The sequence below is a fragment of the Anabrus simplex genome, chromosome 2 (assembly GCF_040414725.1).
Source record: "Anabrus simplex isolate iqAnaSimp1 chromosome 2, ASM4041472v1, whole genome shotgun sequence".
NCBI lineage: Eukaryota > Metazoa > Arthropoda > Insecta > Orthoptera > Tettigoniidae > Anabrus > Anabrus simplex.
Window position 1 is genome coordinate 661,066,360 of NC_090266.1, and position 72,089 is coordinate 661,138,448.

Genomic DNA, 72,089 nt, shown 5'->3' on the forward strand with positions numbered 1-72,089 from the left:
TAGCTAAGTTACAGTACTTCAAATAAACATTTGTATCTCGACAACGTTTGCATATAAATACCTCAAATTTTGAGGAGATACACACCACAATAGACACTTAGTTACAAAAAAGTAAAAATAAATTAACTCGCCTAAAATTTGGCTTCAGTATGATAAATTTTGAAACATCCATCTACAGAGAGCCTAACGCCACATTCCGTGCACAAGAATGGTGTTTCCTTCCGCTTTTAAGTTTTTGGCATACACACCACACACACCTTTTGTAAGGTTTAGCTTTCTTCTTTGTGGGAGGGAGTGTTTAAATGAAATGTCGAGCAATGCTTCTTCTCTATGACGTAGGGCTGCAGTTTCTGACCTTTGAGATCAACACTTCCCATAAACTTATATATTCTGTGATGCCAGTGGGTTTCTCTATTTTCTTACCCCGTGTCTCTGTTGTTTTCATTGAGGCATTATGAAAACGTGTAAAACGTGGAAATGTTTCAATGGGTTCTAAATCAGTTTGTATATCTCTTGTGACACCTGTGTATATAATGAATTGCCACAAGTACCCCGTGGACAATTCACAGAACTCATAGGACTTTATACCAAATTTGACAGCCTTTAGAGGGATTGCATGTTTTCATCCTTTTTTTTTTTCTTAGGGGCTTTACGTCGCACCGACACAGATAGGTCTTATGGCGACGATGGGATAGGAAAGGCCGAGAAGTTGGAAGGAAGCGGCCGTGGCCTTAATTAAGGTACAGCCCCAGCATTTGCCTGGTGTGAAAATGGGGAAACAACGGAAAACCATTTTCAGGGCTGCCGATAGTGGGATTCGAACCTACTATCTCCCGGATGCAAGCTCACAGCCGAGCGCCTCTACGCGCACGGCCGACTCGCCCGGTGTTTTCATCCCTAGTCTGCCCTTCCACAAAATCAGTGATTCATCTAAGCAAATATTTTCATTCATGTCATAGAGTGAAGAGTATATTTCATTTAGGTGTGTGATGGTAGGAGTTACCTTAAACAACTTTTTGTTGCCTTCATAGTTTTCAAGGTGTGAATTATCAAAAAAATGTAAAAATCTAGTTATCAGTTGAAACCTGTCCTGTGTCATTACACTGTAGAATATAGGCATGTCAAGAATAGGATTTTTACTAAAATATGATTTTATGGAAGGCTTCTGAATAATTCCCATGAGCATCTGTAATCCAAAATAAACATACATTTCATCAATATCAATGTTCTTCCAGTCACAAACTCTGGACCACGGTGTCAGGTCATCATTCTTTGAATTCGTAAAGTCATTGGTATAGCGAATTGTCTCATCTGCAATTGTACGCAACTTTCAGGAGGTGAACGAGGGAGTTGTGATCAATGACGGCATCTGGTGTGGTGCTGAGAAGGCGGGGCGGGTGTGGTCTTGGATGGGGATGAGGGAACTGTCTCTATCATTAAGGAGGGATTGTAGGTCATTTAGTTCACGGCTGGATCGGTATGTGAGGTTCAGGTCAGCGAGGAGCAGGAAGTAGGAGAATGTGTCAGAGAGATAGGTGAGGTACTCTAGAGGTAAGGGAACGTGTGATCGATGGTATATTGTAGCGAGGTGAAGGATTCGGGATCGGAAGTAAATGGTTACAGCGATGGAGTTGGGGAAGGAAAGGGGATCAGGAGGGGTATGGTTGATGAGTGAGTGGCGATGGCTGAGCCCCCATGGTCTACGTCATGGGGTGCTCAGCGCAATGAAATGTAAAGCCAGGGAGGTGGGCAAAATGATGGGGACGCAGCATGGTTTCATTCAGGAGGAGGACGTGTGAGGAGTATTATGTGGTGAGAGCTTCGAGGTGGAGACGTTTGGAGTGGAAGGATTGGATGTTGAGGAAGATGATGGAGACGGTTGTAGGGGACCAGCTTCTGGAATGGACTAGTGTTATTATCAAACTAATCTTTTGAGGGGGGGGGGGGGGGTGAAATTGAAGTAGGTGTAGAGGCCGCAATGGTATGTCTGGAAGTGCATGTTTAAGGTCTGGTTGGCGGCTGTTTGGAGCTGAGCAAGGACTAGGGAACGGTGCATTGGATGGATGTTGAGGAGTGAAATGGTGATAAAGCAGATGATGTCTTCTAAGGTCGGTGGTGGAAAGAGGGAGCGTGTTGGTTGGGTAGGGGTATCGATGTTATGGATAATGGTACGGATAGGGGCGACCATGTCGGGGAGATTCTCGGGAGGTGCAGGGAGAAATTTACATTGGCGAGACTAAGTTGGATGGGATTCCCCACAGGTGTTACATTTGGGAGGCGTTGGACATTGGGGAGCAGGTGGTGGGAGGCGACTCAGAACAATGACTACACACCGCATGTTTTGCGGTGGTGTGTGCTGTAGTGTGCTGGTTTTAGACCAGGCACCGTTCACATCGAATTGACTGAGGGACCAGGCCACGTGACGTTTCCACTCTGCGGTGGTGAGGGTAGATAGACACTCCACTGGTGAGAACCCGGTCGACATCCCCGGTGGTTGGGAGTAGGATCCTCACCATAAAGGTGGGTCCAATGGCATTCCTGATGTGGAAGACTTTCCTAGCCAGAACACCCTCCGCATTCATTTCCACGATGATGGCTTCCTCAGGGATGTCGGGGTCAATGCCATGGATGACACAGCTGAAAAGACTGTGACGGGGAAGAGGAGAAGGAGGAGGTGTTTCGATGGTTGGGGAGGGGTGAGATTTGAGGGGTGAGGGGGAACCTAGGTGCGAAGCTCCATTGGAGTGCCTTATTTGGTGGGCTGCATCATCCCCGTTGACCTTTATTATCACACCACTACCTGTGGGGCAGATGTCAGCAATTTCATGTCATTGCATGTTGACCATGGAAAGAGTATTAAATATATTTCGGGGAATGCAGAATTCAGAGGTAGGGTTGAGTAGGAGGAAGCTGTGGTTGCCAACTGGAGGTCTCTGTAGGGTGCGTGGATTGGTGGTAGGGAAACGAGCGAGGGAGATGGCAGAGAATTCGCTTGAAGTATTGAAGTTTGTAGTTGGAGGGATTGTGTCCATGATGTGAGGTCCTTGTTCCCTGGATGCAATAGCTGGAGGGATCTCCAAGGCTTTTCTCCGTGAGGAGTCGTGTTGTGCGGGATGCAGTTCTGGCCTTTGATTGCAGTCCTGGGCCTAGATGAACATTTAGGCGCTGGTGGTATCATGAGTTAGTGAAAAGTCCGTGCTTGGGCAGGAGACACCCCTGTAATGGGCTGGAGTGATGAGTGTGTAGCTAGATTGTGAAAGAGATGCTGTGGTGATGGTTGTAGTTGTAATAGGGCTGGTGGTGGTGAGTGACATTGTAAATACTGTGCACAAACACCGAGACCTGGGGGGATGATTTCATTCCCCTTCCCAAAGGGAAGGGGCGGGCCTCATAGTAGGTAATGCCTTCTCTCTGGCCAGGAGATTTGGTGGGGTTTGGAGGTTTGCTGGATTTGGGAGATGGGTAATGGGGGAGAGATTATTGGAGATGTGAAGATTTGGCCTCCTGGCTAAGGGGTGTAGTATGCTCTGTGCTTTTTTATTGGAATGTACTGTGATTACATATACAGTTATTACAGATTTGATTTTACAGTTGTGATTACAAAGGTGCTAAGAAATATAAGGTGTTCATAGTCTGGGAAAGGTGTGCGGCGTAATGTGGAGTGCGAGGATATGGAATAGTGAGGAGAAGTTCATAATTGAATTAAGAAGTAGATGGAGAGGTTCGTGTTTAGGTGGTGTGGTTCGTTGGTTTTCTGGGGGGGGGAATGGTAGCGAGGATGTGGACTAGTTAGTGGTGCTGGGGTGAGCCAGGGACGACGTCTGGATGTTGTGGGACGGGTTATAGTGCGAATAGGAGAACGGGAGTGTTCCACTCGGTGGTGCTGGCCGTGCAGGTGGTCAACTATGTGCTGGAGTTCTTCGTGGCTTGGAAGATGGAGACGCACTAGAAAGGTAGACCCGGATCTGGATCCTGAACGTGCATTGGTTGGGGATTCCTGTTCTCCGTAGGTCTTCTGCGATGTCTTCTGGTGGGATGATGGTATCCACTCCGCATATAACGCAGCTATGAATGGTGCCGTTGTCCGTTATTATTGAGGGTGATGGTGGCCTTGCTGTGTCATTAGTAGAAGGGGCAGTTTCCTCTCCAGGTGGGTGCGGGGTTGCTAGCTGTGAAATCGGTACCGGGAGCCAGGAAGTCATGAGGGAGGATGGATGGGTCGTGACCATGGTGGTGATAGGAGAAAGAGAGGAGATTTTTGTAGTAGAGGTAGTGGTGTTCGGGTTAGTGGTAGTAGTGGTTGTTGGGGAGTAGGGGGATGTGTGCGGTGGCTGTTTTTGCGGCGGTTCCTGTAGTGGTGCTGTCGCATGTTGAGGTGGTGAAGTGTCCATTAATTGTAATGGGATATGCTGCGGAGTCCGTTCAGTCATATAGCGGTTGGCACGGAGCGTTACACCCTTGTTTAGGATATACTGGTAATCATGGGGCTCGGAGGTGTGTAGCAGTACCTCTCTGGATGGTTCCGCGCCTGCGTATAGCCTGTCCACAATATATATGCCATATTTGATAAGTTCTCTTTCAATTTCGAGATTAGAAAGTGAAAGAGCGAATGTCGTGGATTATGCAGGTATACATATTGATTTAGGGGAGGCCGACTGCCTTCTCGGCGTCAGGCCTGTATGCCTTTTTGTAGCAGGCTAGGTACGAATTAGAGATGAGGTGTCACCCGGAAAGCGAAAAAAAGGGGTGTTGATGTGTAGAATTGAGTAGTCCACACTAGCAGAAGATACCTGTAAGAGAAGGGAGAGATGAACACTGAGTTATTTTATTCAAATAGTTGTTTCATTCTCCCCATGAGGGGAGCTGGCCACCAGTCCAACAAAGGGACTCTTTGGCCGAATACATGAACAATAATTTGTTGTGAAATATATTATATGAGTGTGTGCTAATAGCACATGTTTTACGAAAGGTTAAAAAAGGTCTTCTTTTATAGAACACGTCATCAGAAATGAAAGTCTGTTTCTTGAAGTACGAAGCACTACAAACTTAACATAAGAACTGTGAACATAGATTTCTTGAAGTGAAAGAATATGGAATGAAATGATAAACATGTTCGGAATTTAAATATACAGGCAATTACATAATATTATTAACCAATTCTTGTCTAAGTGAAAAAGCCAAGTCATCATAAGTTCTGAGAGGTCACACTTACACTGAACACAAATGTAGTAAGAGATGGCGGTGGTATCGCCATTAATTCCACTAAATGTGTAAGGTGGCAATGGAAAAATAACCAGAATAAGAACCTCAGTCAGAATTGTGCGATCTGCAGTGGCCCATAACTTTATGTGCATTTGGCTTTAACTGTGGGCTGAGGTCGATGGTGGGAAGAGGTGTTTGATAAAAGGTGTTGGTTGGTTTGGAAGGGTGATGGTGGCGAGAGGAGAAAGGCTAAGTTCATCTAAAGGTTCAGATGAGCTGCGTGAGACAGCATTCTGTAAATAGCGAATACGAATAGAATGTAGATGGGAAAGGACTTTGTGGAATGTATGAAGGTTATTTATGACTTCGAGTCCAGTTTCTGGTCTGAGGCGATAAGCCAGTCGGATGGCATGACAGTCTAGTTTAAATATGTCGAGGTATTGGAGAAGGGAGGCTGAGGTCCAGGATAAGGAGGCGTACGTGATAACAGGTCGAACAAAAGCTTTGTACGTATTAATAATTTGTGTTGGTTTTAATCCCCAGGTTTGACCTAACAACCAGCGGAGGAGCTGAAACCTGCAGGATGTCTTTTTGTAAATCTGGTCCAAATGTATATTCCATTTTAAATTATTTTGAAAAGTGATGCCTAGGTAAGTAAGAGTGATGGTTTCGGTAAGGTGTTGATCATTGAAGGTTAGGTAAATTTGGTTAGTAGGATGGCATCTACGTATACTGTCCCCGTTAAAATTGGCGATATTACGAATATTTTAACAAGTGGAAATTGAAAATTTTATTGTCTGCGTGGAACTGCAGCATATCATTTGGGGAGTTGTGGCGAGCTGAGAACGAGTTTTTTTTCGTCGTTCAGAGGGGTGACACACCGGCAAGACTGTGCCAAGGTCAGAGCAAACCACGTGACTGCCTTCGCACGCGCGCAACCCAGCTTGTTTCTGGAATAGTCTGAGCCAATTAAATGAGACCATCAGCCAATTACCGTTCTCGCTGAAGATCACACCTCCCAGGCTAATTAGATAAAAGGCCTTGTTTCGAGTAAATCGCTCTCTTAATGTTCTTGAAGCTCTTACTCTGAATATCCTTCGTCGTGTTGTGCTGCACCGCGTTCTCAGACCACGATGAGAAGTAATTTCAGTTCAAGTCGACGCCGTTCTGCTAGAATTTAGAGAAACCATTAGTGAATTCTATGGAATAAAGACGCCTAGGAACCAAGTTAAGTGTGACAGTGTAGACGAGCTATTTATATTCGGCGTGTGCTTGTGCAAAATACTTAATTTTGTCATCTCAGTTACAGCTTGTGACCGGCATTCTACGGAAGTCATCTTAGAATTGAACATCTCAAGATGGATAATTCCGCAACCACCGACAACATCATTTCATCGAGGGACACCTGTTGCAGAGCCTCCATGGAGCTGTAAAATGTGAGGCGTATCTGGTAATTGGAAGGAGACTGACCGGAGGAGTATGCTGGAATAACTGACTGTCGACGAGAATCGAACCCCATCAAAACTTGAGTACCTTTTTAATTTAATTTATCTGTCTTACCTTTTGTACAACTAGAGGTCTTTCTTCTTAAGTCGTAGATCTATTAGTTTGTTGTAGTTAGAAATATTTCATTTTTCCACTTCTTAAGGTGTCGTGGTAGACTAGGTACGTGTGAATGAAATTTTGGAATCTATTAGAGCAGACATGTAGGTTGTCTTTGAATGATTTCCCATGCTTAAGGAGCTTTATATTTAATAATCACTGACCACACGATAAATCTACTTTCCTTGTAATGTTGAAAGTTACTGGATGGAAATTTACGTGTACATTTTGAGTGAATAGGGTCGAACCTAGTGTCTTTCAAGATCACTTGTCGTATTTATGATGAAGTCATCTAATTTTACGATATTCCATGAGGATCAGTAGATGTAATAATCACTTAAATAATAATAATATTAACTAAAGATCGGGTAAAACAGAAGTAAACGCTCGTGAGCCATAAAACTACTGTAGAGTCCTTATGTGTGAGATTGAATGTGCTCTGTTCATGAAGGGTCTGGAATATGACCAATCCTGAGGGATACTTGTTGTATAATTGTGCAGTTGATGATTTAATGATGATATTTGACTTATTCTTGTGTATTGGGAGTGCAAGATAGATTATAATTATTGGAGCACGTGTTGCGAGTGTATTTCACAGGTAGGAAATAAAAGTAATACAAGTAAGGCTCACGCTTGCGGTAATTTCAACCTGTAGCCCAAATGATGATAGTGCTTATGGATTTTACTAGAATCTTCCATTATAATTTCATGAGTTAGATGAACTTACATTGATATGTGAAATGTGTTTCTACCAAGTGATACCCATGACTTCGATCACTCGCCACTATAAATGAAGGATAATTTCAGTACACGGATTATTTCTGCTAGACATTACGCGTCCCGACCACCAATAAAAATCATAAATAAACTTGCCAAAACAGGATTCGATGTAAATAATGAACATAAAAACGTGTTTCCCTGGTGTGAATGTGTGTGTGTATGTAAATATGTATATTTCTCTTGTGCCATGTTGGTTTCATTTAATTTTGATCTGGTCACGCACTCGCTGTGACGCAGTTTACACTCATCGTTGTGTGTTGCCTTAAGAAATAATTTTCATGCCCTTAAGGGAAAGTTTGATTAAGTTAAGTCGAGGAAGACTAGGAAGAATTTATTTTCGTAATTAGCAAGATTTAAAAGGAAAGATCATCTCGTTACTTTATGAAGGCACTCGATTTGTAAATAAAATTTATTTAACTAGCTCACACGTTGGTAATGCGAATTTCTAAATTTTGAAATATTTTAAGATTAATTTGAATAGAAATGAAATACAAAGATCAGAGGTAGAAATTTGTTAGCCGCATGATTAATTGGAGTTATGGTGAAAATAAGTCATTAATAATTAATTCAAAATAATTATTCTGAAATGCTAATGACGATCATTAGGTAAATAATGTGGTGGAAAATTAATAAGAACACGATCGTGTGACAATGAAACACGAGCTAATTAAATGATGAGAAATTATTAATAATAATAATAATAATCAGAATAATAATTAATTAATTTTGAGAATTTCGAAATCAATTGTCATTTTATACTGAAGTTCATGTTGGTGTCATTGACTATTATTAAATACTGTAAATGACAAATTCAGTTGAGTACATCTTAAAACCACGTGTTGAGACTACTTTGAATTGGTAAAGCTTTGAACACATTTATTGTAAAACCCTCGTTCGCAAGACAAATGTTAATCATTTTTTTTTTAAGTTCTATGTTAATTTATTTAATTCTTTCAGTCAAATATTTTGATTTGAAAAGGCAAGAGGCCTAATTTTTCTTTGGTTTCATTACAGCACAGTAAGGCTGGAGATTAAGAACACGTGTCACTCTAAATCGAGGAAGAAATGCAATATTATGAAAGTTCTATTTTTGTAAAACACATCAGCAAGAGTATTTCATTTGTTTGTTTGCTTATGTGAATAAATGTCAGAGTGTTGTTTTAACATTTCTTTTTATCCTGCTTGGTCATCAATCCCTAACATCCCTTACAGTAAATGCCTCTAGAAAGTGATAGCCAACGATCAAACGGTCCACCTTGGGATCTCTCGCTCGATGGCTGGGCTTAGCTCGGGAAAAATGGGGGCAATACGATTACGAAAATTAGGAAGTGTGTTTAGCTTACATTGTTTTTGATGTGGCAAAGACTCAGCCATTGTTCGAGCTCATTTAAGTAGGTTTGTAATCGGGATTGCAGGGATGGGTTATTAGTTCGTCGAGCCAGTATTGCTATGTCATCAGGAAATTGATATAATCTGAGTGGGGGAAGAGGTTCAATCAATCAATACTGATCTGCATTTAGGGCAGTCGCCCAGGTGGCAGATTCGTTATTTGTGCTTTCCTAGCCTTTTCCGAAATGATTTCAAAGAAATTGGAAATTTATTGAACATCTCCCTTGGTAAGTTATTCCAATCCCTAACTCCCCTTTCTATAAATGAATATTTGCCCCAGTTTGTCCTCTTGAATTCCAACTTTATCTTCATACTGTGATCTTTCCTACTTTTATAGACGCCATTCAAACCTATTCGTCTACTAATGTCATTCCACGCCATCTCTCCGCTGACAGCTCGGAACATACCACTTAATGATATAGATGTTGATTCCCATTGGGAATCTGAAATATGTGTCCTGAATGAGTAAATTTATAATACCAATATAAATGGTCCGTTATTGGACATTATAAATTTTCCAGCTAACTCATTCTTGGTTGCCAGCGTTTCGCCCTCGTGTGCTAGGGTGGGCTCATCAGTTGGTACCTAGCACACCTACCAATACGCTGGCTAGTGCATACCGTGGAGGCCACTGCGTAGGCTAACTGGAGCCACCAGCAGTGCCAATGCACTAAGAGACTTTGTCTCATTATCAAAAATTGATGCCTGCCTGGCCATCAGATGATATAGATGTTGATTCCCATTGGGAATCTGAAATATTTGTCCTGAATGAGTAAATTTATAATACCAATATAAATGGTCCGTTATTGGACATTATAAATTTTCCAGCTAACTCATTCTTGGTAGCCAGCGTTTCGCCCTCGTGTGCTAGGGTGGGCTCATCAGTTGGTACCTAGCACACCTACCAATACGCTGGCTAGTGCATACCGTGGAGGCCACTGCGTAGGCTAACTGGAGCCACCGGCAGTGCCAATGCACTAAGAGACTTTGTCTCATTATAAAAAATTGATGCCTGCCTGGCCATCAGATGATATAGATGTTGATTCCCATTGGGAATCTGAAATATTTGTATTGAATGAGTAAATTTATAATACCAATATAAATGGTCCGTTATTGGACATTATAAATTTTCCAGCTAACTCATTCTTGGTTGCCAGCGTTTCGCCCTCGTGTGCTAGGGTGGGCTCATCAGTTGGTACCTAGCACACCTACCAATACGCTGGCTAGTGCATACCGTGGAGGCCACTGCGTAGGCTAACTGGAGCCACAGGCAGTGCCAATGCACTAAGAGACTTTTTCTCATTATCAAAAATTGATGCCTGCCTGGCCATCAGATGATATAGATGTTGATTCCCATTGGGAATCTGAAATATTTGTCCTGAATGAGTAAATTTATAATACCAATATAAATGGTCCGTTATTGGACATTATAAATTTTCCAGCTAACTCATTCTTGGTTGCCAGCGTTTCGCCCTCGTGTGCTAGGGTGGGCTTATCAGTTGGTACCTAGCACACCTACCAATACGCTGGCTAGTGCATACCGTGGAGGCCACAGCATAGGCTAACTGGAGCCACCGGCAGTGCCAATGCACTAAGAGACTTTGTCTCATTATCAAAAATTGATGCCTGCCTGGCCATCAGATGATATAGATGTTGATTCCCATTGGGAAGGCAGGCATCAATTTTTGATAATGAGACAAAGTCTCTTAGTGCATTGGCACTGCCTGTGGCTCCAGTTAGCCTACTCAGTGGCCTCCACGGTATGCACTAGCCAGCGTATTGTTAGGTGTGCTAGGTACCAACTGATGAGCCCACCCTAACACACGAGGGCGAAACGCTGGCAACCAAGAATGAGTTAGCTGGAAAATTTATAATGTCCGATAACGGACCATTTATATTGGTATTATAAATTTACTCATTCAGGACAAATATTTCAGATTCCCAATGGGAATCAACATCTATATCATCTGATGGCCAGGCAGGCATCAATTTTTGATAATGAGACAAAGTCTCTTAGTGCATTGGCACTGCCGGTGGCTCCAGTTAGCCTACGCAGTGGCCTTCACGGTATTCACTAGCCAGCGTATTGGTAGGTGTGCTAGGTACCAACTGATGAGCCCACCCTAGCACACGAGGGCGAAACGCTGGCCACCAAGAATGAGTTAGCAGGAAAATTTATAATGTCCAATAACGGACCATTTATATTGGTATTATAAATTTACTCATTCAGGACAAATATTTCAGATTCCCAATGGGAATCAACATCAATATCATCTGATGGACAGGCAGGCATCAATTTTTGATAATGCGACAAAGTCTCTTAGTGCATTGGCACTGCCGGTGGCTCCAGTTAGCCTACGCAGTGGCCTCCACGGTATGCACTAGCCAGCGTATTGGTAGGTGTGCTAGGTACCAACTGATGAGCCCACCCTAGCACACGAGTGCGAAACGCTGGCAACCAAGAATGAGTTAGCTGGAAAATTTATAATGTCCAATAACGGACCATTTATATTGGTATTATAAATTTACTCATTCAGGACAAATATTTCAGATTCCCAATGGGAATCAACATCTATATCATCTGATGGCCAGGCAGGCATCAATTTTTGATAATGAGACCAAGTCTCTTAGTGCATTGGCACTGCCGGTGGCTCCAGTTAGCCTACGCAGTGGCCTCCACGGTATGCACTAGCCAGCGTATTGGTAGGTGTGCTAGGTACCAACTGATGAGCCCACCCTAGCACACGAGGGTGAAACGCTGGCAACCAAGAATGAGTTAGCTGGAAAATTTATATTGGTATTACATACCACTTAGTCGAGCAGCTCTTCTTCTTTCTCTCAATTCTTCCCCACCCAAACATTGCAAAATTTTTGTAACGCTTTTCTTTTGTCGGAAATCACCCAGAACAAATCGAGCTGCTTTTCTTTGGATTTTTTCCAGTTCTTGAATCAGGTAATCCTGGTGAGGGTCCCATACACTGCAACTATACTCTAGTTGGGGTCTTACCAGGGACTTATATGCACTCTCCTTTACATCCTTACTACAACCCCTAAACACCCTCATAACCATGTGCAGAGATCGGTACCCTTTATTTACAATCCCATTTATGTGATTACCCCAGTGAAGATCTTTCCTTATATCAACACCTAGATACTTACAATGATCCCCAAAAGGAACTTTCACCCCATCATCACAGTAATTAAAACTGAGAGGACTATTCCTATTTGTGAAACTCACAACCTGACTTTTAGCCCCGTTTATCAACATACCATTGCCTGCTGTCCATCTCACAATATTTTTGAGGTCACGTTGCAGTTGCTCACAATCTTGTAACTTATTTATCACTCTATAGAGAATAACATCATCCGCAAAAAGCCTTACTCCGATTCCACTCCTTTACTCATATCATTTATATATATAAGAAAACATAAAGGTCCGATAACACTGCCCTGAGGAACTCCCCTCTCAACTATTACAGGGTCAGACAAAGCTTCACCTACTCTAACTCTCTGAGATCTATTTTCTAGAAATATAGCAACCCATTCAGTCACTCTTTTGTCTAGTCCAATTGCACTCATTTTTGCCAGTAGTCTCCCATGATCCACCCTATCAAATGCTTTAGACAGGTCAATCGCGATACAGTCCATTTGACCTCCTGAATCCAAGACATCTGCTACATCTTGCTGGAATCCTACAAGTTGAGCTTCAGTGGAATAACCTTTCCTAAAACCGAATTGCCTTCTATCGAACCAGTTATTAATTTCACAAACATGTCTAATATAATCAGACCGGGCGAGTTGGCCGTGCGCATAGAGGCGCGCGGCTGTGAGCTTGCATCCGGGAGATAGTAGGTTCGAATCCCACTGTCGGCAGCCCTGAAAATGGTTTTCCGTGGTTTCCCATTTTCACACCAGGCAAATGCTGGGGCTGTACCTTAATTAAGGCCACGGCCGCTTCCTTCCAACTCCTAGGCCTTTCCTATCCCATCGTCGCCATAAGACCTATCTGTGTCGATGCAACGTAAAGCCCATAGCAAAAAAAAAAAAATAATAAAAAATAAAATAATCAGAGAGAATGCCTTCCCAAAGCTTACATACAATGCATGTCAAAGTTACTGGCCTGTAATTTTCAGCTTTATGTCTATCACCCTTTCCTTTATACACAGGGGCTACTATAGCAACTCTCCATTCATCTGGTATAGCTCCTCCGACCGAACAATAATCAAATAAGTACTTCAGATATGGTACTATATCCCAACCCATTGTCTTTAGTATATCCCCAGAAATCTGATCAATTCCAGCCGCTTTTCTAGTTTTCAACTTTTGTATCTTATTGTAAATGTCATTGTTATCATATGTAAATTTTATTACTTCTTTGGCCTTAGTCTCTTCCTCTATCTCGACATTATCCTTGTAACCAACAATCTTTACACACTGCTGACTGAATACTTCTGCCTTTTGAAGATCCTCACATATACACTCCCCTTGTTCATTAATTATTCCTGGAATGTCCTTCTTGGAACCTGTTTCTGCCTTAAAATACCTATACATACCCTTCCATTTTTCACTGAAATTTTTATGACTGCCAATTATGCTTGCCATCATGTTATCCTTAGCTGCCTTCTTTGCTAGATTCAATTTTCTAGTAAGTTCCTTCAATTTCTCCTTACTTCCACAGCCATTTCTAACTCTATTTCTTTCCAGTCTGCACCTTCTTCTTAGTCTCTTTATTTCTCTATTATAATAAGGTGGGTATTTACCATTCCTTACCACCCTTAAAGTTACAAACCTGTTTTCGCATTCCTCAACAATTTCTTTAAACCCATCCCAGAGTCTGTTTATATTTTTTATTTACTGTTTTCCACCGATCATAGTTACTTTTTAGAAACTGCCTCATACCTGCTTTATCAGCCATATGGTACTGCCTAACAGTACTACTTTTAAGACCTTCCTTTCTATCACATTTGTTTTTAACTACCACAAAAACAGCTTCATGATCACTAATACCGTCTATTACTTCAGTTTCCCTATAGAGCTCATCTGGTTTTATCAGCACCACATCCAAAATATTTTTCCCTCTGGTTGGTTCCATCACTTTCTGAATCAGCTGTCCTTCCCATATTAACTTATTTGCCATTTGTTGGTCATGCTTCCTGTCGTTCGCATTTCCTTCCCAATTTACATCTGGCAAATTCAGATCTCCCGCTACAATCACATTTCTTTCCATGTCGTTTCCCACATAGCTGACTATCCTATCAAATAATTCCGAATCCGCATCAGTGCTACCCTTTCCCGATCTGTACACTCCAAATATATCAAGTTGCCTATTATCTTTAGAAATGAGCCTTACACCTACAATTTCATGTGTCTCATCTTTAACTTTTTCGTAGCTTACAAATTATTCTTTCACCAGAATGAAAACTCCCCCTCCCACCTTTCCTATCCTATCTCTACGATACACACTCCAGTGCCGTGAGAAAATTTCTGCATCCATTATATCATTTCTCAGCCATGATTCAACTCCTATTACAATGTCTGGTAAATATATACCTATTAAATTACTTAATTCTATTCCTTTCTTTACAATACTTCTACAGTTCAACACTAACTATTTTATGTCATCCCTACTTGATTTCCAGTTCCCTGTTCCCTTATCACCGCTCCCTAGGCCATCCCGTTTCCCTGAATGTACCTCCCTATTACCCTTCCAAATAAATTTCCTAACTTATACATACCACTGCGGTTTAAATGAATGCCATCCGAGCGCAGATCCCTATCTCCTACCCACCCATTAGGATCTAGAAATTTCACTCCCAGTTTCCCACATACCCACTCCATAGTCTCATTTAAATCCCCAATCACCCTCCAGTCAGTATCCCTCCTACACAGTATTCCACTAATAACAATCTCCGCTTTCTTAAACTTCACCCGTGCTGCATTTACCAGATCCCACACATCTCCAACTATCTTGGTACTTATATCAGCTTGCCTTACGTTGTTGGTACCAACGTGAAACACTACCACCTTCTCCTTCCCCTCCTCCCTCTCTTTTACTTTCCTCAACATCTGCCTCAACCTAATTCCTGGATAACATTCTACCCTGGTTCCCTTTCCTCCACACACTTTCCCCACGTGTCTAACGATGGAATCCCCCATGACCAGAGCCTCAACCCTACCCACCTCATTTGATCCCCTCCCCTCCTGGTCAGCCCTATCTTTCCTGATAGCTGCAGAAGCTACTTCCTCCTCCCTTTTCTCCTTCCCATGACCCTGTTCCACCTGTCTTTTCCTATCCTCTACTCTACATTTCCCTTTCCTACCTTTTCCCTTCCTCCTACTTCCATGCATCTCAGCAACAGTTCCCTGTCCCTCGTCTTCCCTCTGTTGTTCTACCTGGAGTGACTCGTACCGATTTCGCACAGACACCTGTCCTGAATTCTGATCCTGAATAGAGCCCTTGGCCTGCAATCTCAATCCCCTTAGAACATTAGACCACCTGTCTTCTACAACTCCTCCCTTTCCTTCCCCTCCCTCTTGTACACCTACTGTAACCTGTACATTGTTTGAGGGAGTCCTATCTTCCTTCCTGTCTTCTGTGAGAATCCTAATTATCTCCCTCAAACTTTCCAACTCCTCCCTCATACCCCTCAATGCCCCACCACACCCACAATAAGTACACTCGCGCTCCTTAGCTATTCTTTACGGGGGGGAAATTTTAAATTAAAAAATAAAATAACTTATTTGCAAAAAAATAAAAGAACGGAGGGATATATTGTCTGGGATAGTACACAACAATAAGGTAATTAATATACGACTACACTACAATACTACTTAGTCGTGCTCTATATTTTTAATCCTACAACCCCTAACAGGATAAAAGCTGCTGTTAATTACTGAATATCGAAAGTAATACACAAGAACTACACAATTTCAAACTGCAATTAAGCCTATCCTAATTTCAACAATATTTTAGTAAGAGTTTCTACGGATACCTCTACTACACCAGTACTACACAAATATATTACAATAATAACATAAGCACACTAAATTCTAATAGGATATTACTCATATACTACTGTACAGTACACTACAGTAATTTTTAAACTACTTTCAGACGTATCCTAATTACGATACCGGTACCGTACCGTATGTCACTACTAAGCACAACAGAAATGAAATTTGCAAGAACTACTGTACTCAAAGATTACCAACGAAGCTAAATGCTTAGACAAATTATTATTAGTATTACGGTCTAATAGATATACACGAAAGATAACACACGAATATAGCAGGCAAGATACGGCACTATCTAAGTGTACTGTATCTATACTACAATGTATCTACACTACACTACACTACACTGCGTTTGGTTAAATGCTTAAGTATCAAAAGGATTGCCGTACACGAAGAAAAACACGAATATAACTGGCAAGATACTATCTAATATATTATACCTTATCTTCACTACAATTCTACTGAAATGTGGTTATGTGATTATTACAGCTGGTGGATTACTATTATTTTCCCTACTCCACGGGACGGAGAAAAAAAAAAGTGTCCTTAATTAGGCCTACTGAAAAATACGAGGTTGTCTACAATAATTTCTCAAATATTTCTATCAAAACTACTACCGGGTACTACTACTACTCCAGGGACTTGAACTGCAATTACTGGGATATATGAACTTTATTATTATTAGCTAACCGCTCATAAATACTGAAAGATCGAGGGAGCGAAATATAAATTACGGATACTAACTACCTACTCAGAAGTACAAATGAATGAAATACAAGGTCAGCTGATTTTTATTTATATTTACTTGACTACACTACATCCTTTGTTCACGACTGTAGCCAACAATGCAATATTTGAATATGAGGAGCGACAATAATCAATAACAATACGACTGTTAACTATTACCGTGTAATCTCTTTAACTTCGTTTTAAATGGAAGTTTACAAGTGTATCGTGTTTTTTAATGTAGTAAATTATTACCTTCGCTTTAGTTTGAACGTATATCTATACGAAATACCGGAGAAGTTGCTGCAGAAGTTACGGGGAATAATGATACAAAACAAAATATACAAAAGCGGTGACAATGGCCTACCTTGTAGGACTCCTGCTTTAATAGGAAACGTGTAAGATAATGTATTATGGATATTGATTTGGGCTGTGTGGGATTTAAGAAAGTTGGCGAGGAAACGGGTGATCGTCACAGGTAGCGGGTGGTGAAGAAGTTTAAATGTCAGTCCGTCAATCCATACCTTGTCAAAGGCTTTCTCAGTGTCTAGACTGATAAGGGCTGTCCGGTCTTTGGGAGGTAAATATTTTGTGAGGGATGCAGAGATATGAAAGATGTGATCATGTATGGAGTTCTGAGGACGGAAACCAGCTTGCGATTGAGGTATGTGATGGAGGGAGTTGAGATAGGAATATATATGGCGTGCGAGGATGGTTTCTAAAATTTTAGAATACACTGTTAGAAGGCTGATAGGACGATATGAATTTAGGAGGGATGGTAATTTTTAGGTTTTAAAAATATCAAAATAGTAGCATGTCCCCAATGTGCAGGAAAGAATCCAGTATGGAGAATTATATTATATACTGCACTTAGGAGTTGTAGGAAGAGATGTGGAGCTTCTTTGATGTGTCGGTAAGTAATGTTATCTAGACCAGGGGCAGTGTTCTTTTTGGTCCTGAGTACGTCTTTTATGCCTTGTACTGTAATAGGAGCATTTAGGGGATGTTGGGAATCAAGAGCAGAACCTTCTTTAACCTTTTTCTGCTCCATGGGTATTCCCGTAACAATTATAAAATGTGTCTGATTGTTTTTCTTTTGCCTTTCTTGAAGGTGTGATGTAACCAGTTTGAATGCATGTTCATGTAACCGATGATTAAAATGTTCATGTGATTTAGCGATTATTGGGTTTATAAATTTTATTCATTCAGAACTATGCATGTCCTACCCCACCAACTTTCACGAATGGAAGAGCAAGCCTGACTATCATGACCAGCATTCGCCCCTGACCAAATCGGTTCGATTATACTGTCTGACAGGTGGAGGACGTCGGGTGTGTTGGTATGGATTGGTTAGGACATTTGTGACGGTTAATAGGGCAGGAACATGGTCACTGCCGATTGAAGGTACCATAGTGATGTTACAGTTCGTTGCTAGGTTAGGGGAGAGGATTAGAATGTCAGGGGTCATTTGTGATACAGGGCAGGTAGAGGAGGGGAAGGGTAAGTCAACACCCCGGATATCATATAATGGTTGTAGATGTTTTGTTGTTGTTGTGTATATGACGTAATGTTAAAATCTGCGATAATAATGTACATACTCTATTTACGATCAATGTATTCCACAAATTTGGATGGTGGGGAAGAACCTGGAGGTATATAAATTGTTGCTAGAGCTATTATTTGATGTCCAGTCATGATTTCTATAATTAAGTTTTCAGATGGATATTCATTTAGATAATGATAATGTTGTTGTGAGGGAATGGATTGATGAATACTAATAGCTACCCCTCCGCAGCCTCTGGTGGGGCGATCGGAGCGGTAGAAGGTATGGTTTTTAAATTTTGGACTTGGTTTCCTTGTTAAAAATATTTCATTAAAAATTATGATATGTGGTTTGTGTTGATCTGTCTGCAGATCCAGCAGCGGGCGCTTGACCCTCAAAGAACATACATTATCGTAATAAATTCTCATTTACTACAATAGTGGACTAGGATCAAGGGTAAAGAATGCACAGTGCATTCCTGTCCCAGAGAACGTTGCGTCCAAGTGAGTCTGGAAGGTCAATCGCGCCGCTAACTTGATCTGATACAGAATATTAGGACGTTGGAATGGGAGAACATTCTGGAGCAGCATAGTGATGAATCACAGAATGCTCTCAGTGGATGGAGGGGGAAGAGTGGAAGAGGAAGGCGGGCTATGAAGGGCAATGGGAGTGATAGGTAACACGGTTTCTGGTTGAGTGGGGGAAGGTTAAGGTTACCCTTGCATTTAACTGAAAATGTTGGATGAGCTTCGCCGCAAGTGCTGCATTTGGGTGATCCCTTATTCACGCAAGCATGTGAGGCGTGTTGACCACTACTAATTGCACACACCTGATCGGGAAAGCACGGTGCAGTAGTAGGATTATCGTAGGATTGACAGTGATCACAGCGCCTGCGCTGTGGTGGAGATAAGCGGGAGGCTTCCACACGATGTCGCTTCGCGTAGATCAGCACACAAAACCAAGCGTGATAGTTGGAGCCGCTAAAGTGCGGCCAGTATCCAGTATTCAGGAGATAGTGGGTTCGAACCCCACTGTCGGCAGCTCTGAAAATGGTTTTCGGTGGTATGGTATGATATCTGAAATAAAAGAATTTAAATGTAATGTGAGTATTTTCTGAAGTAACAAAGGATGAAACTGGATCTAAAAACTGTGAAAGGAATCCCTATTTGATATCATCACAGCAAGGGATACAGGATTTATTTGAACAAGGCTGCAAACTTACCAGATTAACACGCGAAAGGATATGGTAAGAGTTGGGTAGTACCATACAGGGCAAGACTTATGCATTAATCCTTGGAATCAATATTCAGATTACTTGTTTAATGTAGAGTATCAATTGTCTACTGAACAACAGTACTATATTACAAATTTTAATAAGTTGGCCTACTTACCTACTTACTCCTTGGCACTAGATCTGTGGAGGGCAAGAGCCTCCTTGATTACTGCCCAAAATGTTCTAACCTTTGCTTTCTTTCTCCATCAATTAACTCCCACCCTCCCGAGGTCATCTTCAACAGGATTGACTCACCTCTTTGCTGGCATGCTTCTCATTTCACATCACCATGGTTCCCCCAGGAAATTTGCTTTGACCATACTGTGCACATGGCCCAGTCATAACAATCTGTTGTAGTTCATTTCTGGAACAACATCTGTTCTACAGTGCAGTTTTTCAATCTCCCCATTGTTCCTTGCTATTAAAAGTCCTCTATCTTTCACAGGGTCATGAATTATTCAGGATTTTTTAATACTTATATTTTCCAATCCATAAATATTTCATATATAGCAGTCCAGGCCTCCTCAACAATACATTACTAAGGTCTCACCATAGTAAAATAGGGTGACAATTAACTTTAGATTTCTAATCAGACTTCTGGTTTTGAATAATTTGTCCAGAGCTAGGCAACTGTTTTCAATATCTCAATATAGATATACTTATTACCTTTTGGTGATACATTGTTGATGCAATGAAACAATTTCAAATATAGGTACATCCAACAATTGACTATGTGCAATAAAGTCAGTTGTGCTTCCTTATATTATGCTAACATTGTCTATTTGTCATTTGGATATAAAGTGAGAAATGTATTTCACTGTGTATAGCCATTTAAAATTATATGCGTACAGACTTTTACCTCTGTTTACTATCAAACTCTGACTTACGAAGCAATTCATTAATGCTATGAACAACTTGGCGAACGAAATGGAATTCGATGGGGAGCTATCAATATTAATGGGGCTTATGGAAGAAAGAAAGTAGAACTGGCTGCGTCAGCAAAGAGGATGCATCTGGATGTGCTAGGAGTAAGTGATATTCGGGTAAGGGGAGATAATGAGGAAGAGATAGCAGATTATAAAGTGTACTTGACGGGTGTTAGAAAGGGAAGGGCAGAGTCTAGGGTAGGGCTCTTTATCAGGAATACCATTGCACACAACATAGTTTCTGTTAGGCACGTAAATGAGCGAATGATGTGGGTAGATTTGTCAGTGGGAGGAATTAGGACAAGAATTGTGTCCGTGTATTCACCATGTGAGGGTGCAGATGAGGATGAAGTTGACAAGTTTTATGAAGCATTGAGGGACATCGTGGTCAGGGTCAACAGCAAGGTTAGAATAGTGCTAATGGGCGATTTCAATGCGAGAGTTGGGAATAGAACTGAAGGATACGAAAGGGTGATTGGTAAATGTGGGGAAGATATGGAAGCTAATGGGAATGGGAAGCGTTTGCTGGACTTCTGTGCTAGTATGGGTTTAGCTGTTACGAATGCATTCTTCAAGCATAAGGCTATTCACCGCTACACATGAGAGGCTAGGGGTACCAGATCCATAATAGACTATATCTTAACAGACTTTGAATTCAGGAGATCTGTTAGGAATGTACGAGATTTTCATGGATTTTTCGATGATACAACCACTGTCTGATCTGTAGTGAACTAAGTATCTCTAGGCCTAGGGTAGAGAATGTGAAATCTGTCTGTGAACGAATAAGGGTAGAAAATCTCCAGGACAAGGAAATTAGACAGAAGTACATGGATATGATTAGTGAGAAGTTTCGAACAGTAGACATTAAGCAGGTTCAGGATACAGAAAGTGAATGTGTGGCATACAGGGATGCTATAGTAGAAACAGCAAGGGAATGCCTAGGAACAACTGTGTGTAAAGATGGGAAAAGGCAAACATCTTGGTGGAATGATGAAGTGAGAGCAGCTTGTAAACGTTAAAAGAAGGCTTATCAGAAATGGCTCCAAACAAGGGCCGCGGCAGACAGGGATTGGTACGTAGATGAAAGAAACAGAGCGAAACAAATAGTTGTTGAATCCAAAAAGAAGTCGTGGGAAGATTTTGGTAATAACCTGGAAAGGCTAGGTCAAGCAGCAGGTAAACCTTTCTGGACAGTAATAAAGAATCTTAGGAAGGGAGGGAAAAAGGAAATGAACAGTGTTTTGAGTAATTCAGGTGAACTCATAATAGATCCCAGGGAATCACTGGAGAGGTGGAGGGAATATTTTGAACATCTTCTCAATGTAAAAGGAAATCATCCTGGTGGTGTTGCAAACAGCCAAGCTCATGGGGAGGAGGAAAATGATGTTGGTGAAATTATGCTTGAGGAAGTGGAAAGGATAGTAAATAAACTCCATTGTCATAAGGCAGCAGGAATAGATGAAATTAGACCTGAAATGGTGAAGTATAGTGGGAAGGCAGGGATGAAATGGCTTCATAGAGTAGTAAAATTAGCGTGGAGTGTTGGTAAGGTACCTTCAGATTGGACAAAAGCAGTAATTGCACCTATCTATAAGCAAGGGAACAGGAAGGATTGCAACAACTATCGAGGTATCTCATTGATTAGTATACCAGGCAAAGTATTAACTGGCATCTTGGAAGGGAGGGTGCGATCAGTCGTTGAGAGGAAGTTGGATGAAAACCAGTGTGGTTTCAGACCACAGAGAGGCTGTCAGGATCAGATTTTCAGTATGCGCCAGGTAATTGAAAAGTGCTACGAGAGGAATAGGCAGTTGTGTTTATGTTTCGTAGATCTAGAGAAAGAATATGACAGGGTACCGAGGGAAAAGATGTTCGCCATACTGGGGGACTATGGAATTAAAGGTAGATTATTAAAATCAATCAAAGGCATTTATGTTGACAATTGGGCTTCAGTGAGAATTGATGGTAGAATAAGTTCTTGGTTCAGGGTACTTACAGGAGTTAGACAAGGCTGTAATCTTTCACCTTTGCTGTTCATAGTTTACATGGATCATCTGCTGAAAGGTATAAAATGGCAGGGAGGGATTCAGTTAGGTGGAAATGTAGTAAGCAGTTTGGCTTATGCTGACGACTTGGTCTTAATGGCAGACTGTACCGAAAACCTGCAGTCTAATATCTTGGAACTTGAAAATAGGTGCAATGAGTATGGTATGAAAATTAGCCTATCGAAGACTAAATTGATGTCAGTAGGTAAGAAATTCAATAGAATTGAATGTCAGATTGGTGATACAAAGCTAGAACAGGTCAATAATTTCAAGTATTTAGGTTGTGTGTTCTCCCAGAATGGTAATATATTAAGTGAGATTCAATCAAGGTGTAGTAAAGCTAATGCAGTGAGCTCACAGTTGCGATTAGCAGTATTCTGTACGAAGGAAGTCAGCTCCCAGACGAAACTATCTTTACATCGGTCTGTTTTCAGACCAACTCTGCTTTACGGGAGCGAAAGCTGGGTGGAGTCAGGATATATTAATCATAAGTTAGAAGTAACAGACATGAAAGTAGCAAGAATGATTGTTGGTACAAACAGGTGGGAACAATGGCAGGAGGGTACTCGGAATGAGGAGATAAAGGCTAATTTAGGAATGAACTCGATGGATGAAGCTGTACGCATAAACCGGCTTCGGTGGTGGGGTCATGTGAGGCGAATGGAGGAGGATAGGTTACCTAAGAGGATAATGGACTCTGTTATGGAGGGTAAGAGAAGTAGAGGGAGACCAAGACGACGATGGTTAGACTCAGTTTCTAACGATTTAAAGATAAGAGGTATCGAACTAAATGAGGCCACAACATTAGTTGCAAATCGAGGATTGTGGCGACGTTTAGTAAATTCTCGGAGGCTTGCAGACTGAACGCTGAAAGGCATAACAGTCTATAATGATAATCTATGTATGTATGTATGAACAATGAAGGTCAATGTTTCTAGTCTGTGTGTCATCGATTCACAGGCATCAGTAATGCCAGAATCAAAAACGGTATCTTACACGTCCAGATACCAGAAAGAAGTTCTCTGATATTGATTTTGAGGATTCAATGTGGGCAGAAGTTTGTTCGACATGGAAAGCATTCCGGGATGTAGTCAAAATCGTTCCTGGCAATACAGAGGATCCAGACTACAAAAAAATGGTGGACAGAATGCCTGCTTCTTTCCAGGATTTAGACTGAAATATGAGCTTAAAGGTGCATATGTTCTCTTCATATGTGGACTAATTCCCTACCAACTCCAACATGCTGGCAGATTACTGCTGGTTATCGAAGAATGACACCTCGCAATAGAAAAGGGACAAAACAAAGATTCTTAAAATAAGTCAAGATATACAATTGAAACCTTGGACTTGCCAGTTTACAACATATTACCAGGTTTATGAGTGACAAATTTCAGACCATTCAGCTCTATGTATACAGTTGATATGGTATGCATGACTGTCTTGTATATGCTTTTCAATATTGCAAAGAAACCTGATGTGATACAGGAAAACACACTTCAGTTCCATATTCAGCACGCCTGAATTAGAAAAGATCACTATTTCTATGTTATGCAATCACCAGATAGTTTAAATTCACAGGCTAGGTTTCAAACGGATTAACATTTAATTTGTTCTGAAAAATGTTATTTGCTTCCCCAGTATCTCTGTTAATAACAGTTTGGAAGCTGGAGTGTTTCACAAAACACAAAATTATTCAAGAATAAATGCAGTACCAATCTAAAAGTTTGTACTATACACAGCAAGGCAAGCAGTTACTGGCATTTTCAGCTGTCAGAGTATTTGGTAGAATTCATTATGATAGGGCAACTAGTAAACATTTTTGAAACTGATAATCTTTTTAAGTTATGAAGCTCTGGATTTCAAATGTGATCTTAGCAAAGCTTTTGACTGTACGTCCCATTCAAATTTGATTAAGAAGTTACATTTCTATAGAGTTATCTGTCTATGGAAATTGAGTAGACCGTACAGCCAGAAAGTCAACGCCGGGTGTTGGGTGGTGGCAAATAATCTGACTTCCCTAGGGTGCCAACACCTTGGTGCAGATGAACACATTTAGGTGGGGTGATGGCCCCTTCAGTGGAGTAAATGCCACTGGAAGCTATCTCATTCTGTCTCATGATGTAAAACTGAGGCAAAAGAAAGGACATCTGACTCCGGGCAGAAAGCAGGAGATACGTTGCCAGAGTTGAGAAGCAAAACTCGATATGTTGGCATGTTCACCGGAAAAAAATTTGAACATTAGACATTCTAGAAAGGTGCAAAATGGGACATGGCAGCTGTGCAGGAAACATAGTGGAGTGGAGGCAAAACCAGAAACAGGGGCTAAAGCTAAAAACTCTTCTACAATGGTGACACAATAATAAGAAATGGTGTAAGAATCATCCTCGCCAGTCATGTTCTTAGAAGGCTTATTTCAGTCACACGGATCACCGACCGTCACATGGCAGTGAAATTAGCCATGAATGATACCACCTGCCTGAAATTGATCTCTTCATATGCACCACAGGCTTGCTGTGATGGAATCATAACCCAATATTCTGGGAGGACTACGATCACCTACTGCAGCAGATGCCACATGAAGAGAAAAGATTGCATTGGCTGATCTTATTGGTCACGTTTGACAGACTGGCTAGGATTATTCTGAATGTCATCGAGGCTTTGGTTAGGAATGAGGAATGACCAGGGATATGAGATCCTCCAGTTTGCGTCAGCATATAATCTAGCTGTACTCAACAGATAATTTCAGAAGAAGGAAGAGCACCTTATCACTTACAGAAGAAAGACTTTATCATTGGTACAAGACCAAGTGGAAGAGAGAGTCATATGTACGTAAATTGACTATAATCCCTTCAACAATGATCTGCTGTGACAGTTCATGGACTGCAAGGTCATCCCTGATTAGCCTTTGACATCCCACAATGGGCTATCGATTGGAGAGCTTTAGCTACGTTGTCCGTTAAACAACAGAATCGGACCAACTATGAAGATTAAAGCCCCATTCACAATGCAAACGTAACGTAACGTAAACTTAAAATGAACATTGACATAGAATTTAGCAGCCATGTTATCTAATGTAACCATTCATAATACGCCGTCGTTAACTTAACTGCGAGAACGTAAAATTAAGGGATTGCAAACTCCAAGCTCTTGCGGTTAATTTTACGTTAGGTTTAAGAACAAGCAAATCAGAGCAGACGTAAATATTGTATTTTGTGCTTGATATAAAATGACTCCTTTCGACGAAACACTTGTGTTCTCTTTCCAAATAATCTTTGTGCTTATGTATGATAAAAGGAAATAAAATTGCGAAAACGCTGTACTGAAAAAAAAAAAATGTGGAAATAAATATGCTGTTGCAATTAAATCTGACGGTAAATGGCTGGAGAAAAGCTCGCAGCGCTGGTGACCGAACAAGAGATAATCCCTTCCATAGATAAAACAATGTCCCCCTATATAATTCTTAACATCATGACAGACTACTAGTTTACGAAAATTGCATACGGGAAATAGTAGTTTCGAATCCCACTATCGGCAGCCCTGAAAATGGTTTTCCGTGGTTTCCCATTTTCACACCAGGCAAATGCTGGGGCTGTACCTTAATTAAGGCTACGGACGCCTCCTTCCAACTGCTAGGCATTTCCTATCCCATCGTCGCCATAAGACCTATCTGTGACAGTGCGACGTAAAGCCCCTAGCAAAAAAAAAAAGTTTACGAAAACGCTATGATCCAAACATCTCATTGGTGTGATATAGCTAGGGGCATAGATGTCAGTAAAGAAGACCTTACACTTGTTTTTGTTAGGAAAGGGGAATTAAATCGTCAGATAGTGTCAAACAGTTCAGGTTTCATTCGCATGTACAAAATGAACTGATGAGGGTCATTTCTTACGCTAGATTACCGAAATCGCCCTGAAATAACCTTCTTTGATTCAAGGGATGAACCCATTTTCTGCAACGTTGTTTAGTTTGCCTTTTCATGTAAACTTACATAGCTCGCAACAGCAAAGCAAGCGATGTCTGAAGTAATATGAATTCCGCGACCACGTTGTTTAATTCCATCGATATATTAAAATACCACACAAAACTGCGAGATAGCCTAAAACACGACTTCCATGCTAAATAACATGGCAGTGTTTTGGTTGGCAGCTGTGTACTCCTTACATCCATGTTACATTCCTCTATTGTGAATACCACTAATTTTACGTTAATTTAACTGTTATGTTACGTCTTTAAGTTTACGGTTACGTTTGCATTGTGAATGGGGCCTAACTGGTTTAAGCTGTGAGATGAAGAGACAGCACAACAACTCATTGATGATATCTGGGCTTATATGGTCCAGGACGTGCAGAACAACGATAATGACACCCCAAATCAAATGTGGGAGAGATCCCAGAAGTATTGCGCCAGCAAGAGTTCTTAATGGCAGAATGAAAATATGACATCCAGGAGGCAATGAAGGGGAAAAATATTGTGTTTAGAGTGAAAAGGTAAAGATAACTGGAATGGACAAGACCTATATATCTTGGATAATTTATTACAACTAATGTTAATATTGAGCAAATGTCAAGCACTGCATCAGTGTTGGATGGATCAACTGGCGGTCACTTACCGGTGTTTCGCGTCATATGCCGATGCAGTGAAGTTAAAGGGCAAAGTGAACAATACAAATATCTGGCCTGCCCTCAGGTAAGGCTCCAAATGTTGGGCAAGGCACTAACAACATGACCAGCGAATGCATGTAACAGAGATGGTGGACGTTGCTTAGGTTGGCAGGGGTAAAATAAAAAATAAATAAATAAATAAACTAGACTTCCTTAATCCCGAGGTGGTGCAGCTCTTTTCTCATACACCCCCAGCAGAGGTGAGCTGCATGTACCTTTCAAACTACATACCAGCCCTCCTACCATTTTTAAATATATGGCAGTACCGGGAATTGAACCCGGGCCTCCGAGGATGGCATCTATAGAGCTAACAGATATGTACCAAGGCAGAGAGCAGGAGTCGCACTGCATGACGACGTGCGCATTGAGTAAGTGCGAGGATCTATCAAAGTTGTGCCCATCAGCTACAAGATGGAATCAAAACAGCTTTGCTGTTATGGTCACACCAGAATAAGAAATGAATAATAGCATTTATTATAGAAAGCTGTAGCTATTGAAGAGAGGGAGAGTTCGTACTAAGCAAACTTGAAAGGAAGTGCTGAGGCTGCCTTAAGGAAAAGTTAAGTGTCATTGGATAGGGTGAAAGAATGTTGGACATATTCACTCCAAATCAGACCAGCTGAACACAAGCAAGCTTGGGAGTGTCCATTTTATCAGTACATATATGGCCAGGAAAGAAGGAGAAGGAGAGGAAAAAGAAGCAGAAGCATTAGGAGAAGCTAACCTGACATGGAATGAATGCATAAATCGTATCATCAGATTCAGTCAAATTTACTGTATTTTTTAAGGAACCTTTAAAACTAAATTGAAGAAATAGCTGCTCTAACATCCTTTTTATTCAACAAACGAGTTTTTGAAATGGATTTAATCAGTACTTAATCATAGAATACTGTACATATTAAGTACAAATATTGTAGGTTATACATGTAGGCTACATTTTTATCATTATACATCCTAGGCCTTAATGGGACGATGTCTATTGCAAATTCTATGATCAGTGACAGGAAGATTTATTGATACCAACATAAAAACAACTAGAAATATTATCGAATTTACGGTAACAACAAATCACCTGTTGGAAAATTTGTAAGATAGTATAACCTCAATTCATTCATCTACATGAAAAAAATTACGATTTCCACTTGGAGAATTGCAGTGGAAATTTAACTGTAAAAGTGTACCACGAACAAACCAACAAACTTGCGCTCCCATCGGTTTGACTCGTATGGGCAGCAACTTAGCCGAAACACTTCAGGTATTACCAGTTCACATCATGCTTTCTCCAAGTAGAGAGTAGCAACTCAAAGCGTTCATAGTTATAAAGCCACTCCCTAATATCCGATATACCGTACCGGTATATACTTTTTAACTCTCAATGAATTAAAGAAATATTTTGTGAATTACTGCTATCCTAACCTAACTTAATGCAACTTTTCATTCAACCCCTGAAGGGGAACTCGGTGTGCTTAGAGGAGGATTTGGTATGGTGCACAAGGTTTGTGGAGTAGGTGAACGATTGACAGGCGCAGCCTCTACTAGGAACTACTACTACTAAAAGTTTTCAATTCTCCCCTGAAGGGGGAGTGCGGGCCTCTTAGCCGGTTACACCATCTCACAGGCCAGGAGATTTGATACGGCGTAGGTGAGGGGCAAGGCGGCCCTGGCCTATACTACGAACTGTCCCGGCATTCGCCTTAGTGCAGGAGAATGGAAAACCATTCTCAGGACAGCGGACGGGTTGGATCCCGCCAACCGAATGCAGAGGCGTAGAGCCACGGTAGGGCCGTGGGCCCGTCCGGTCGGCCACCTTTCCTCTGCTCGGTTGGCCGGTCAGAGTACAGAGCTGCTGTACCACGGACAAGCCGTGGTCCCTCAGGGGCCAACGTACTACGATCGTTCGAACGACAATCGCATTTTTGAAAATTAATATTTTGCGGATAGGGATGGGAATTGTGACGAGTGTGGGTAACATGAACAATCAAAAAGAATAATCTTATTCAACATTTAGTATACAATATTGGCTGGAGTAGAGAATTAACTGTAGAGATTGAAGATTTTATTCTATATACCAATTTTCATCCTGCTTTATTCTTTATTCAAATAGTTATTTCATTCCTGCCCGGTAAGGGGCAGGCGGGCCACCAGCTAAACATGTAGCTCTTTGGCCGGTGAGTGAGTACATAAAAGTAGAATTTTGAAACACATACATAGAAGTATGTCTCGTACATACTGAAAACAAAACATAATCAAATACAGATTGAAGCAGAGAAAATAAAAAACATAAACAAGTATATAACAAGGAAATATTATGTGATTTCTTCCATGTCAGTCTGTTTTTCATTGATTTCGATTGGCACACAAAGTATAAACGCACAACACATCGTACTGAGAGAGAAATGTCTTCAGTTCATCTTGACGTACGATACGAAAAACACTATGGTGGAAGCAGAAAGAAATGGACGTACACTAGTGGAACAATGAGGACGCGAAAAACACAGAATGATTGAAAATGAACACGGATAGAGATGACACTGGTAGTGTCGTAAAGCACTCAGACACAGATATTGGAGGCCGGTACCACTGCCGCGAGGAGCATCGTAATATCCAGTAAAAGAAAAATTAGAATAAAAAGGCAGTGGGACAGGGGGGGGAAGTTACGTGATAGGGGTGGGGAAAAGGTAAGAGATAGCAGGAGAGCGGTCATTATTAAGGATAGCGGTGGCAAGAGGAGAAAGGTTGAGGGCTTCTTTAATCGCAGAGTGATTGATGGCTAGGGCAGATTGTAAGTATTTGAGACGAAGATCATGGACATGAGTAAGGATGGTGGGGAAGGAATAAAGAGGTTGGAAGTCAGTAGAAGGGGTGTCAAAGGGGAGATGGTATGCAATACGCATAGCATGTCTGTCAAGTTTAAGCAAGGTCACGTATTGTTGTCTATCAGCTGTGAGCCAGGTCAAGGAACTGTATGTTACGACAGGGCGAATAAAAGATTTATAAACTGTGAGGATTTGGGAAGGACGGAGGCCCCACGTTTTACCAGTGAGAATACGAAGGGCTCGGAAGCGTTGAAGGGCACGTTTGTATACTTGTGTTAAATGATGTTTCCAATGAAGGTTGTTCTGGAATTGAATACCAAGGTAGATTAGGGTATTAGTTTCTGTTAGTGGAGTATTATACAACGTTAAAAGAACTCGGTGACGGGGTCTAGTGAGGCGGGATTTTTTCCGAAATACAATAAATTGGGTCTTGGTGGGATTAACAGCAATATGCCAGGCGTCGAACCAGGATTCTAGAACGGAGAGGTAGGTCTGTAAATAACGGGTAAGAGTAACAGTAGTGGGTGTAAGTGCAAGGATAGCCAGATCATCGGCATATTGATAGAGTCTTAAAGGGGGGTCGGGATGTGGGATATCATAAGTATATAAAATATATAAAAGTGGGGAAAGTGGGGAACCTTGGGCTACGCCCGCAGTCATACGAAAGGAATAGGAACGGGTACCACGGATGAGGATCTGTGCTGATCGATGTTGAAGATAGTTGAAAATAAATCGAATGATAGTGATAGGAATGGGAAGATGGCGTAACTTAAAAAGCAACCCAGCATGCCAGACTGAATCAAAAGCCTTATTCACATCGAGGCAAACTAAAGCGGCAGTTTTACGGGGGCGAAGATAGGCATTGAGAGAAGAGGATATGTGAAAGAGGTGATCGTGAGTGGAATGATGGGATCGAAAACCGGCTTGAGAGGATGGAATAAGACCTAGAGAGTCGAGATAGGAGGAAAGTCTCCTACTCAGAATCCCTTCTAGGATCTTGCTGAGGACAGGGAGTAAGGAGATTGGGCGATAAGACCGAATGTCAGATGGGAGTTTATGGGGTTTTAGGAATAGGAGAAGATTGGCGTTACCCCAATGATCGGGGTACGCGCCTGTATAAAGAATGTAGGTGTAAATAATGCTAAGAAGAGAAAAAAGAATAGGAGGGGCTTCTTGAATATGACGATATGAGATGGTATCGGAGCCGGGGGAGGTGTTTTTCCGATGTTTCAGGAAAAGCCGGATATCAGTGGGTGTAATGGGAGCATTTAATGGATGCGTATAATCAACATGAGAAAAATGGAGGAATGAAGGTTGAAGTTCAGGGAGGTTAGGATCAGAGTAAGCAATGATGGTAGGTTCGTGAGGATGATGGAAATTAAGGGCGTGGGAGGGGGAAAACACAGTTTGATAATAGTCAGCGAAAAGATTAGCCTTGTCTTGGTCAGTTTGTGGATGAGTGGGGGGATGTGTAATAGGGTAGCGAGGAAGAGGGTTGGTAGTTTTGGTTAGTTTTCGAAAAGTCGTCCAAAAACGTCGAGGGTCGTGATAATCAGCTAGCTCAGTACACTTGTCCATCCACATTTTACGTTTAATAGCTTTAATATATGAGCGCGCGTGGCGTAAAGTTCGGCGGTGTTGTTGGAGCGTAGTAGGGTCCTTGGTTCGAGTATATGCAGTAAAGTAGTCATGAGCTAGCTGCAATAAGCGGAGAGCTGTGGGGGGTATAGGAGGTTTAGAGGGGTGGTAGGAGTGACGAGGAATATGAAGAGAATCTGCGGTAAGGATAGCTCGCTCTATTTTAGAAATTAGGGCGAATAGAGTGGGAATATTAGTAGGCGGTACAGCATCACTGAGTAAGTTAGTGAGAGTAGTGCGATAAGTATTCCAATTAGTGTGATTGAAACGACGAGTAGGGGGAGGGCGAGGAGGGGGTAAGGTCTGACGGGGAAGAACACCAGGAAAGGTGAGAAGGGCTGGGGCGTGATCGCTACCTATAGAAACGAGCTGCTGGATGGTGATAGATGTGGCAAGGGAGGGAGAAAGAAGGAGGACATCAGGGGTGGAATTATTGGCTGGGAGGGTGTGGAAAGGAAAATGGAAGCGCATGCCCCGGAGAGACGTACATAAATTAGTGAACTCGGAGAGTTGAGTAGGGGTATATGAAGTAACATTAAGGTCTGCAACTATAATATATTCAGAAAATGTAGCGTCTATGTATTTAATAAAATCAGAGGGAATGAAAGGTTTAGACGGTATGTAGATAGTAGCTACCGTAATGGTTTTCTGAGGAGTAATTACTTCGAGTATTAGATATTCAGAGAAATTAGTAGGGAAGTGAAAGTAGTGCTGAATAACAGTAAAATCCCGTCTGACGCCGATAGCCACGCCACCACGGCCTTGAGTCGGACGATCAGCGCGATAGAAAGTAAACCGGGGAAATTGAGGCATTTGGGCCGGCGTCAGAAATGTCTCATTCAGAACAAAAATATCCGGGGCATACAATGAAAGGGAGGTGTCCAGCAGCGGCCGATTGGACTTAAGAGATCTTATGTTGGCATAGTAAAGCTTCAATACGCTAACGCATAAAGTGAACAGTACTTAGGGGAAAAAATGCAAAATGCATTTTATTCCCCGAGTACGCCACGTCGACATGAGTGTTCAAAACCAATCGAGCCGCTAGCTGGATCTGATTTAGGATGTGTGGGCGATGGAAAGGGAGGACGTTCTGTAACACCATCGTAATAAAACGAATGATGTTCTCAGAACTCGGAGGGAGGAGGAAGGAGGAAGAGGCAGGGGTAGGTAGGTCTTGAGATTGAACAGGGACAACGGTTTCAGGATGATCAGGTTCAGGAGCAGGTTTGGAACGACATTTATAACTGAAAGCAGGATGATTTTGATTACAATTAACACATTTTGGATTCGACTTATTGGGGCAAGCATGAGTAGGATGCTCCTCACGTGAACAGATGGCACATACCTCCGGATGAACACATGGTGTCCCTGGGGCGTGGTCGAACCTCTGGCACGTCCCGCAGCGGATCTTCTGAGGTGGCGATGTTCTGGAGGGTTCCACCCGATGGCGCCGGGCGTAGATCATGGCGCCGTCACGGAGCAGGGCGTCGAGCTTCGAGACGTCGCGTGATAGAATGCGAACCAAGGAAGTGGGTCCTTGAGCGTTCCGAATACGGATGACTCGGTAGATGTGGTGACCCTCGAGTTGGAGTTGAGCAGCCACCTCATCGTCGGTGTAGTCTCGGTCGACTCCATAAGCAACCACAGATAGAATTGTTGCTGGTCGGGTGGGCGGTGCAGGACGTTGTGTTGGACGCTGTGTGGTGACATTAGTGGCCCGTGCATGTGTCCCCAGTTGATGAGCTCCGATGTTATTCATGAAGTGATGGTAAAATGGTTGGCAGGTTTTAAGATTATAACCATCTCTCGACCGTTGGATTTCAAGTTTATAATCCTGAAGATTGGGCGTAAATTTTGCAATTAGTTGATAGATGCACCTGACGTTGGCCTTGGTGATGTCCAGATTTGTAAGCTTTATCAGATAGAAAGGCGGTTGAACAGTTGGCTGGAGCGTTGGAGTAACAATACTGCGCTGGCGAATATTAGGTGGTATTGCTGGGTTTTGCGCCGCCTGAGCATAACTACGTACATGTGCAGGCATGTACGTTGCAGGTTGGTCCAACAGGTTGGGCAGTTGGTGGGCGGTCGAAGGTCCAGGGCCCAGCAAATGAATCCCAAGGTCCGTTCCAGAAGATTCCAGACGAGCATGAGATCCCGGTGAGGTTTCGACAGAGCCTGGAGAACGTTGTATCAGGGATTGTGTCGGACAAATTCTTTTCCTTTCTCCATCAGGACTTCCAGAACCAGATTCCGATAAACGACGAGGTTGTTTGGTTTGAGTAGTTTCCATGTCCTTTGGTGGCGACCTGGGTGAACGTGATCGCGTTGGTGATGGCGGCGGTGAAGGAGTCATCGTGTAACTTCCAGAAACTTCTTGATATGTAGACGTAAGACTGTCGACGTGTAGAGATTCCGGTCCGATCATATACTGTAGACTGAGAGCTGTCATCCTGCTTATGTGTTGGCTCAATATAAATAATGTAATTTGCGTTACATATGCGAGTGAGTAGCACACTATGTTCCAGCGAGATAACGTTTTAATGATCTCTTAAATTAATATTTCCTACAGTTTCTTTGAATTTATTTATGTACACCAAATGGTATATGATAGTATGACTAAACGTACCTGCATAAGGAGAAAATATGTTAAGAATATAGTGATTAAAATCATCTCCTTATCGGGTGTGTTGCCAACACCATTCGTACAAATTGCTGCGATAACGTATAGAACTTCCCACAACGGGGAAATTTTCCTATAATCTTTAACATCTTGGATACCGTTACATTATGGAATCTTATAATTCTCCATGCATAGTCCTATGTAATTATTTGCAGTAGATTATACTCCTGTACATTAAAGTTTATTGAGAAAACAGGTAATGGAAGGTACAATGACCAGCTTAAGGGGGAAAAAACCAACAATTTTGTACCTCGTAATAAAATGGATAATAACAGGGGCTACAATGGTTGTTGTTTAAACATGAATAACAGGTCCAGGCCGAGTTTACTTCGTTCAATTCTTATTTATAATGGAGAGGGTGATTCTATTTCGATAAGAAAGCAGTATCACAAGCTACTCCCGTGTCTATTTTACATGAAAAGCATATTTTAATTATTTGTGTGTTGGCAATACTTCCTTTTTGAAACTCGTCTCTATTGTTGTTTCAGCGTTGGAATTCTTTAGAGAACATCTGTTGAATGAGGAATGTAGTACTGAATACTGAAAATGTGAATGCAGATCATATAAAAGCCTCAAACGCCCTTGCTTATCTAACTCATGACCTAACATAACCTCATTCTCTCGGTGAACCCTTCCCACTAACTTTATATATAGGAATGGTAAACGGATGAAGGAACGAAGAAAACAAAAACAAACAAACGTAAGTTATTTCATTCCCGCCGCAAGTGCGGCGGGCGGGCCATCAGCCGAACTAGCGGCTCTTAGGCCTTGCGAATCAAAAATGGAGAGTGAATCTAACAAAAAATGGCAAGTATGTTGTGCACATACGTAAAATAAAATGTAGAATGTCCCAGCGCATTAAAATTGTGAAAGTCTTGCAGCATTCGTTACAGAGAATATGTACAAAAATAGTCACCTATGGTGAGCAGGTACAGAAAAGCTCTACATAGTATGCTAAACATGTTACATCACGGGGTGTGGAAAAAGACTGGGGTGCGAGAGAACATTGGAAGACGGAAAAGGATAATATTGCATGAGAAGGTAGTAAAGCGTGGTGGTGATGTTAGTGACTGAGGTGGCATAAAGACGAAGGATGTCTAGGATCTGGAGAGGAGGGAGGACAAAAATGGGTGGCGAAGCTGTGAGAGTAACAGGGGGCGCCGGGGGGGTGGGAGGCGAGACAAACGATAAGGGAGGAACAGAGGGCTGAGGAGACTGCAGACGAGTGCGTGGCGGGGAGCGAGAAGGTTCCACACGATGCGCCTGCCGACGAAAACGGATACCATTGGCGATGAGTTGGTCGAGGTCCGCATCAGAGGAAAGTTGCAGGCGCACCATGAAGGTCGGTCCAGCGTCGTTGAAGATGCGGATCGCCCGACGAGCGGAGATGCCATTCCGATGCAATTCCTGGAGCAAGTCCCGTTCGGTGACACCATCGAGCCCACGGATGACACAACTCGTAAGGGGAGCGGAGACGTCTGCACTGCCAGAAGAGACTGGGGGAGCTGCGATCGTGGAGTCCGTAGAACAGGTGGAGGACGAAGTCAGAGGTGAAAAATCAGGGTAATTATCGCGGACAACTAGAGCGGAAGTAGCTGTAGATCGATCAGCGACAAGAACCTGAATAGAGGGATCAGGAGGTTCGATAGGGAGCGGGGTAGACATAATAGGAGAAGGATGACTGGTTGTGGTAAGGACGGAGGAAGTAGGCAAAGTAAGAGAAGCAGCCGTGGTGAAGGAGGAAGTAGTATTAGTAGTGGTGGTGGTAGTAGTGGAAGTGGGAGGAGAAGACGGGCCGGTTTTGGGCGGGAAACGAGAGTGAACGGCGACAGGGGGGTCTGGAAGATGACGAAGATCCCGGAGTAACTCCTCAGGAGCGGGGACCACGTTATAGCGACGACCCTTGAAAGCGATGCCATTGGAGATCAAGCAGGAAGTTTCATGTGAGCCGCGGTAGAGGAGCAAACATCTGGTGAAAGTTGCCCCGAGCGCCGGTCCTGAAGGCGGATGACATCCAAAAGCGATGAGATAGGAGGATCACCAGTAATGTGCTGATAAATGAAGGACTCGGAGAGGGATGTGTCGACGCCCTTGATAAGAACAGCATACATGATGAGAAGGAAGGCGACAGCCAACGAGGCGTCTGCCCAATTATCATTGATTGGCCCGGCTGAGATGGGGAAGTGTAGAGAGCCACCCAGCCGCAAAATAAGAGGCGTGACAATAGTACGACGATGTATGGAACGAAGAAGTAAAACACACCATAATGTATATACATAGTTTGTAATTTGAATGTATGTACACATTTGCGGTATATTCAAAAGAACGCGTAAGAAGCACGTAAATACATAAACACAAACACAGATATATACTGGCAACTACTAGTTCAACACAAGAGAAATTTATGGTCATAATAATATTTCTTAACACTAAGAATGCCTATAATTCTGATTTCACTTCCTACACACAAAAATATAAACATGGAATGTAAGAAATTCATCGTATACAGCATCAAGTTACCTACTCACATCTCATACAATCACCAAATACAGTCACATAACAGTATATAAGAAAATAGCAACAAAAGCAAATGTACAGCCAGAAGGTACAACAAAAAGGATCAGTGAATTGATACTTCAAAGTTCAAAATATTTTGTACCGGTACTATACGTAAGCTCAATCAAGTTGACAAATATCAAAACACAAGGCAAAACCTTAATTATGGTGATGATGGTGATGAGACAGGTTATACAGAAATGGTTTACATGGAAGTTAATTCAGAACCAGTGACCACACATTACCCAGAAATGATTCACAGGGAAATTAATCCTGCATTAGTGAAGACACATTACAAATAAATGTTTTAAAGGGAAATTAATCTCTAACCAGTGACTGCATTTTACATGGAAACTGTTTACAGGGAATTGAATCCAATGCCAATGACCTCTTGTTAGACAGGGGTGGTTTATGAGGAACTTAATCCTTTGCCAGTTACGACACTTTACACAGAAATGGTTTACAGAGAACTTAATCCCACACTAGTGACCACATGTTACACAGAAACGATTTATGGCTAACTTAATCCAGCGCCACTGAACACACATTACACAGAAATGTTTTATAGAGAAGTTAATCCCACGGCAGTGATCATACGTGACACAGTCATGGTTAACAGGGAACTTACACCTGTGCCAGTTACCAGACATTATAAAGAAAAGTTTCATTTGTATTTCCAGTCGGCCAGAAAGTGGACTTTCTTCATGGAGTCCCTTCACCTTAGTTCAATCAAATTTTTGGCAAAGAGTCCAAATCACCGATCTCGATAGCTGCAGTCGCTTAAGTGCGGCCAGTATCCAGTATTCGGGAGATAGTAGGTTCGAACCCCACTGTCAGCAGCTCTGAAAATGGTTTTCCGTGGGTTCCCATTTTCACACCAGGCAAATCCTGGGGCTGTACCATAATTAAGGCCATGGCCGCTTCCTTCCCACTCCTAGCCCTTTCCTGTCCCATCGTCGCCATAAGACCTATCTGCGTCGGTGCGACTTAAAGCAACTAGCAAAAAAATAGTCCAAATCTTACTCGCTAAATCCTGCACATTTCTTTTTATGGCCTATGTTTTCCCACATTTCTGGAATTATCTCTTGCAGATCGAAAAGGTATTCATGCACTCTACTTGGGTAAGTAAGATGGCTTATTCCACCGCCCATCTCACACAGCTCAATAAACTTTTTGTCCGAGCTCCTTTCCTCAATGCTACAGGTTAATAAACCTTGACACCATAAGCATTCAAAGTCATGTAGTACCTGCTTCACAACAGAAGCGCTTGTGCGTGCACATGCACACACATGCACACACACCCGCACACACACACACACACTCACACAGAGGTGCCTGTCTGTAGACCTTCATATGATATTACTCTAATGTACTACTGTGGACTTTTAGGACAATTTGAATTTTCTACTAGTTAGTTGATTCATTGCAGGAATCTTGGATTCTTCCACAGATTGCTCAGATTCTCCTCCAATGCTGAATGTGAGGCCCTCCCAAGAAAGTCTGAAGGTTGCTCAGTAATAAACCATTATCGTATTTGCAGTTTTCCCTTTCAGTTGTTGTGACCACGATTCATGTAACACTGCACTTTTCAGTACAGCTATGAAGTGAATGAAGTTTGGAGAATCATTGTTACCACATTTACCATTCACCACAGCAAACAAATTCTCCTGGGAATCTCAGTTCAAATGCCAAAGGTTCATGTACATGAAAGAAACCTTCAGTGAAGAACACAGTCTCTCCATTCCTGTAACAGTGCTCGTGTTTGAGTCATCAGTCCATAGTCTGGTTTGATGCAGCGTTCAATGTCACCCTATCCTGTGCTAAAATTTTCATTTCTATGTAACTTGTTACATCCATCGTCTACTCTAATCTGCTTGTCATATTCTTGCCTTGGTCTACCCCTACCATTCTTATCACCTACACTTCCCTCAGAAACCTGCTGAACATCTTCAATCTGTCCATTTCACCTTCAGCATTCTTCCATAACACCACATTTTAAAAGCTTCTATTGTCTTTCTTCTGGAGATATATTTTGTTCATGTTTCACCTCCATGCAATGCACACTCCAGATGAATGTCTTCAGAAATATCTTTCTAAATCCTATATCAATGTTCAAAGTGAGCAGATTACTTTTATTAAGAAAGGAATTCCTCACTTGTGCTAGTCTGCATTTTATATCCTCCTTACTTCTGCCATCATTAGTTATAGGGTGCTTGTCAGAGACAGTAGAAACAACAAGAACCTCATGGTGAAATATGGTTCTCACAGCATACTGTATAAGGTTTACAAGCACTACTGCTCTTGTGCAGCCTTTAGAGAAGGAAAATAAAACAGTTTTGTCTGATACCCTGAATCATGAATACAAGAGCATGAGCAGCACTCTGGTTGTTCCTATGTGGAATACCATACTCCTGAAGTACCGTACCATAATCCTGATATCCTACAATATATCCCTTGTTGTCATCATAGTAAAACCCAAGCTGCAGAGCCATCTCATCAAACATCAGGAGTCATCTTCTTGTAGCTTCTCCATGACACTCTTCAAGTGTTGAAGAAGAATTTCACTTAGGCCCCGCTGTAATGGGATGTTCATCAAGAGTCCATGTAAAGACCTTTAACTGGGTAGAGTCATTAAGCACAGAAGAAATCAGTACATTTTTTTGCTCCTATTCTACGCAGCCAAAGCAAAAGTTTTCTCTTCAGAAGTCCCTCTCTTTGTACGTGGCTGCTCTGAAAAATTATGAAGATGACCCTGTATCATCTCCTGGAGACCCTTGCAATCGTCCCACAATTTGTTGAACCTCAGTGCCATTCTCCTGGACTTTTTACAGTACTCCTCTGCAGTCTTCACGAGAGATTCCTTGAGGAGTGTGTCTATGTCTCTATGGTCAAGACTTGACTTCTGCAGCACTTGATACAGATTTTGATTCGCATAGGGAATCTGAAATATTTGTCCCGAATGAGTAAATTTATAATACCAAAATGAGGCCACAACACTAGTTGCAAATCGAGGATTGTGGCGACGTTTAGTAAATTCTCAGAGGCTTGCAGACTGAACGTTGAAAGGCATAACAGTCTATAATGATAATGCATGTATGTATGTATAAATAGTCTGTTATTGGACATTATAAATTTTCTAGCTAACTCATTCCTGGTTGCCAGCGTTTCGCCCCTGTGTGCTAGTTTGGGTTCATCAGTTGGTACCTAGCACACCTACCAAGACACATGGCTAGTGCATACCGTGGAGGCGTTCGTTTTCACGTTTTCATTCCCCGCCCAAGGGCGGGGCGGGTCCCCTAGAGAGTGACGCTCTCACTCGGGCTGGGAGAATGAAGAGAACTGGGAGGTGTGAGAATTGAGGAAGGTGGGTAATGCGATTTGGAATTAGGTGGAGAAGTGATTAGGGCTTCTTGGTTGAGGAGATGTGGGCTAGGAAGTAGTGAAAGTTCAAACTGGAGTTCCAATGTGTGAAAGGAGGAGGTGAAGCGTGGCTGAGATGTTGCATAATGAGGTGGTGAAAAGTCGGAGTAGGTCAGCTGTTAGAGGTGATGGGATGAAGGAAGACGTTGGAGGAAGGGGTTGATTGACTGGTGGTGGAGGTCGATATAGGGTAGCAGTATCTTGATTTATAAATTTCATTTTTGTTCTGTATTGATAGCCACCAAATGTCACAAAAGAAAAAAAAGTTCCACCTGATCAATACTTATTTATTATCACATGTATGATAGAATATCACGTGTATAATAGGACCGGTTTCAACCTCTTACAAGGTCATCCTCAGCTGCATTAGAATCTTATGTTTGCATTTTTGTGTTATGCCTCATTCTTGAAAGCTTTATGACATACTCTGAAATTTAACAACATTATGTTGATTACACTTTTGCTAAGAGTTCTTATGTTACAACAGAGCTATAATTATAACATGTTAAATACTCTTATTACATAATATAATGACCCAATGTATACATATAATTATAATAAAATGAGTTCATCTTTTTTCTTTTTCTAATGCGTTATGAGTATGTAGGAATAGTTTACCATACGTATTTGCCTATTCAGTTAAAATAAGCTCCATTCTTATAAATGTTTAGTCACGTATGAGGCGCGCTTTGTTGATACTTGTGAAGTGATTAATGTTAAGCAGTAAAATACGCTAACCAAATGAAATTTTATGCTAATAGTTCAATAAAACATATTATATATCTACATTAAAATATTAATAAACATGGTTAAATGTGCTTGAATGTATTTTTGAAAGTCTAAAACAGCTTATAACAATAAATCTTACCTTGTTTTGCAGTACGTATTACATTGAAATAATGTGAAATTTGCCCATTATTATGTATTCTCTTCTCGTCATCAAATTTAGCCACAACGATCTCCTCTGACCAATTCAAATCGGTATCTCTACATTCATGATTCGATCTATCGATCTCACCTTCAGCATTTTTCTGTAAGACGACATTTCTAAGGCTCCTATTCTATTTCTTTCTGAGCGAGGAATTGTCCACATTTCACTTCCAGATGACGCTATGCTTCAGACAAAAGTATTGAAAGACATTTTTCAAATTCCTATATCAATGTTTCAGGTGAGTAAAATTCTTCCCTTATGAAAGGCTTTCCTTGCTTTTGCTAGCCTACATTTTCTGTCCTCCTTAATTCTGCCATCGTTAGTTATTTTACTACCCAAATAACAATATGCATCTTATTCTTATAAGACTTCATTTCCTAATCTATTATTGCCTGCATCACCTGAATTCTTATGACTGCACTCCTTTACTTTTGTTTCAGACTTGTTTATTTTCACCTTGTACGATTTACCCAAGTCTCTGTCCATTCCATTCGGCAATTTCTCCAGATAACATTGAAAAGGAGGGGGGGGGGGGTCAAATTGCAGCCTTGCCTCACTCCTTTGTGGATTGCTGCTTATTTCTTACAGCCCTCAATTATGACTGCAGACTGATTTTGATATAGATTGTAGGTAATGTGTCATTCGCGTTACCTGATCCTGATAACCTTCAGAATCCCAAAAAGCTGGGTCCAATAAACATTATCTAATGCCTTTTCTAGATTTTTAGCTGAGACCTTAATTTGATCGTCTAAGGTCTGACGCAACATCAGGATTGCTTCACGTGTTCCGGTATTTCTTCTGAAGCCAAATTGATCTTCTTCCAACTCAGTTTCAACTTGTATTTCCATTCTTCTGAAAATAATATGTGTTAACATTTTGCAGGGTGTGAGATACTAAACTAATGGTACCATAGATTCCAGACTTGTGAGCACTGGCTTTCTTGGAAATAGGTATAACTACACTCTGCTGAAAATTGGATGGCACTTCTCCTGTCTAATATATCTTACACACTAAATGGAATAACCTCACAATGGTGGCTTTCCTAAAGCAGTCAGTAATTCAGAGGGAATGTCATCAATTCCGGGTCTCTCATTCCTATGGTACTTCCTTTTTTTTATATGGTGACAACAGCCTTCCAATGAGAGGTTGTGTGGGGTTAATATTTTGCCAGAACAAACGAACTGTGGTCCAGTGTGCTGGGTAAGTGTGGCAATCCAAATGATGTGAAGAAGGTGACAATTGGAAAAAACACTGATAATTTCAGTATTGAAAAGCCCTAATGAAGTGGATTGTTTTTATATTTCCAACCTAAGCATTTATACTATGACTTCCAGCCGGGGATTAATTTTTGGCATAAAGGCCAAAGGTAGGTATATAGGTAATGAGGTAGCCTACATACTTCCGCTAGTACATTGTCATTGCGTTCTCCAATACAGAAAACTTGCAGGTGTGTCTGAATTTTGCACTAGCTGCCAGAGTCTTCAAAATGTGTGGCGACCCAACTGATGAGCCCAATGCTATACCAGCACCAAAGGCATGCTTTTTCACAGTTTAAAACCTGTAAAGTCAATCAAACAATACTGATCTGTAATTAGGGCAGTCACCCAGGTGGCCGATTCCCTATCTGTTGTTTTCCTAGCATTTTCTTAAATGATTTCAAAGAATATGGGAATTTATTAAACATCTCCCTTGGTAAGTTACTCCATTCCCTAACTCCCCTTCCCATAAATGAATATTTGCCCCGATTTTTCCTCTTGAATTCCAACTTTTTCTTCAAATTGTGTACTTTCCTACTTTTAAAGACGCCACTCTAACTTATTCGTCTGCTAATGTCATTCCACGCCATCTCCCCGCTGTCAGCTTGAAACATACCACTTGGTCGAGCAGCTCATCTTCTTTCTCCCAGTTCTTCCCAGCCCAAACTTTGCAACATTTTTGTAACGCTACTCTTATGTCGGAAATCACCCAGAACAAATCGAGCTGCTTTACTTTGGATTTTTTCCAGTTCTTGAATCTGGTAATCCTGGTGAGGGTCCAATACACTGGAACCATACTCTAGTTGGGGTCTTACCAGAGACTTATATGCCCTCTCCTTTACATCCTTACTACGACTCCTAAACACCCTCATAACCATGTGCAGAGAACTGTACCCTTTATTTACAGTCATATTTATGTGATTACCCCAATGAAGATCTTTCCTTATATTAACACCTAGACACTAACAATGATCCCCAAAAGGAACATTCACCCCATGAACGCAGTCATTGAAACTGAGAGGACTTTTCCTATTTGTGAAACTCACAACCTGACTTTTAACCCCGTTTATCAACATACAATTGCTTTTGTCCTTGTCACAACATTATCGAGGTCACGTTGCAGTTGCTCGCAATCTTGTAACTTATTTATTGCTCTATACAGAATTATATCATCTGCAAAAAGCCTTACCTCTGATTCCATTTCTTTACTCATTTCATTTATATATATATATATAAGAAAATATAAAGGTCCAATAATACTGCCTTGCAGAATTCTCCTCTTAATTATTACAGGGTCAGATAAAGCTTCGCCTACTCTAATTCTCTGAGATCTGTTTTCTAGAAATATAGCAACCCATTCAGTCATTCTTTTGTCTAGTCCAATTGCGCTCATTTTTGCCTTGGGCTCCAATGATCCACCCTATCAAATGCTTTAGACAGGTCAATCACGATACAGTCCATTTGACCTCCTGAATCCAAGATATCTGCTATATCTTGTTGGAATCCTACAAGTTGAGCTTCAGTGGAATAACCTTTCCTAAAACCAAACTGCCTTCTATCGAACCAGTTACTAATTTCGCAAACATGTCTAATATAATCAGAAAGAATGCCTTCCCAAAGCTTACATGCAATGCATGTCGAACTTACTGGCCTGTAATTTTCAGCTTTATGTCTATCGCCCTTGAATCTTTTTGAATGTTATGAATGTCATTAACATTCGCAGTGGATGTAGTTAAATTACGGTTTCATTCTGCGAACATAATTTTTTAATATAAAAGTCGAAACACGTAGAGGTAAAGACATCCCCTAGTGCACAGCCCCTGCAATTTCCTGGATAGAAGGTTTGCAGTGTTACCTCACTACCACATTAGCTGCCTGCATCTTAGAAAGTTTTGGCAATCAACTCCTGAACCCAAGCCATCCTATGACTGAAGGCGGGTAATTTTACATTTGACAAGGCCTTAAGGTGTTGAGTGGTTTTAAAATTTGTAATCAATGACATTACATTAATGTTTCCTGCTGGCAAACTAATTACCGGTAATAATATGAAATCCAAGTCAGGTTTTCATATAAAAGGAGTACATCCTTCCTCTGGTACACTGTCATTATGTTTTCTATATGGGTGACTTGCAGTTGTGCAGTTGTGGCAATTGAACAAATGAGCCCAAGCTGAAAAACAAACTAAAACTTGAAAAGATGATATTAAATCTTGGTTTCATCTGGGTAACATAGTTTTTATTTAAATGCCAAAGGCATGCATTCATACATCCTCAAGTGTACCACAAATGCATTGTCCTACAGATGAGGCTTGTAGTTGTGTCTCAAATGTGTATTACCCACCAGCATCTTGGAATCTGCCGCAGTAAGGTAAAACACTGGAAGTCTCATGACTGTAGAAGCCAAAAGAGGTTGAATGTGTGTACCGTTTTCAATCATAAATTTAAATGGTGGTTCATTTCTGCCAATTTATATTCTGATATATAATTAAAAGGCAAGCACAAAATACACGTGGAGATTCATACTACAACTCTTAGTGTACCGTTACTGAATTGTCCTACATGGGTGACTTGCAGTGGTGCATTAACAGCCCTCATCTTAGAACCGTATATAAATCCAACTGATGAGCTCACTGCCATAGTAGAGTGAAATGCTGTAAATTCCACAAATATAGAAGCCTAAAGAGGTTGAATGTATTTGACATTTGCAGTCAAAGAAATTTTGGATCCCTTCTGAAAATGTATTTTTTGATAAAATGTACAAAGGCAAGCTTTAATTTGGAAAAACATTAATCGTTTTCATTTAACTGTCCTTAAAAAACTGTGCGCCAAATCAAAAACATTTCCGTAGTGTTTACGTAATGCTTCCGCTTTATCTATGTCTGTTATCGCCAATAAATCCCCTCCTATACAAAGAGAGGGAATTGAATTGTTCTCTCCCTTCAGTCTTTGTATATATTTTTAAAAAAATGTCCCAGGAATTTTGATTTCCATTTAGTATATTGTCAAAATATTTCTCTTCAGCCACTTTCTTTTCTGCTAGCAAATGCTTCACCAAACTTCTCTACTCCTCTTTTCATGCATCATTATTATTTCCTCTGTTGAGTGCTCTCCTAGTCTTACATTTAACCTTCCTAATAATCATGGGGATGTACGGCAGATCTGACTTTTCAATTATTATCTTTGTGGGGATGAATTTATTCAGTCCAGTATTTAAAAATCCTTGAATTCTCCTAAATGCCATCCATTCCCTTGCCTCGTTTAGCCAATTATTACATTATAACCTCAAATAATTTTGAAAACATACAGTCTTCTCTCGCATATCGCCAAATAATATTAGAAATTCTCGCAAGCCTGGTATTAAAAGTTCCCCAAGGGAGATCGAGTACCACTGCACTGTGGTCACTAAATCCCCTTAATTAAATCACGACATGGGGAAGGCCATTATTCCACTCTAATAACTTAAATGCTTCTAGCGATAACACCCCCATTCCCCCATGTTGGCACAACCCAGTTTAGAGATGGTAGATTTAGAGCCCCTGCAATTGTAGTTCCCTTCCTGTAGCTTGTACTTGCACATGTCAATTCTTGAAGACAAGTGATGATGTTTAAACCTGATTTTGGAAGGCGATGAGCTCCAATTATGAATATATTTTGTTTACTGGGTGCATAATTTACCTCCATCTGAAATATTTCTCAGTCATCCGGAACCTGTTTTAATACATTGCTTAGTTCTGAACTATCACAAATGAAAACTCCCCCTCCTTTGACCGTCTATCCCGTCTAAATGTAAGAAATTTATAATTCCGAATTATAGCCTATATATTATCCGGTAACCAACTTTCCATTCCCACAATTATATCAGGGTCACTCACATCAACTAAGTTTTTGAATTTTGCAGTTTTATTACCAATACTTCTGAAATTTATTTGCAACAATCTAAGAAATTTACCCAATCCGGTATCACTGCTTCTCGCAATATACCCTTGGTGTCCCAAGTTGTCGCTGTACCTGCATTAAATCTGCTCCCATTGTGGATCATCATTCGATTGCCCCTTCTGCGCAAAAACCCAGTTTGGTGGAAAAGGACACGGTAACCCTTGAAAGGAGTTTACTAGTCACACCACTCCTCGCTGGTTGAGGTAAAATCACCTCCGCTGAAGTCCCTGTCGTCAATTCAACTTTTGCTGTCTAAAAGGGTGATCTGGTACTTTCTTCCACCCACTGAAGATCTTCGTTCAACAGGCCAAACTTCTTCCATGATATGTCCGGTCTCTTTAGTGTACCACTAATTACAAAATTTGCCTTCAGGAACTTTTTCTTAGACAAGTTCACTAGATCATAAATGTTCTCCATTATGTATTCAGTCAGTTGCCTTTTTTAATCATTTGTTCCTGCATGGAGAATTACTACTTCCTCATTCCTGCCGCATTTGTCCTCTATTTTTCTGTTCAACCGATCCGCTTGAATTCACGGCAAGCACATCACCTTCACTGAACTATTCTCCTGTCCTAAATTCCATACAATAGAATCGCCAATCACTGCACAATTTACAGGTTTAATATTCTCCACATATGAATGAGTGCCTTCATTTCTCATGTACACTTCCTGTAATTTCTTTTGTAGCTCCACAATTATGAGATTTGCTAGCATCTAGCTCAGAACATAGCCCACTGCTGCCGCAGGTGATTGTTAATAAACCTAAATCAGGACAAAATATTTCTCACAATTGCTTGTTGACCACGCCTACATTCTATGAGTTGATGACAGAGAAGAGATTTTTTTCCTGCACAACGTTTTATATTTCTATGACAATGAGGCACATAATGGGCACGTTTCTCTCAAAATGTACAAGATAAAGGCAGTATTTTTCCTCCTGTAGCACATGTTTTGGAAGCTTATACCCTGATGGCAAAGTGTCTATTGATGAGAACTGCTTGTTATGGAAAGGGTGGCTGGGGTGGAAAGTTTACATATCAAGAAAATGATGCATTTTGGAATTGAATCATACAAATTATGCGAAGTTGGGACACGGTATATAGCATGATCTGCTTCCGTGTCAACAGCTGTAAAAGACATAACACCATGTAAAGTGTAAATATTCTAAATATTACTTGTAGTTTAGTGTTATACTATGTATGTGTCACCTATGAACTGTAGGTATATAAACTGGATCCCTCAAAAGCACTAACTAATTCAACATAAATTTTCTATTATCATTTATTCCGTTCGAAATCATATAAGTACATCTAAATGTCGTAAAGAACAATTTACCTTTACAAAAATCTATCTCAGTAGACGAATAACTTCCAGGCAGAGATTGTTTGTAAACTGCACAAAAAGTGTAGGTATAAGTTACTTTATTAGAAAACCAGAGCTTTGCTATTTGGAACAAACAAGCTTGGTAACACAGTTCAAAAGCACTTAGTACGTTCTTGCAGAAAATATGGAAAACTGAAATAATAGGATTTTTCAATAATTAAATATATTATATTCAAGTAAATATTTCTCTTAGGCCACTTCTATAGTTTATTTTAATCAATGATTTTTATGAAGTAAATAAATATTTCCATCGATGAGGGAAATTTCTCCCCTCCTGGGAGTGAGCAGGAGTGTACCGAGCACCCCACTTAAGGGGATAAAGCAGGCAGGTATATAAATTCTGATTTGAACCCTAACTGTATTTTCCTACATTGGAAACCTGCAGTACCCCCTGTGGGGGGGGATGAAGATGAAGCATACACCCACGGTATCACCTGCCTGTCGTGAGAGGCGACTAACAGGGGCGACCAAGGGATGATTGTATTGGAACCATGAAACTACTATTGATTAGTACCATCACGCAGGGAACAGCATGGGTTGCCTCTACTTGCGAGTAGTACCACTTTATTAGGTACGAAATAGGTTTGTGATTAGTAGCAGCAGAGCGTGGGTCACTGTGGTTTTCCAATATCCGTGAGTCGTAACCTTGTGTGCGGCACCCTTGGTCTGCATTGCCTGTGCTTAGTACACACTATGTGAGGTACAACACGGCAATACCGGCACCCATGATTAAAACACCTAGAAACACTAGAGGTTTGCGTTGCCTATGTGTGGCGCCATTATGTGAGAAACACCATAGGTCTGCGTTACCTGTACGACGTCCAATCTTTGTGAGTAGTACCATTATGTATGGAACACTGTGAGTCTCGGCTACTTTTGATTAGTAATGCAACAAGATAAAAACCATGGTTATCCTTTACTAGCGATAAGTACCATTATGCGGGGCTGTTGACCTGTATTTGGACCCCTTTAGACAACAAGCATTCTCGAGTCAGTATTGTGCTTTAGAAGTGGTCTCTTGGTCAGTAATACTATTTTTTTATGGTAGTTTTTGGATAGGATCCACTAATTGTTTTAAATTCATATCCATCCATTCATTCTTCATGCCATTTTTTTATATTTGGTCAGTGGATGATCTAAAACTTTTAATTTGTCATTTCATTTCATACCATCAGGGGGTGATGACCTAGATGTTAGGCCCCTTAAAACAACAATCATCATCATCATCATCATCATCATCATCATCATCATGAAACCTGCAGTGTTTCACCAGCTGCACACTAACCACAGGCATCGTAGATAGGTTTAGCAATCCAACTGCGCAATACTCTGCCGCACAAAGGCAGAACGCTGGTAATATTTATGTTTGAAAAGGCGTAAGGAACTTGAATACTTTTAACATGCATAATCAAAGAAATTATATTTTGGTTCCCTTCCGGGAACTTTAATTTTTGTTAAAATGCCAGGCAGGCGTAAATACAAGTGGGGATATATATTTTCCCTATTTCATCATCATTGTTTTTTTCGTGCATACTAAGTTTGCAGTTGTGTTTTAGCATCGCACTAGCTGCCTGGGTCTTGGAAATCTATATGGTAATATAACTGATGAGCCCAGTGCTACAAAAATGCTAAAACCTAGAATGCTTGAATGTTATTAACTTTAGTAGTCAATGACTTTAAATTCTGAATTCCTTCAGAACTTAATTTCTGATGTAAAAGAAAATGAGGTACATTCTTCCCCTAGTACACAGCTTTGCATTGTCCAACATAGGAGTCTTGGTGTTGTGTCCCATGTGGTACTAGCCGACAGCGCTTCCGAAATGTGATGCAATCCAACCGATTAGTCTACTGCAGCACTAGGGCAAAACACTCGTAATTTTACTGTTGATGCACCTAATGAGCTGAAATGTATTCATAATTTCAACACAATTTCAGTCAATCAATCAATCAATCAATCAATCAATCAATCAATCAATCAATCAATCAATCAATCAATCAATCAATCAATCAATCAATCAATCAATCAATCAATCAATCAATCAATCCTGATCTGCATTTAGGGCAGGCATCAAAGTTGCAGATTACCTATCTGTTGTTTCCCTTGCTTTTTCTTAAAGGTGTGCAAAGAAATAGGAAATTTATTGAAGATCCCCCTTGGTAGGTAATTCTAATCCCTAACTCCCCTTCCTATAAATTAATATTCGCCCCAATTTGTCCTCTTGAATACCAACTTGATCTTCATATTGTGATCCTTCCTACCTTTCAAGACACCACTCAAACTTATTCGTCTCCTAATGTCATTCTACGCCATATCTCCACTGACAGCTCAGAACATACCACTTGTAATACCAATATTAGTTGGTCCGTTATTGGACATTATAAATTTTCTTGGTGGTCAGCGTTTTGCACCAGTGTGCTAAGTTGGGCTCATCAGTTAGTAAGTAGCACACCTACTAAGACGCATGGCTAGTGCATACAGTGGAGGCTTTTATCTATTTATAAATGTTTTCAATCCCCAACCTGAAGGGGTAGGGCAGGCCACCTAGTAGGTTATGCCCTCTCTCTGGAGTAAGGGTGGGGGAGGGTTGGGGGATGTGATGGAAGAAAGATGTGGGTAAGAGATGTGAAGGAGGTGGAGATGGGAGAGGAATTTTGCCTATGCCTGAGGATTTTACAATTTACATATTTAGTTCATCTTTTATTGTATCTACAATGTACATACAATCTACAGTTTTAAGAAATTATATATTAGGAATTTTCTTGAGATCCTATACCTCGAAGGACATGTATCAAAATAGAAAACTGTATTTAAATACAAAAATAATTTATTTCCCAGCACACTGACACACCAACAAGTTTCTATCATAATTTTGAGTGGTTACGTTTACAGTATGAGTGAAGAAATGTATGAAAGATTGAGCTTATTGGATGGAGTTAGAGAATGTGGAGTGCTTTAAGATGAGAGTTTCAAAAGGTCTGAAACTGAAGCGGGAGTTTAAGCCTGAGTGAGTGGTTGAAAAATGAAAGTTGAATATTTTGTTCGCCGCTGCTTGTAGATGAGTGAGCACTAGCGATCTGTGATGGGATAAATATTCAGTAGGGAAATGGTTAAAGAGCAGAGAAGATCTTCAACTATAGGTGTTAGGAAGAGGGAATGGTCGAGTGGTGTGTGCATGTCGATGGGTCGTATAGGAGCTATGAGCTCTGATCTGTTCTGAGGAGGTGCAGGCCAGCTTGTGAAATGGCGTGAATATGCTGTGTGATTGTTTCCACAAGTTTGGCGCAGGGGAGGGTGACGGATGTTGGGGCAACCTGTAGAGTGCTGTCGGCTGCAATGTGCGCATTCACAATGTTTAGCTGAGCACTGAGTGGTATGGTGGTTATTATATATGAGACATCACTCACACCTGATGGATTGTAGTGGCGGGGCTCGGGATGGCTCCACTTTGTGATGGTGTCTGTAGATTGAAATTCCGCTGGCCAGTACTCGGTCTACATCTTCAGGTGTTGGAAGAAGGATTCAAACCATGTAGGTGGGTCCTGTTGAGTTCTTTATCCTGAATATATTTTCGGGGGGATGCCTTCGACTTCAAGTTCTGCGAGGATGTTATCTTCAGTAATAGAGGGGTCTACACGTTGTATTATGAAGGTGAGGATTAGATAGCGAGTAGGAGTAGGCGGAGCTTTAATGTGTTGTGGACCAGGCGAGTTGTTCGTGCGCGTAGAGGCGCGCGGCTGTGAGCTTGCATCCGGGAGAGAGTAGGTTCGAATCCCTCTATCGGCAGCCCTGAAAATGGTTTTCCGTGGTTGCCCATTTTCACACCAGGCAAATGCTGGGGCTGTACCTTAATCAAGGCCATGACCGCTTCCTTCCAACTCCTAGGAATTTCATATCCCGTTGTCGCCTTAAGACCTATCTGTGTCGGTGCGACGTAAAGCCCATATCAAAAAAAAAAAAAAATGTGTTGAGGCGGGTGGTGTTGAAAGGGGGGGGGGGGTGCTTAAACCGAGGTGATGGATCCTATTGTAGTAAGCAGGTTGGCAGCAACATCCCCGTTGACCTGGATGATTTATTTATTTATTTATTTATTTATTTATTTATTTATTTATTTATTTATTTATTTATTTATTTATTTATTTATTTATTTATTTATTCATTGATTGATTGATTGATTGATTGATTGATTGATTGATTGATTGATTGATTGATTGATTGATTGATTGATTGATTGATTGATTGATTGATTGATTGATTGATTGATTGATTGATTGATTGATTTTATTGTGAACATAACAGCTCATGAGACCCAATTACAATGTTCATGACAACTGTTACTTATACGTTAGAACTACAAATTAAAACAAAAACAATATACAGCTAGAGTAAACTTAAAAATTTATTCCTGTGACACACAAGTCACATTATTGAGAAAACAAAATGATTTAGGTACATTACAGTACTAATAAATTCAAATTAAATTTAGTATAATATTTAAAACAATTATTTTACAGGATTTCCACTTGGAATGAATATATTTAAAAGCGTGGTTTACAACATTTATACTAGTGTATACTAGTTTTCCCCTTTTCTAAAAGAAATTCTGCATAATCTATTAAACTATATTCAATAGTATAGTGTTACATGTCGGTCATACTAAAAATATATACATGGGGATGAACATTATTGTAAAATCTTATTGCTCTGTTAATTGGGGATTTCTTATGCATTTCAGTCATAGCCTTTGATAGAAAGAATTAGTTTATGTGGCACATAGAATGTTATCGACTTAAATTTGTATGAGCCATCAATCACACAATTAATTATTTTGTACAGGAAAATAAAATCTTTGCAACTTCATCTGTGGCACAAGCTATTCATAGCATTTTGCTTCAGTATACCTGAATAATTTATGATGGTTGTGTAATTTCATGTGATTTTATAAGTCATGAAGTTTAAAAACTAGTGTTGAGCACTCTCGATAAGATTGATATCCTTTGTGGTCATTGGGCTCCAAATAATTGAGCCATACTCAAGTCAAATGAGTTAAACAAGGTTAATAGTGTCTTTGGATGAAATGATAATGAATTCCATATAATGAAGCCTAACATTTTGAGAGCATTATTCATAATTTTTTGAATATGGTTGTTGAATCTTAAATCTTATTTGAATGTTATTCCTAAATCCATTTTCATCTTGACACGAATCAATATGTCAATATCCATTGCATCGTTATATTTAATCTTCCGTTTCTTCAGAATAAATGTCATGGCTAAGGTACCGATTTACCTATGTAAAAATTTTATTTAAGTTTGCTGCAGTCTACAAGAGAAACTAAACCATTTTGAAGTTGTTGACAGTCAGATACTGTCTTAATAGATTTGTATATTTTAATATCATCAGCAAAAATAAGAATTTCAGATGATGTTATAGTTTCCGGTATGTCATTACCAAGATAGGAAAAGTCAAAGGCCCCAAGTTAGAACCTTTAAAAGTTCCAGAATTCACATCAAATTTGACCTTTGTAACATACATCCTGAGTTCTATCCTTTAAATACTATACTCAATGAGTTTTGTAATGCAGTAGAAAATCCAAAGGAAGAACATTTATTTATTAAGCAATCATGCTTAACCTTATCAAAAGCTTTTTGAAAATCCGTACAAATTACATCACCCTGTGCTGTTCACATAAATTAGCAGATACATATTCAGTAATGTTGAAAAGATTTGTTTCTGTGGTCTTCTCGCCATGAATCCATGTTGTCTTAGTGACATACTATTTCTAACATGATCATAAATTAGTTTACAAAATAATTTCAAAAATTTTGGCTGGGGCACAAACAATAGTAACAGGTCTATAATTACTGAACAATGTTATATCTCCAGTTTTATATACAGGAGTAACCTTGGTATGTTCCCACAAGTCAGGGAATATCTCTGTTTTTACTATTAGGTTGAAGATAATGGTTAAAGATTATACTAAAACTTCTCAATGACCTTTCAAAATGTATGGAGGAAGGTCATCAGCTCCTACTGATTTCTTTGGTTTTAGGTGGTCAATTGCTTTAAGAACTTCTTCTATAGTTATATGCTGTATATTACGTACACCTATTATGTTTAATTGATCATTAATCCTAAATTCCAATTTATATTTAGAGTTTTCCTGAGAGTATATAGTTTTGAAATAGTCTGCAAATCCATTAGCTATGTCATCTGGTGATTGTAACAGACAGCCTTGAAATTCAAACTGTGGGTTATTTTTTAAGCACCTCCTCTTATTATTAATAAAGTTCCAGAATATATTACAATCATTACCAGTACTCAAGTTATTTTCAATCTTCTGGACATATTGGTTGTATGCAATAGTTATCCCTTGTTTTATTTTTGCTCAGAGAGTTTTAAATATATGCATGCACTACTCAGAATGTTTCTTCTTTCTAATTATTTCTTTTAATTTAATATTATTTATAATATCTTTTGTAGCATCATGACTCCAGCAGTAGTTTTCTGGATGTCTGCGATATCCTCACAGCGCTTGTTGAACAAAGCAGAGTGGCAAATATGGTGTCAGGTGATTAGAAAGCAGGGGAGGGAATGGAAAGTAAAAAGGAATGAGTACCTGAGCGAGTTGGTTGAAGAAAACGTGAGTGAATAATAGAGCATCTAGTGGCAGATTCAGCAATGAAGGAGAGCAGGACAGGAGCAGGTGTGGTGGTGGTGGTGGTGGTTGTAGTTGCAGGTGGAAGGTCTCTCTGCATAATAACATCCATGGCGAGTGGCAGGTCACGTGACGTGGCTGGTTGAGGGATCCGTTCTGAGGCCACTTCCAGGTGCCGTGTGGCTGGTACCTGCTCTAGAGTAGATCTTGGAGCCAGATTCTTAATGTAACATTGCTGTCTTGAATTATCTAAAGGTGGAGCTGGTGTGGCAGGAATGTTCACTCAAAATACGGTGAATCAGAAATGCGGAAGTCGTCGATGATGGGCTCGTCCACTTAATCAGCACACATTTTTAATAGGGAATGTCCTACGTGACTGATGTATCAGTGTAGAAAACCGTTGGATGTCAAAGGATGTGGGATGGAGGCTTTTTTTTCCTAAGTTTTCATTCCCCTCCCTGAGGGGTAGGGGAGAGCCACCTTGAAGGTTTCGCCTTCACCTTGGCCAGGAGTTTCGGCAGGTTGGGGAATGATCAATAGTGTTAGGAAGAGGGGAATTTGAAGTGAAGGAGAGGAAGGTGTGCAAAGTATTTTTTCTTGATTTTTGTTATTTATTTTGTTTTGACACGGTTTTTTCTTTTCTTTTTCTCCCCCTTTTTACACATGCATAATGGAAATATTTACAATATTTACAATGAAGTGATGTGTATTATTTGTTTAATTCAAGTGAAGTATTTTTTGAATAATATGTTTACAAGATATAAACATTTTTAACCCCTCAAGCCGGCAATAAAATTATCTCGCCAGAACCTACTAGTGGTAATTTAAATGGCCAAGCAGTAGCTAAGTTACAGTACTTCAAATAAACATTTGTATTTCGACAACGTTTGCATATAAATACCTCAAATTTTGAGGAGATACACACCACAATAGACACTTAGTTACAAAAAGTAAAAATAAATTAACTCGCCTAAAATTTGGCTTCAGTATGATAAACTTTGAAACATCCATCTACAGAGAGCCTAACGCCACATTCCGTGCACAAGAATGGTGTTTCCTTCCGCTTTCCAGTTTTTTGCATACACACCACACACACCTTTTGTAAGGTTTTGCTTTCTTCTTTGTGGGAGGGAGCGTTTAAATGAAATGTCGAGCAATGCTTCTTCTCTATGACGTAGGGCTGCAGTTTCTGACCTTTGAGATCAACACCTCCCATAAACTTATATATTCTGTGATGCCAATGGGTTTCTCTATTTCCTTACCGCGTGTCTCTGTTATTTTTATTGAGGCATTATGAAAACGTGTAAAACGTGGAAATGTTTCAATGGGTTCTAAATCAGTTTGTATATCTCTTGTGACACCTGTGTATATAATGAATTGCCACAAGTACCCCGTGGACAATTCACAGAACTCATAGGACTTTATACCAAATTTGACAGCCTTTAGAGGGATTGTATGTTTTCATCCCTAGACTGCCCTTCCACAAAATCAGTGATTCATCTAAGCAAATATTTTCATTCATGTCATAGAGTGAAGAGTATATTTCATTTTGGTGTGTGATGGTAGGAGTTACCTTAAACAACTTTTTGTTGCCTTCATAGTTTTCAAGGTGTGAATTATCAACAAAATGTAAAAATCTAGTTATCAGTTGAAACCTGTCCTGTGTCATTACACTGTAGAATATAGGCATGTCAAGAATAGGATTTTTACTAAAATATGATTTTATGGAAGGCTTCTGAATAATTCCCATGAGCATCTGTAATCCAAAATAAACATACATTTCATCAATATCAATGTTCTTCCAGTCACAAACTCTGGACCACGGTGTCAGGTCATCATTCTTTGAATTCATAAAGTCATTGGTATAGCGAATTGTCTCATCTGCAATTGTACGCAACATTCAGGAGGTGAACGAGGGAGTTGTGATCAATGACGGGATCTGGTGTGGTGCTGTGAAGGCACCACACCAGGGAACTGTCTCTATCATTAAGGAGGGATTGTAGGTCATTTAGTTCACGGCTGGATCGGTATGTGAGGTTCAGGTCAGCGAGGAGCAGGAAGTAGGAGAATGTGTCAGAGAGATAGGTGAGGTACTCTAGAGGTAAGGGAATGTGTGATCGATGGTATATTGTAGCGAGGTGAAGGATTCGGGATCAGAATTAAATGGTTACAGCGATGGAGTCGGGGAAGGAAAGGGGATCAGGAGGGGTATGGTTGATGAGTGAGTGGCGATGGCTGAGCTCCCGTGGCCTACGTCATGGGAGTGGTCAGCGCAATGAAATGTAAAGCCAGGGAAGTGGGCAAAATGATGGGGACGCAGCATGGTTTCATTCAGGAGGAGGACGTCTGAGGGGTATTATATGGTGAGAGCTTGGAGGTGGAGACGTTTGGAGTGGAAGGATTGGATGTTGAGGAAGATGATGGAGATGGTTGTAGGGGACCAGCTTCTGGAATGGACTAGTGTTATTATCAAACTAATGTTTTGAGGGGGGTGAAATTGAAGTAGGTGTTGAGGCTGGAATGGTATGTCTGGAGTGCATGTTTAAGGTCTGTTTGGCGGCTGTTTGGAGCTGAGTAAGGACTAGGGTATGGTGCATTGGATGGATGTTGAGGAGTGAAATGGTGATAAAGCAGATGATGTCTTCGAAGGTCGGAGGTGGAAAGAGGGAGCGTGTTGGTTGGTTAGGGGTATCGATGGTACGGATAATGGTACGGATAGGGGCGACCATGTCGGGGAGATTCTCGGGAGGTGCAGGGTGAAATTTACATTGGCAAGACTAAGTTGGATGGGATTCCCCACCGGTGTTACATTTGGGGGGCGTTGGACATTGGGACAGCAGTTGGTGGGAGGCGACTCAGAACAATGACTACATACCGGATGTTTTGCGGTGCTGTGTGCTCTAGTGTGCTGGTTTTAGACCAGGCACCGTTCACATAGAATTGACTGAGGGACCAGGCCATGTGACGTTTCCGCTCTGCGGTGGTGAGGGTACATAGACACTCCACTGGTGAGAAACCGGTCGACATCCCCGGTGGCTGGGAGTAGGATCCTCACCATAAAGGTGGGTCCAATGGCATTCCTGATGTGGAAGGCTTTCCTAGCCAGAACGCCCTCCGCATTCATTTCCATGATGATGGCTTTCTCAGGGATGTCGGGGTCAATGCCATGGACGACACAGCTGAAAAGACTGTGACGGGCAAGAGGAGGAGGAGGAGGTGTTTCAATGGTTGGGGAGGGGAGAGATTTGAGGGGTGAGGGGGAACCTAGGTGCGAATCTCCATTGGAGTGCGTTATTTGGTGGGCTGCATCATCCCCGTTGACCTTTATTATCACACCACTACCTGTGGGGCAGATGTCAGCAATTTCATGTCGTTGCATGTTGACCGTGGAAAGAGTATTAAATATATTTCGGGGAATGCAGAATTCGGAGGTAGGGTTGAGTAGGAGGAAGCTGTGGTTGCCAACTGGAGGTCTCTGTAGGGTGCATGGATTGGTTGTAGGGAAACGAGCGAGGGAGATGGCAGAGAATTCGCTTGAAGGATTGAATTTTCTAGTTGGAGGGATTGTGTCCATGATGTCAGGTCCTTGTTCCCTGGATGCAGTAGCTGGAGGGATCTCGAAGGCTTTTCTCCGTGAGGAGTCGTGTTGAGCAGGATGCAGTTCTGGCCTTTGATTGCAGTCCTGGGCCTAGATGAACATTTAGGCGCTGGTGGTATCACGAGTTAGTGAAAAGTCCGTGCTTGGGCAGGAGACACCCCTGTAATGGGCTGGAGTGATGAGTGTGTAGCTAGATTGTGAAAGAGATGCTGTGGTGATGGTTGTAGTTGTAATAGGGCTGGTGGTGGTGATTGACATTGTAAATACTGTGCACAAACACCGAGACCTGGGGGGATGATTTCATTCCCCTTCCCAAAGGGAAGGGGCGGGCCTCATAGTAGGTAACGCCTTCTCTCTGGCCAGGAGATTTGGTGGGGTTTGGAGGTTTGCTGGATTTGGGAGATGGGTAATGGGGGAGAGATTATTGGAGATGTGAAAATTTGGCCTCCTGGCTAAGGGGTGTAATCTGCTCTGTGCTTTTTATTGGAATGTACTTTGATTACATATACAGTTATTACAGATTATATTTTACAGTTGTGATTACAAAGGTGCTAAGAAATATAAGGTGTTTATAGTCTGGGAAAGGTGTGCGGAGTAATGTGGTGTGCGAGGATATGGAATAGTGAGGAGAAGTTCATAATTGAGGTAAGAAGTAGATGGAGAATTTCGGAGTTAGGTGGTGTGGTTCGTGGGTTTTCGGGGGAGGGGGATGGTAGCGAGGATGTGGACTAGTTAGTGGTGCTGGGGTGAGCCAGGGACGACGTCTGGATGTTGTGGGACGAGTTATAGTGGGAATAGGGGAACGGGCGTGTTCCACTCGGTGGTGCTGGCCGTGCAGGTGGTCAACTATGTGCTGGACTTCTTCGTGGCCTGGAAGATGGAGATGCACTGGAAATTTAGACCCGTCTGCGTTCCGGATCCTGAACGCGCATTGGTTGGGGATTCCTGCTCTCCGTAGGTCTTCTGCGAGGTCTTCTGGTGGGATGCTGGTATCCACTCCGCATATAACGCATCTATGAATGGTGCCGTTGTCCGTTATTATTGAGGGTGATGGTGGCCTTGCTGTGTCATTAGTAGAAGGGGCAGTTTCATCTCCAGGTGGATGCGGAGTTGCTTGCTGTGAAATCGGTACCGGGAGCCAGGAAGTCATGAGGGAGGATGGATGGGTCGTAATCATGGTGGTGCTAGGAGAAAGAGAGGAAATTTTTGTAGTAGAGGTAGTGGTGGTCGGGTTAGTGGTAGTAGTGGTTGTTGGGGAGTAGGGGGAAGGGGGCGGTGGCTTTTGTTGCGGCGGTTCCTGTAGTGGTGCTGTCGCATGTTGAGGTGGTGAGGTGTCCATTATTTGTAATGGGATATGCTGCGGAGTCCGTTCAGTCATATAGCGGTTGGCACGGAGCGTTACACCGTTGTTTAGGATATACTGGTAATCACGGGGCTCGGAGATGTGTAGCAGTACCTCTCTGGATGGTTCTGCGCCTGCGTGTATCCTGTCCACAATGTATATGCCATATTTGATAAGTTCCCTTTCAATTTCGAGATAAGAAAGTGAAAGAGCGAATGTCGTGGACTATAAAGGTATACATATTGATTTAGGGGAGACCGACTGCCTTCTCGGCGTCAGGCCTATATGCTTTTTGTAGCGGGCTAGGTACGAATTAGAGATGAGGCGTCACCCGGAAAGCGAAATAAAGAGATGTTGATGTGTAGAATTGAGTAGTCCACACTAGGAGAAGATACCTGTAAGAGAAGGGAGAGATGAACACTGAGATATTTTATTCAAATAGTTGTTTCATACTCCCCATGAGGGGAGCAGGCCACCAGTCCAACAAAGGGACTCTTTGGCCAATTACATGAACAATAATTTGTTGTGAAATGTTTTATATGAGCGTGTGCTAATAGCACATTTTTTATGAAAGGTTAAAAATAGTCTTCTATTATAGAACACGTCATCAGAAATGAAAGTCTGTTTCTTGAAGTATGAAGCACTACAAACTTAACATAAGAACTGTGAACATTGATTTCTTGAAGTGAAAGAATATGGAATGAAATGATAAACATGTTCGGAATTTTAATATACAGGCAATGACATAATATTTTTAACCAATTCTTGTCCAAGTGAAAGAGCCAAATCGTCATAAGTTCTGAGAGGTCATACATACACTGAACACGAATGTAGTAAGTGATGGCGGTGGTATTGCCATTAATTCCACAAAATGTGTAAGGTGTCACTGGAAAAATAACCGGAATAAGAACCTCACTCAGAATTGTGCAATCTGCAGTGGTCCATAACTTTATGTGCGTTTAGCTTTAGCTGTGGTCCAAGGTCGATGGTGGGAAGAGGTGTTTGATAAAAGGTTGGTTTTTAAGGATGGCGGTGATGAGAGGAGAAAGGCAAAGTGCTTCTAAAAGGTTCAGATGAGCTGCGGGAGACAGCATTCTGTAAATAGCAGAGATGAATAGAATACAGATGGGACAGGATTGTTGGGAATGTATAAATGTTATTTATTACTTCGAGTCTAGTTTCTGGTATGAGGCAATAAGCCAGTCGGATGGCGTGACGGTCTAGTGTAATATGTCGAGGTATTGGAGAAGGGAGGAGGAGTTCCAGGATAAGGATGCATACGTGATAACAGGTCGAACAAAAGCTTTGTATGTATTAATAATTTGTGTTGGTTTTAATCCCTAGGTTTGACCTAACAACCAGCGGAGGAGCTGAACCCTGCAGGATGCCTTTTTGTAAATCTGTTCAAATTGTATATTCCATTTTAAATTATTTTGAAAAGTGATGCCTAGGTAGGTAAGAGTGGTGATTTCAGTAAGGGTTTGATCATGTAAGGTTAGGTAAATTTGGTTAGTAGGACGGCATCTACGTTTACGATTACAAAAATTACAAGTTGTGTTTTGCTTACATTGATTTTGATGTGCCAAAGATTCAGCCATTGTTCGAGCTCATTTAAGTAGGTTTGTAATTGGGATTGCAGCAATTGGTTATTAGTTCATAAAGCCAGTATTGCTATGTCATCAGCAGGTTGATATAATCTGAGTGGGGGAAGAGGATGGGAAATATCGATACAAAAAAAGGTATACCAAAGTGGTGACATTGGAATACCTTGTAGGACTCCTGCTTTAATAGGAAAGGGGTAGGGTACTGTATTATGGATATTGATTTGGCTGTGTGGGATTTAAGAAAGTCGGCGAGGAAACGGGTGATCGTCATAGGTAGCGGGAGGTGACGAAGTTTAAATATCAGTTCGTCGATCCATACCTTGTCAGAGGCTTACTGAAGGTCTAGACTGATAAGGGCTGCGCAGGTTTTTGGGAGGTAAATATTTTGTGAGGGATGCAGAGATATGAAAGAGGTGATCATGTGTGGAGTGCTGAGATGGAAACCAGCTTGCAATTGAGGTATGGGATGGAGGGAGTTGAGATAGGAGTATATACAGCGTGCGAGTATGGTTTCTAAGATTTTAGAATACACTGTTAGAAGGCTGATAGGACAATATGAATTTAGGAGGGATGGTAGTTTTTTAGGTTTCAAAAATAACAAAACATTAACATGTCCCCAATGGGCAGGAAAGAATCCAGTATGGAGAATGATAGTATATACTGCACTTAGGAAGAGATGTGGAGCTTCGTTGATGTGTCGGTAAGTAATCTGATGTAGAGCAGGAGCAATATTCTTTTTGGTCCTGAGTACGTCTTTTATGTCTTGTACTGTAATAGGAGCATTTAGGGGATGTTGGGAATCAGGAGTGGAAGGAGGTTCAAAGCTAGGTCGAAGAGGAGGTTGATTGATATCCGCATATTCGGATATTACAGTGTGGTCAGGACGGTAGAAATGAGGGTCGGAAGAACGTGAGAAAATTACCCTATAATGATCTGCAAAAATTTCGGCCTTTACTTTAGGATCATTGGGTTCGGATTTGTTATGTATTACTTGATAATGGGGGGTAGGATTTCTTTATGTGTGTCAGTTGTTTTAATTTGGTCCAATATTTGCGAATATCAGTTGTGTTGGATAATTTAGTACAAGTATTTGCCCAGGCTTTTCTTTTCATAGCCTTGATGAATGAACGAGCATGTCTAAGGGTAGTTCTATGTTCGCGGAGGGTATTTGGGTCACGGGTTTGGAGGTATACCTTGTAAAAGTCATGAGAATATTTTAATAGCTGGAGTGCTTTGGGTGGGTGGGGAGGTTTGGAGGGATGGGAGGTGTGGCGAAGAATATGGAGTCGTTCGGCAGTAATTAGGGTGGATTCTAATGCCTTAATTACATCATGTAATTCATGCGGTGATGTAGGTGGGTCAGTATTTCGTATTATGTCTGTTATTGTTTGACTGTATGCTACCCAATCGGTTCGATTATACTGTCTGACAGGTGGAGGACGTCGGGTGTGTTGGTATGGATTGGTTTGGATATTTGTGACGGTTAATAGAGCAGGAACATGGTCACTGCCGATTGAAGGTGGCATAGTGATGTCACAGTTCATTGCTAGGTTAGCGGAGAAGATTAGAATGTCAGGGGTTGTTTGTGTTTATAGGGCGGGTGGAGGAGGGGAAGGGTAAGTCAACACCCCGGATATCATATAAGTTGGTCGTAGATGGTTTCTTGTTGTTATGTATATGACGTAATGTTAAAATATGCAATAATAATGTACATACTCTATTTACGATCGATGTATTCCACAAATTTGGTTGGTGGGGAAGAACCTGGAGGTATATAAATTGTTGCTAGAGCTATTATTTGACTTCCAATCATGATGTTTCTAATTAAGTTTTTAGATGGATATTCATTTAGATAATGATAATGTTACTGTGAGGGAATGGATTGATGAATACTAATAGCTACCCCTCCGCGGCCTCTGGTGGGGCAATCGGAGTGGTAGAAAGTATGGTTTCTAATTTTGGACTTTGTTTCCTTGTTAAAAATATTTCATTAAAAATTATGATATCTGGTTTTTGTTTATCTATCTGCAGATCCAGCACCGGGCACTTGACCCTCAAAGAACATACGTTATCATAATAAATTTTCATTTACTACAATAGTGGACTAGGATCAAGGGTAAAGACTGTACAGTGCATTCTTGTCCCAGAGAACGTTGCATCCAAGAGAGTCTGGAAGATCAATCGCACCGCTAACAGAATCTGATACAGAATATTAGGACGTTAGAAGAGGAGAACATTCTGGAACAGCATAGTGATGAATCGCAGAATGCTCTCAGTGGATGGAGGGGGAAGAGTGGAAGAGGAAGGCGGGCTAGGGAGGTCAATGGGAGTGATAGGTAGCATGGTTTCTGGTTGAGTGGTGGAAGTTGGAGTTTTACCCTTGCATTTAACTGAAAATGTTGGATGAGCTTCGCCGCAAGTGCTGCATTTGGGTGATCCCTTATTCATGCAAGCGTGTGAGGCGTGTTGACCACTACAAATCGCACATACCTGATCATGAAAGCATGGTGCAGTAGTAGGATGGTCGTAGGATTGACAGCTATCACAGCGCCTGCGCTGTGGTGCAGATGAGCGAGAGGCCTCCACACGATGTCGCTTTGCGTAGATCAGCACACCATCCCTCAGTATTTTGTCCAATCTTGCAGTATCCCTGGACAGGATATGCATCAGCGAGGTCAGTCCGTTGGCATTCCGGGTACGAATGGCCCGGAAGATTTGATGTCACCTTTGATGACCGTTTCCCCCTATTCCAACTCCTACAAATGCCCAAGCCCCACCATTCTCCTGGCCAGAGAGAAGGCGTTTCGCCGTAGTTGTTGAGCCAGGTTCTGTGATGCAGCATGCTTTCCAAAGTGCGCCAGTCCTATGGAGTTGACTAGGACTGTGTAGAATGGTATAGAAATTTTGATATTGTAGCCGTCTTTGCTCCACTGAATTTCTAGATTGTATTCATGTAAGGCATTGGGCAGAAAATTGGTGATAATATGGTAGATTGCTTTAGGATGGTTGATTCTGGGTTCAGATGCCTCAACTTCACTATATAGAATGGGGCAGGTAGACCTGTGTTTTTTGCTGTGCCACTGCGCTGTCGTACTTGATAGGGCAGTGCAGGATTTTTTACTGCCTCTGCATAGCCTCTAATATTTGATGGCATAAATCCTGGAGACTGGTTCCCAGGTGGTAAATGGAACGGTGCTATAATATCACTCTCTTTGATGTTTAGAAGTGATATGCCGCTTGGAGATGCTTCCGGATTGGCTGACAATGTTTTATAGATACTGCCAGTCGATGCACGAGACCTGTCATCCTCAGGAGCAATGGCGAGCTTCTTGCGATGAGTGGGACTCGAAGAATCATTGGATTCAAGACTCTTTGCTTGTTTTCCTGTTTCCTCATCCATCGTGGTTTGTTGTCCTCGTGGTGGTGGTGGTGTAGTACTTCCGGAAGCCATGAATGTTGCTTTACCCGCAGATGGTAAATTTGCGACGGATGGTGCCCTCTGTTGATCTACTGCTGGTATACAGGTGTCGCCTTTCGTAGCTGTTGCCATACAGTACACAAGTAGCTGGAGAAGGGGTCGGCTGTTTTTAAAAAATGTGTTTCATTCCCCGCCCAAAAAGCGGGGCGGGCCCCTAGACAGTAACGCTGACTCACAGGCCAGAGATGTGATTTTGAAGAATAAAATATTATTTTTTCTTTCCTTGTGCCTATTCACCCCTTTGTCCCTATTCAACCCATTTTATGGTATCTCTGATTCCACTTCTTCATTCATATCATTTATGTATATAAGAAAACATAAAGGTCCAATATACTACCTTGAAGAATTCGCCTCTCAATTATTGCAGGGTCAGGTAAAGCTTCGCCTACTCTAATTCTCTGAGATCTATTTTCTAGGAATATAGCCACCCCTTCAGTCACTCTTTTGTCTACTCCAATTGTGCTCATTTTTGCCAGTAGTCTTACACGATCCAACCTATCAAATGCCTTAGACAGGTCAATCGCTATACAATCCAGTTGACCTCCTGAATCCAAGATATCTGCTATGCCCTGTTGGAATGAGCTCGATAGCTGCGGTCGTTTAAAGTGCAGCCAGTATCCAGTAATCGGGAGATAGTCGGTCGAACAACACTGTCAGCAGCCCTGAAGATGGTTTTCCGTAGTTTCCCATTTTCACACCAGGCAAATGCTGGGACTGTACCTTAATTAAGAGCACGGCTGCTTCCTTCCCATTCCTAGGCCTTTCCTCGCCCATCGTCGCTATAAGACCTCTCTGTGTCGGTACAACGTAAAAAACCACTAGCAGCTATGGGGAATTTAAGAATATTACACAAACAGATGATATTAATGAAATTAATCTTCCATAATGCATATGTGTCAGTGCACGGTAATGCCAAATGTAAAAAAAGAAAAGATATCATGCATGTCCGTGGAAATATTCACCAACATAACATTTCAGCAGAAAATTTACGTACAGTCACCTATATTCTAAGCTGAACAGGACATTCCAAGTTTCCAGGAACATATATATATACCAGTATATAGATTTTGGTATGCTATGATATCTAAAATAAAAGAATTTAAATGTAATGTGAGTATTTTCTAAAGTAACAAAGGAAGTAACTGGATCCAAAAACTGTGAAAGGAATCCCTATTTGATATCATCACAGCAAGGGATAAAGGATTTATTTGAACAAGGCAGCAAACTTACCAGATTAACATGCGAAAGGTTTTTTGTATTCCAGTTAATGTCGACGCCCTTAGGATATGGTAAGAGTTGGGTAGTACCATACAGAGCAAGACTTATGCATTAATTCTTGGGATCAATATTCAGATTACTTGTTTAATGTAGAGTATCAATTGTCTACTGAACAACAGTACTATATGGCAAATTTTAATAAGTTGGCCTACTTACCTACTTACTCCTTGGCACTAGATCTGTGGAGGGCTGGTGCCTCCTTGATTACTGCCCAAAATGTTCTAACCTTTGCTTTCTTTCTCCATCAATTAACTCCCACACTCCCAAGGTCATCTTCAACAGGATTGACTCACCTCTTTGCTGGCATGCTTCTCATTTCACATCACCATGGTTCCCCCAGGAAATTTGCTTTGACCATACTGTGCACATGGCCCAGTCATAACAATCTGTTGTTGTTCATTCCTGGAACAACATCTGTTCTACAGTGCAGTTTTTCAATCTCCCCATTGTTCCTTGCTATTAAAAGTCCTCTATCTTTCACAGGGTCATGAATTATTCAGGATTTTTTAATATTTATATGTTCCAATCCACAAATATTTCATATATAACAGTCCAGGCCTCCTGAACAATACATTACTAAGGTCTCACCATAGTAAATTAGGTTGACAATTAACTTTAGATTGCTAATCAGACTTCTGGTTTTGAATAATTTGTCCAGAGCTAGGCAATTGTTTTCAATATCTCAATATAGATAACTTATTACCTTTTGGTAATGCATTGTTGATGCAATGAAAACAATTTCAAATATAGGTACATCCAATAATTGACTATGTGCAATAAAGTCAGTTGTGCACATGTTCTTTTCATATGTGGATTAATTCCCTACCAACTCCAACATGCTGGCAGATTACTGCTGGTTATCGAAGAATGACACCTCGCAAGAGAAAAGGTACAAAACAAAGATTCTTAAAATAAGTCAAGATATACAACTGAAACCGTGGACTTGCCAGTTTACAACATATTACCAGGTTTATGAGTGACAAATTTCAGACCATTTGGCACTATGTATACAGTTGTTATGATATGCATAACTTTCTTGTATATGCTTTTCAATATTGGAAAAAAACCTGATGTGATACAGGAAAACACAATTCAGTTCCACATTCAGCATGCCTGAATTAGAAAAGATCACTATTTCTATGTCATGCAATCACCAGATAGTTTAAATTCACAGGCTAGGTTTCAAACGGACTAATATTTAATTTGTTCTGAAAAATGTTATTTTTTTTTCCTGGTGAGTGTAGATCAGGTTATTAAACATACCAGTATCTCTGTTAATAACAGCTTGGAAGCTGGAGTATTCAACAAAACACAAAATTATTCAAGAATAAACGCAGTACCAATCAAAACGTTTGTACTGTACATAGCAAGGCAAGCAGTTACTGGCATTTTCAGCTGTCAGAGTATTAGGTAGAATGCTAGAATTCATTATGATAGGGCAACTGGTAAACATTTTTGAAACTGATAATCTTTTTAAGTTATGAAGCTCTGGATTTCAAATTAGAAAATCTACTATTAAAGCAATTGACTCTCTATTTGATGACATTTTCTTTGCTTCAGAAAATAAGAGGCTTCCTCAGATTATGTTATGTGATCTTAGCAAAGCTTTTGACTGTACGTCCCATTCAAATTTGATTAAAAAGTTACATTTCTATAGAGTTATCTGGCTCTGGAAACTGAGTAGACCGTACAGCCAGAAAGTCAACGCCGGGTGTTGGGTGGTGGCAAATAATCTGACTTCCCAAATGTGCCAACACCTTGGTGCAGATGAACTCATTTAGGAGGGGTGATGGCCCCTTCAGTGGAGTAAATGCCACTGGAAGCTATCTCATTCTGTCTCATGACGTAAAACTGAGGCAAAAAAAAAGGACACCTGACTCCGGGTAAAAAGCACGAGATACGTTGCCAGAGTTGAGAAGCAGCACTCGATATGTTGGCATGTTCAACGGAAAAAAATTTGAACATTAGACATTCTAGAAAGGTGCAAAATGGGACATGGTAGCTGTGCAGGAAACATAGTGGAGTGGAGGCAAAGCCAGAAACAGGGACTAAGGCTGAAAACTCTTCTACAACGACACAATAATAAGAAATGGTGTAAGAATCATCATCGCCAGTCATGTTCTTAGAAGGCTTATTTCAGTCACACGGATCACCGACCGTCACATGGCAGTGAAATTAGCCATGAATGATACCACCTGCCTGAAAATGATCTCTTCATATGCACCACAGGCTTGCTGTGATGGAATCATAACCCAATATTCTGGGAGGAGTATGATCATCTAATGTAGCAGATGTCACATGAAGAGAAAAGATTGCATTGGCTGATCTTATTGGTCACGTTTGACAGACTGGCAAGGATTATTCTGAATGTCATCGAGGCTTTGGTTAGGAATGAGGAATGACCAGGGATAAGAGATCGTCCAGTTTGCGTCAACATATAATCTAGCTGTACTCAACGGATACTTTCAGAAGAAGGAAGAGCACCTTATCACTTACAGAGGAAAGACTTTATCATTGGTACAAGACCAAGTGGAAGAGAGAGTCATATGTACGTAAATTGACTATAATCCCTTCAACAATGATCTGCTGAGACAGTTCATCTACTGCAAGGTCATCCCTGATTGGCCTCTGACATCTCAAAATATGCTTTCGATTGGAGAGCTTTTGCAACTTTGTCCGTTAAACAACAGAATCGGACCAACTATGAAGATTAAAGCCCCATTCACAATGCAAACGTAATATAACGTAAACTTAAAATTAAGATTAACTTAGAATTTAGTGGCCATGTTATCTAATGTAACCATTCACAATACGCCGTCGTAAACTTAACTGTGAGAACGTAAAATTAAGGGATTGCAACTCCAAGCTCTTGCGGTTAATTTTACGTTAGGTTTAAGAACAAGCAAATCAGAGCAGACGTAAATATTGTATTTGGTGCTCGATATAAAATTACTTCTTTCGACGAAACACTTGTGTTCTCTTTCAAAATAATCTTTATGCGTATGTATGATAAAAGGCAAAAAAAATTGCGAAAACACTGTACTGAAAACAAAAACGTGGAAGTAAATATGCTGTAGCAATTAAATCTGATGGTAAATGGCGGGAGAACAGCTCGCAGCGCTGGCATCCGAACGAGAGACAATCCCTGTCATAGATAAAACAATGTCCCAATATATTTCTTAACATCATGACAGACTACTAGTTTGCGAAAACGCTATGATCCAAACATCTCATCCGAGTGTTATAGCTAGGCGAAATAATGTCAGTAAAGAAGACCTTACACTTTTTTTTGTTAGGAAAGGGGAATTAAATCGTCAGAGAGTGTCAAACAGTTCAGGTTTCATCCGCATGTACAAAATGAACTGATGAGGGTCATTTCTTATGCTAGATTACCGAAATCGCCCTGAAATAACCTTCTTTGATTCAAGGGATGAACCCATTTTCTGCACCGTTGTTTAGTTCGCCTTTCCATGTAAACTTACATAGCTCCCAGCAGCAAAGCAAGAGATGTATGAAGTAAAATGAATTCCGCGACCACGTTGTTTAATTCCATCGATATATTAAAATAACACATAAAACTGCGTGATAGCCTAAAACACGACTTCCGTGCTAAATAACATGGCAGTGATTTGATTGGCTGCTGTATACTCTTTACATCCGTGTTATGTTCCTCCATTGTGAATAACACAAATTTTACGTTAATTTAACGGTTATGTTACGTCTTTAAGTTTACGGTTACGTTTGCATTGTGAATGGGGCCTAACTGGTTTAAGCTGTGAGATGAAGAGACAGCACTACAACTCATTGATGATATCTGGGCTTATATGGTCCAGGACATACAGAACAACGATAATGACACCCCAAATCAAATGTGGGAGAGATTCCAGAAGTATTGCACCAGTAGGAGTTTTTAATGGCAGACTGAAAATAGGCAAAGAAACTTGGTGGTGAAAATATGACATCCAGGAGGCAATGAAGAGAAAAAATATTGTGTTTACATTGAAAAAGGTAAAGATAACTGGAATGGACAAGACCTACACATCTTGGATAAGTTATTACAACTGATGTTAATATTGAGCAAATGTCAAGCATTGCATCAGTGTTGGATGGATCAACTGGCGGTCACTTACTGGCGTTTCGCGTGATATGCCGATGCAGTGAAGTTAAAGGGCAAAGTGAACAATACCACTATCCGGCCTGCCCTCAAGTAAGGCTCCAAATGTTGGGCAAGGCACTAAAAACATGACCAGCGAATGCATGTAACAGAGATGGTGGACGTTGCTTAGGTTGGCAGGGGTAAAATAAAAAATAAATAAATAAATAAACTAGACTTCTTTAATCCCGAGGTGGTGCAGCTCTTTTCTCATACACCCCCAGCGGAGGTGAGCTGCATGTACATTTCAAACCACATACCAGCCCTCCTGCCATTTTTAAATATATGGCAGTACCGGGAATTGAACCCGGGCCTCCGAGGATGGCATCTATAGTGCTAACAGATATGTACAGATGCAGAGAGCAGGAGTCGCACTGCATGACAACGTGCGCAGTGAGTATGTGCGAGGATCTATCAAAGTTGTGCCCATCAGCTACAAGATGGAATCAAAACAGCTTTGCTGTTATGGTCACACCAGAATAAGAAATGAATAATAGCATTTGTTATAGAAAGCTGTAGCTATTGAAGAGAGGGAGAGTTCGTACTAAGCAAACTTGAAAGGAAGTGCTGAGGCTGCCTTAAGGAAAAGTTAAGTGTCATTGGATAGGGTGGAAGAATGTTGGACATACTCACTCCAAATCAGACCAGCTGAACACAAGCAAGCTTGGGAGTGTCCGTTTTATCAGTACATATATGGCCAGGAAAGAAGGAGAAGGAGAGGAAGAAGAAGCAGAAGCATTAGGAGAAGCTAACCTGACATGGAATGAATGCATAAATCTTATCATCAGATTCGGTCAAATGTACTGTATTTATTAAGGGACCTTTAAAACTAAATTGAAGAAATAGCTGCTCTAACATCCTTTTTATTCAACAAACGAGTTTTTGAAATGGATTTAATCAGTACTTAATCATAGAATACTGTACATATTAAGTACAAATATTGTAGGTTATACATGTAGGCTACATTTTTATCATTATACATCCTAGGCTTTAATGGGACGATGTCTACTGCAAATTCTATGATCAGTGACAGGAAGATTTATTGATACAAACATAAAAACAACTAGAAATATTGTCGAATTTACGGTAACAACAAATCACCTGTTGGAAAATTTGTAAGATAGTATAACCTCAATTCATTCATCTACACGAAAAAAATTACGATTTCCACTTGGAGAATTGCAGTGGAATTTAACTGTAAAAGAGTACCACGAACAAACCAACAAACTTGCGCTCCCATCGGTTTGACTCGTATGGGCAGCAATTTAGCCGAAACACTTCAGGTATTACCAGTTCACATCATGCTTTCTCCAAGTAGAGAGTAGCAACTCAAAGCATTCATAGTTATAAAGCCACTCCCTAATATCCGATATACCGTACCGGTATATACTTTTTAACTCTCAATGAATTAAAGAAATATTTTGTGAATTACTGCTATCCTAACCTAACTTAATGCAACTTTTCATTCAACCCCTGAAGGGGAAATCGGTGTGCTTAGAGGAAGATTTGGTATGGTGCAGAAGGTTTGTGGAGTAGGTGAACGATTGACAGGCGGAGCCTCTACTAGGAACTAGTACTACTAAACATTTTCAATTCTCCCCTGAAGGGGGAAGCGGGCCTCTTACACAGTCTCTCAGTCCGGGAGATTTGTTACGGCGAAGGTGAGGGGGTGGGCGGCCCTAGCCTATACTACGAACTGTCCCGGCATTCGCCTTAGTGCAGGAGAATGGAAAACCATTCTCAGGGCAGCCGACGGGTGGGATCCCGCCAACCGAATGCAGAGGCGTAGAGCCACGGTAGGGCCGTGGGCCCGTCCCGTGGTCACCTTTCCTCTGCTCGGTTGGCCGGTCAGAGTACAGAACTGCCAGACTACGGAGAAGCCGTGGCCTCTTAGGCGCCGGAGTCTGCACCCACCGACGTACTGCGATCGTTCCAACGACAACCGCATTTTTGAAAATTAATATTTTGGGATAGGGATGGGAATTGAGACGAGTGTGGGTAACATGAACAATCAAAGTGATTAATCTTATTCAACATTGGGTATGCAATATTAGCTGGAGTCGGGAATTGTTGAAGACTATTTTATTTACCAATTTAGTTCTTCCCTATGTGTTGGCTCAATATAAATAATGTAATTTGCGTTACATATAAGAGTGAGTAGCACACTATGTTCCAGCGAGATAACATCTTAATGATTTTTAAAA

At 41.0% G+C, this 72,089-nt stretch overlaps 1 long non-coding RNA gene across 2 annotated transcripts; it reads right to left on the minus strand.

Annotated features, from left to right (window-relative positions):
* Window positions 1–3,231: 3,231 nt before the first annotated feature.
* LOC136863014 (uncharacterized) lies at window positions 3,232–34,304 on the minus strand. 2 transcript variants are annotated; one of them, XR_010859128.2, is made up of 3 exons: window positions 19,785–20,044; window positions 19,086–19,332; window positions 3,232–4,790 (listed from the first exon to the last, which is right to left on the minus strand). It is a non-coding gene; the product is annotated as an uncharacterized lncRNA (long non-coding RNA). The 2 variants fall into 2 exon arrangements; XR_010859127.2 differs by lacking the exon at window positions 19,785–20,044 and adding an exon at window positions 34,242–34,304 and having other exon boundaries at window positions 3,233–4,790.
* Window positions 34,305–72,089: the final 37,785 nt, after the last annotated feature.